The sequence below is a fragment of the Ictalurus furcatus genome, chromosome 1 (genome assembly GCF_023375685.1).
Source record: "Ictalurus furcatus strain D&B chromosome 1, Billie_1.0, whole genome shotgun sequence".
Taxonomy (NCBI): domain Eukaryota; kingdom Metazoa; phylum Chordata; class Actinopteri; order Siluriformes; family Ictaluridae; genus Ictalurus; species Ictalurus furcatus.
This window is the reverse complement of record NC_071255.1, coordinates 5,580,634-5,652,722: the sequence shown is the minus strand read 5'-3', so window position 1 is coordinate 5,652,722 and position 72,089 is coordinate 5,580,634. Positions and strand designations below refer to the sequence as shown.

Genomic DNA, 72,089 nt, shown 5'->3' with positions numbered 1-72,089 from the left:
ATTACATAGCAGTGAAGATTTCATGAAATTTTTCATTGATAAGGTTGAAAATATTAGACGTGAAATACAGGCCATTAAATTAAAACCGGACAGTACTGTAACAAACCCATTACATGACAATGTAGCAATATTAGATCAATGTTTAGAGTGTTTTGCTCCGCTTGGAGAGACCGAACTAGCTACATTAATCTCTTCAGCCAATTCATCAACTTGCATACTAGATCCCGTACCTACATGTTTGCTTAAACAGATTTGTCCAGGAGTAATTGAACCACTTTTAAATATAATCAATTCTTCCCTAAGCACTGGCTATGTACCTAAATCACTTAAATTAGCAGTTATTAAACCCTTGATTAAAAAAACCTGATCTTGACCCGTCTCAATTGTCCAGCTATAGACCAATATCAAATCTCCCCCTCATCTCTAAGATTTTAGAAAAGGTTGTAGCAAAGCAGTTATGCTCGTACTTACATAGGAATAACATTCATGAAATGTATCAGTCAGGGTTTAGACCTCATCATAGCACAGAGACGGCGTTAGTTAAAGTAGTAAATGACCTTCTACTGACCTACGATCAGGGTTGTGTCTCGCTGCTTGTGTTACTCGACCTTAGTGGAGCTTTTGATACTACAGATCACACTATTTTCCTTGATAGATTAGAAAATGTTGTTGGTATTAAGGGAACGGTCCTCTCCTGGCTCAGGTCTTATCTGACCGATCGTTATCAGTTCGTAGATGTAAATGGTGATTTCTCCATGCGTACTGAGGTTACTTTTGGAGTTCCACAGGGTTCTGTTTTAGGCCCACTGCTCTTTACTTTATATATGCTACCCCTAGGTCAAATTATTTGTAAACATGGAATTAGCTTCCACTGTTATGCTGATGATACACAGTTGTATGTTTCAGCGAAGCCAGAGGACAGACAGAAGCTTAGTAAAGTTGAGGATTGTGTAAAGGACATTAGACATTGGATGTTAACTAACTTCCTTCTACTTAATTCTGATAAAACAGAAATACTTTTATTAGGCCCACGTGTAGCTAGAAGTAATCTTTCTGATCACATGGTTACTCTGGATGGTCTTTCTGTTTCATCATGTACAGCAGTTAAAGACCTTGGAGTGATTATTGACTCCAGCCTATCATTTGATGCTCATGTAGATAATATTACTAGGATAGCTTTCTTTCATCTCAGAAATATTTCTAAAATAAGAAATATATTGTCACTACATGATGCGGAAATACTAGTTCATGCATTCGTCACCTCTAGATTAGATTACTGTAATGCCTTACTGTCTGGATGTTCCAGTAGGAATATAAATAAGCTACAGTTAGTCCAGAATGCAGCTGCTAGAGTCCTAACTAGAACTAGAAGATACGACCATATCACACCAATATTATCAATACTGCATTGGCTCCCAGTAAAATCTCGCATTAACTATAAAATACTTTTATTAACCTATAAAGCACTAAACGGTCTTGCGCCACAATATCTAAGCGACCTTTTGGTTTTCTATGATCCGCCAAGCCTACTTAGATCAAAAGATGCAGGCTATTTGACGGTACCTCGAATAGTGAAGGCTACAGCAGGGGGAAGAGCTTTCGCTTATAGAGCCCCACAGTTATGGAACAGTCTTCCAATTAGTGTTCGGGACTCAGACACAGTCTCAGTGTTTAAGTCTAGGCTTAAAACGTATTTGTTTACTCAAGCCTACCCTGACTAGATTCTGTTCTACTACTTCGCAGTCATAATAATCTTTTTTCTCCCTCTCTCCTTTCGCCAAGCCCCACACGAATTTATGGAGATACTAGAGATCCAGATCCTTTCTGCCTCTGGATGGAGCTCAAATCTTCTCTAATTCCAGACTGCTGGACTGCAGCTGCTCCTAAGGCCATACAGACTTCATATAAATCCATAATGAAATTTTTCACACTAACTGTTGTTACCCAGATGAGGATGGGTTCCCTTCTGAGTCGGGTTCCTCTCAAGGTTTCTTCCTCTTAAAACATCTTAGGGAGTTTTTCCTTGCCACCGTCGCCACTCAGTGGCTTGCTCAGTTGGGATAAATTCACACCTTTAATATCTGTATACCATGTTGATATTTCTGTAAAGCTGCTTTGAGACAATGTCTATTGTAAAAAGCACTATACAAATAAAATTGAATTGAATTGAATTGAATTGAAGATCTGATGGCTTTATGTGTGAATGCGCTCATGTGGTTGGAGATGACTCTTACGTGTAAAACTCTTCCCACACTGTCCACAGTGATACGGTTTCTCTCCTGTGTGGATGCGCTTGTGTTCTTGGAGATTACTCTGCCATGTAAAACTCTTCCCACACTGTCCACAGTGATACTGCTTGTCTCCTGTGTGAATGCACTTGTGTTTTTGGAGATAACTGTGATGTGAAAAACTCTTCCCACACTGTCCACAGTGATACGGTTTCTCTCCTGTGTGAATGCGCTCGTGTTGTTGGAGAGTACTATGACAAGTAAACCTCTTCCCACACTGTCCACAGTGATATGGTTTCTCTCCTGTGTGAATGCGCTCATGTCGTTGGAGATAACTGTGATGTGAGAAACTCTTCCCACACTGTCCACAGTGATATGGTTTCTCTCCTGTGTGAATGTGCTCGTGTATTTGGAGATGATCACTTTTAGTAAAACTCTTCCCACAATCTGAGCAGTGGTACATCTGGAAAACACAATAAAATTATTCAAGATGCTTAAATAATTTTAGATTTCCCCCCATGTGTTTATGGAATTGTTTTGTTTTAATAGCTGTAACATCTTTGTAATTTTAGTTCCCTTTCAAAGGGAACTTGACGTTGCATTTAGCATAACAGTATGGGAGCACCCTTGTGCGTGACCAGTATCTGAAGCTTGTGTAAAATCATGCCTCTATTTATAGGCCTGCCATGATCAGGTGACATGGCAATTAAGCACGTCATGTGATATAAATATGGCACCTGTGAACCGCGCCGTCAGCCTTATTATCTTCAGCGAGACTGCATGTCGGTTGTTTGAGTAAAGAAACAAAAGACGCTTCATTTCCTCTCTATCTTTTCTCAAAATCTCAAAACTTTTCTATTCCTTTATAAAAAGAGAGAGAAAAAAAGGAATGAGCGAGAGAGAAAAATATGAGTGTGTGAATTCAGGAAGTGTGTTACGGCTTGCTCCCGTTTCATCACGGGGAGTAGTGCACACTTTCTGTGTGAAGTGTCTAGGGATGTGATGGCAGCCTCGAGAGGCTGCGCATGGTAATGCCTACATTAGGCAGCTCCGCTCACGACTCGCTCTCTTCTCGGAAGCCGAAGCGAGTTGGGTTTCAGAGCCTCGCGGTTCTGGGCCGACCGCTGCCGAGGCAGCTAACCGTCTGAGGTCCTGGGGATCTCTTATGGATCCAGAAGAGGAGCCAGAGACTAGCGCTGATCTAGCTCTTCCTCTGTTTTTCGGGTCTGGCTGTCCGCTGGATTTTGGAGCTCGCATCGCAACTCCTCCTTCCGCTATGGAAAGCCAAAAGGGAAAAAAAAGAGGGGAAAAAACCCCACACAAAAATAATAGTAATAATTTCTCTCAGACTCCGAGGAGCCAGAATGGTGTACTAAAAACTGAGAGCAGTATATAAAGAGCTGCTTTAAGTGATTACTAAGGCTTTTTTCTCTCCAGTGAAAGTAAATTCCTCACACTGCAGAAAACTCCCCTATCTTCCAGAACTGCATGACAAAATATCAGGCTTCTGGGGGAAAACCATGCATAAGCTGTATTTATAACCCCACGATGTTGGATTATTCGGCCATTGTTGGGAATGAACGGCATGGCTATTTAGCTATGCTGAAAGTGCAGGAGGCACTTTGCAGGCTACCTCTCTCCATCGACGGCAGGTAATTTAGGATGGCCGTCTTTGCCATCCAAGCCACCGTGTAAGGCCACCGTGACAGGCCACCGTGACATTGGTGGGCAAGGCTTATACAGTATTAGTCTTACTTGTGGGTCACTGCAGACAATAACAGTGTTGCAGGCCTACTAAGCAGACCTGCTGAGTGAGCTCGACATATGGCGCCATTCAGCGAGTTCCTTCCCTGTTGTGTTGAATTCACTCAGGCATCCACGTGTGGAGCCCGGGCCAGCACTATTGTGAGGGAGATACAGAAGGTGAGTATGGCAGCCCTCTAACCCCTGCAGACAGCCAGGGGAACTGGGCGGCCACAGTCGCGGCCTGCTACTAGGCCTGATCTGAGAATGGTCATAAAGGCCAAGCGGACAAAGATGAGCGGTCCTGAGGGGCTGTGGAGGGATGTATCAGGGGACATGAGGTTGTTAGGGCAGTTAGCCCCCAGTGCTACTGTAGGGCCTCCCCTAGCCAAGGCTGTCCCAAGTTTTCAGTGTTCTCTGGTCAGCGAGCTGTCACAGGGCATCGAAAATCTGATGCTATCCCTCCAATAGAATATGGAATAGTTAACGTCACTAAAAGTCCGTCTGGCAGCGTGGAAACTACTGCCAAATGTGTCTCCATGGGTTCTGTCTACCGTAGAAAAGGGTTACCAGGTCCAGTTTAGAGCTCGACCCCCCTGGTTCAGAGGTGTGCTCACCACAGTAGTCAGCACAGACCAGAGACTGACATTCGCACAGGAAGTAAGATCCCTCTTGGACAAAGGGACCATAGAACATGTACCCCGTTCCCTGAGGGAGGAAGGTTTTTACAGCCGTTATTTCCTGGCCCGCAAAAAATAGGAGTATGTGGGCAATTTTAGATCTGCGTCATCTGAACTGTACTCTTCGAACATACAGGTTCAAGATGCTGATACCCAAACTTATCGTTCCACAGATTCAGTTTGAGGACTGGTTTGTAACGATGGATCTAAAAGGTGTATATTTCCACATAAATATCCCTGGCTTTATCCCCTCGCACCATCACAAAGTGCATGGATGTCATTCTGGCTCCATTGTGACTCCATTGTGACTCCAGGACATCTGTGTACTAAACTACCTAGACGACTAGTTAATTCTAGCACGATCCGGAGAGTTGGCGGTTCAACATGGAGATGTTGTTCTCGCCCACATGAAGAGCTTGGGGCTCAGGTTGAGCCTCAGAAAAGTATGCTTTCTCCAGTGCAGTGAACAGCTTTTCTAGGGGTTATGAGAGTAATCAGTTATGAGAGTAATCAGTGTCACACGGCAATGCCTACGTGCTCTGAGAATTTGAGGGTCCCCAGTTTCTAGCCTTGGGTCACACTCTAGGGCTGTCTCCTTAGCACAAGGCGGTAATGACAGACACCTTGCTCACGGGCTGGAGTGCAATGTACATTCTGGGCAACTGGAATGTAGGGGCAGACATTGTGTTGAGGCAGGAGCTGAGGCCCAGGGATTGGTGGCTCCATCCACAAGTGGTAGAGTCCATATGGCAGAGGTTTGGCCAAGAGGGACTGCAAGTGTTCGCCACAGAGGAGACAACACACTGTGGTTCGCTCTCACTCCTCCCAAACAATTAGGGCTGGACGCCATTGTGCAAATGTGACCAAGGTCACATCTGTATGCTTTTCCCCCAATCGCTCTGCTCCCTCAAGTTCTAGCGAGAGTTCGCCAAGACAGTCTATGTCTGCTGCTAGTAGCACCTTATTGGCCAGCTCAAATATGGTTGTATGAGATAATACCCCTGCTGGATGGCACTCCTTGGGAGATCCCCATCCGCAGGGATCCATTGTAGACCCAGTGAACTGCGCAATAGTTACAGTCCTGGAGTTCTTACAAGAACGTTTCTCAGCAGGGTGGGCTCCTTCTACAATCAGGGTTTACGTGGCCGCCATTGCAGCCAGCCATGCCCCTGTTGATGGAGCCACTGTGGGGCAACATCCTCTAACTTCGAGGGTTATGAGTGGTGTCAGGTGGCTGAGGCCCATCTGCAGGCCGCACATACCTTCCTGGGACCTTTCTGTGGTCCTGTTAATGCTAATAAAGCTAATAAACACAAAGAGGAGTGATATGTAAATGTATGTTGACTTGTATTTAAACAAAACATAAAGACAAGGTATTTGATGTTTTACATAATCAACCGCACAGGTTTTTTTTTAATATAATGTGGGAATTATGTATAAAAAATAGAATGAAAAATAAAGAAACAAAAATATCTCCAGACATTTGAAAACAGCTGATTGTAAAGGGAGACAATACAGTGTACTGTTTGAGCAGTATGGGTGTGTGCAGGAGAGTGAGAATAGAGGGGCCCCACAGCAAATGTACTGATAAGAGAACACATACATACAGACAAAATGACAAAAGAACACACACACACACACACACACACACACACACACACACACACACACACACACACACACACAGGGATGAGGTTTAAGAAAAACTTGTATATTGACAAAGTTACTTTCTTTACAAGAAATGGTTTCACATAAAATTTCAAATGCAGACGTGTACGTGTCTGTGTACACAAAGACACTTTAAAACATCTCTGAGCAGATCAGTTCATTCCTTCTTCATGAAAGGCCCATTGAGGGGATGCACAGAGTTCCCCTTGGAAAGGCCAGGATTGATGGCCTTTCCAACGTATGACCATATGAGTCTGTAATGACTCATATGAACATATGACCATATGAGTCTGTAATGACATCAAATAATAATGTGAGAAACAAACCAAGGAAAAGATAATGGGAAATTTACAGCTGCACTAAATGGGTAAACCTAAGGTCTGTTGGAGATAATGCGAAATTACGTAACTGGTATACATGTGGAAGATTGTGATTGGATGTGCAAAAAGAGGAACTTGTGTGATTGGTTAAAGCTGCATAAGAGGAACATGCATGAACTGTATATAAGGACATTGTAACCAGCGGAACCTCGGTGCAAGTTACATCTTAATGAGACATGCATGCCTGGTAACAGCCGGTTTATTTGCTGATTGCTAATAAACCTACCTCATCTGAATCCAGGCTTTGTGAGTTTGGCTTATGAGCAAGTCAGATAGCTTAATTGATTTTATAGGTGGAATTTGTGAGCTAGCAGGGTAGGTTGGAGAAGCAAAATATCCTGCAAGAAATGTTTATTTTGAAATTGATGCATTCAACACGTTCCAAAACAGTCGGGACAGGGGCAATTTAGGACTACAAGCGATGTGACAAGTTGAAATAAGGTGATGTGAAAGGTGAGGCAATCGTCAAATCATAGCATATAAGGAGCCTCCAAAAAAAAGCCTAGTTCTCCAAGAGCAGCGTGGCACGAGGTCCCTTTCCAGAACCAGCAACTCTGAGCATTTTTCATATTTTTTATCCTGGCTGAAGAACTTTTAATTCAATCTATAAGAATAAAATAATCTATTATACCTATTACTAATACCTATTTTTTAATATTTATATGCACAGACAAGTCATTTATTTAATAAACACTGCAACATTCCATATATAAATATTATAAAGGAATAAAGGAATAAGACTTCTTGCTTTTTGTGACTATAATAGTGTTTTTTAAAAAAGTAAAAAATAAATAAATAAGTAATTTAAATAAATAAATAAATAAAAACGGGCAAATTAAACTGTATATACATCTTTAACATATTCAAGTCCGGCACATACGCACAAGCTCGTGTGAGCATTATGGATCAAGCGCAAGCAGAAGTCATAATGTAAAATTACACTCGAATAGTGTTGAACTTTAGATAATTAGATGATAGCTTAGTTTATCGCGTTGAGTGGCCAATTTTAAACTAAAAGGGAAGTAAAAATCCTTCTCAGATTTTACCTCAAGTCTCTCGATTGAGCAAAATTAACAAAACAAGGCATTTAATTACGAAATTAAGTTTGAAAGACATAAAAATACAACAGATTCCACACCTAGAGTGACCTAGCGCTTACCTTTTCCTCAGCGTCCGTCTGTCCTTGGAAATCGGTGGGTACTGGGAAAAATTTGCAGTACTCCAAAAAACTGCTAACAGTTTAAAATTCAAAGAGAAGTCTCATGCCTTCATTGAAAAATCTCATTCATACACAGATATCATATGAATAATCACCATTTACTTAGCAAAATGTTTGAGAGTTGTTGCCTTTTGCTGGCAGATATTTGCCATTAATGTATGACAAATAATATCAAAAGATAATAAAATTCAGACTTCAATTCATTTACTTAAGTAAAAATTTCCATACTATACCCAAATGGCATATATCTCAACTAAGATAAAATGACAAAGTTATCTGGATACCAGGTCTTCACAACGTTCTCAATGGGACTAGTTATTGATGTTTTTTTTTTTTTTTTTTTTTTTTTTTTTTTTTTTTGAAGACGTGCCCACAATGTTTCTGGACCATTAGCTATATTACAAAAAGGAACTTTACCATGACGTAGTATAACGTTGTCATAAAGTAATATCACGCTGACGAAAAGAGTTTAAAAAGTTAAAAAATTTAAAGAGAAATCAGACACATGCTTAAATTTTACCTTTGAGCCACTAGCAGCAGGAGTCTGTGGAGAGTTTCCTAAAGAGCGGCATCTGGACTCTGATTATAAGGAGGTGTAACGAATCAGGGCACTGGAAGAAAAACACACAGATTCATGACTCCAGAATCTCCCCTAACTGTTAACCGAGCAGCTCAGATGGCAAGTTTAAGATTAATTTACCTTAAGTGATGTTACGCAGAATAGAAGAGCTCTGAAGCCCGTGTGGAGAAGGAAGCTCCGCGACCAAGCATGTATTGGTTTCCTGTAATGATCATCGATGACAATATGAAGCTTTCAACTTTAATTAAAGCTGCGTCCGAAATCGCTCTCATTCACTATTCCCTGTATAGCGAATGACAGTTGAGTCATGGGGAAGAAGTGAAGGAAAATGAGTGAGCGAATTCAGATGCTGATGTAAATACAATGAGTCAGAGAGCACTCTGTCACAGACATTATTGTTATTGTATCGCAAAACAGTAAGGTTAATTTTCTCACTGTTCATTTGTCACGTTCATTGTATTAGCTGATAAAGAGAACAAAAACAACTGCTGGTCATATTTATTTACTATTATGCTTATATTATATATAATAAATATATTTATTAGATCCAAAAATAAAAAAAGAATAAGACTACTATCAAACCCGCAGAATCTGTCACTATCTTCAAAAAACAGCAAAAGGCCCACCCCTTCCATGAACACGTAACCAACCCATTTTAAAAAAACCTACTCTGGCACTTATACCTCTACTCTGCACACTTTGCTTCTTCTAGAACTCAATTAATTGATCTTGTATGGTAGCACTACTTGTATAGTTCTCTGCTTGATATATCACTTTGCTTGTATTTTCTCATTTGTAAGTCGCTTTGTATAAAAGCGTCTGCTAAATGAATAAATGTAAATATGTCAGAATTAACTTCCATTGGCAGAATGGAATGGATTAAATTTTGGATTAAATGGATTAAATTTTGATTGAAAATAAAAGAAGGAAAACAAAAACATAGTAAATGTTAGAAAATCAAGGCAGGTAACAAGCTTGTCAAGATTAGGTTATCTTAGTAACAAAGACATTCTCAGTGAGAGAGCAAAGAGTGCTTCATCTTCTACAATCTGAATTGGATGATTTCTATACAGAAAAGGCTAAAGGAGCATTCATAAGATCAAGGATCAACTGGTTCATGCTTTATCGATCTTTTTGCCAGTACATCTACAGCTTCATTCCCTTCTACCCCTACATGTGCAGGTACCCAGAAGAAGGAAACATTCAGTCCCCTACCATGGAGTATGAGAAGCAGATAAAGTATTTGGTAAACAATGTTTTGTCTGCATGATGTTTTCCCACACTGTATATTTGATAGTGCAAATAGACTGTCAGAAGCTATAGCGACATCTTGGTTCTGATTATTTTTTTTCCAATCACTGCAGTGCCAAAAGGACTCCTAACAGTTCTACAGTGTACACTGATAAGTGATCAGTTGCTATTTTTTTTTGACTGCTACTTCATACCGAGGAATGAAAAAGGCTGCACTGTCTCAGGCTGTTTTGACTCATCTGTATATATGAGTAATTTATCCTGGTACTGGTCCATATAGTTTTGAAGTATTATCCACTGTGGTGCTATTTTAGATTTCTCTTTTAATATTTGTTGTAATCTTGTATCTACAGATGGTTTTATGAATCTCCAGGGTGGTACAGTTGGTATCACCACAATGGGGCTTACTTGTAGCTGACTGAGACCTGCATTTTGTACCACTGCATTTCCTAACCATCCGAAACTGTTAAAGTTAGTCCTATAAAACTCTGTGCATTCTTGTAAAATGGCTTTTGTGGGGTTCACCCTGCTATACCCTTGTAGATTTATCCAATATGCCAGCATGATCTTAACCCTCTTGATACACAACAGCATCTCTCCTGTCTCAACCTGTAATGCAGTCACTGGTGATGATTTAAATGGTCTAGTACAGATCCGGAGTGCTTGTGCTTGTTCCACATCAAGCTTTTTAAGATTTGATTGTGATGATGACATATATGCTAGGCATCCATAATCAAAGGTGGCTCTCATAAGAGCCTGATAGATATTTATGAGTGGTGCACTACTTGCTCCCCAGTCTCACCCTGACAGACATCTCAGAACATTATTAATCTTTTTACATTTGTTCTTAATTTTATCAATATGCGGACCCCAGGTCAGCTTCTCATCAAAAAGCACTCCTAAAAATCTCACAGCTTTGACCTGTTCAAGACCTGTTTAGCCCATATAATTTAAGTGGTACTGTTTCATGACATTTAGAAAAACATATAACTTGTGATTTTGAACTTGATAGTTTAAATCCCCATTCATTTGCCCACTGTTCTACTTTCCCTATTGCATGTTGCATATTCTTTCTTAAATATTCTATATTTCGGCCCCTAACCCAGAGTGCCCCATCATCCGCATAAAGCGACTTACCTATATTTCCTCCAACCTGATCAAATATGTCATTAATCATAATATTAAACAGTATTGGGCTACATACACTGCCTTGTGGGATACCATTTTCCACTGCATATCTATTTGAATATTCCACACCTATTCTAACTTCTATTGTTCTTCTGTTCAGGAAGTCTAATACCCAATTATATATCTTACCATTTATTCCTAATTTGTCGAGTTTAATTAGAAGTCCATCCTTCCAAAGTAGATCATATGCTTTTTCAACATCAAAAAATACAGCAATTACACTCTCTTTGTTAGTTTGAGCTTTCCTAACTTCTGACTCTAGGCATAATACAGAATACATTGTCCCCCTCCCTTTACAAAATCCTAGCTGATACGGTGAGAGAAGGCCTTTACTTTCTATATAGTGATCTAATCTATCTGTTACCATCCTCTCCATAGTTTTGCCTAACTGTGACGTTAATGCTATGGGTCTGTAGCTTGCTGGATCTGACGGGTCTTTGCCAGGTATTGCCACTATAACTGCCTGTTTCCATGTTAGTGGGGGTTTTCCTGTAATCCATACCATATTGAACAATCTCAATACTACATCAAGTGTGATGTCTCTCATGTGACCTAACATGCTATAGCATACACCGTCTTTCCCTGGTGCCGTTTGCCGTGCATTTGATATGGCTCTTTTTAATTCAAATAGAGTAAATGGCAAGTCCAGCTCTCCCCCTGATGTAGTCCTTCTTTCACCTATCCCTAGATTTTGGGCAAGTGTCTGATCTCTATACTGCTTGGCTGTTGAGGATAGATTTTCGGTACTGTGGATCTTCACAAAAGTTTTTACAAAAGTTCTGCTTTTTCTGCATTGCTAATGGCATTTTTATTATTGCTATTTAACACTGGTATTTCTACACTGGTTCTTATTCTGCTCATTTTCCTAATTATTCTCCATATGTCTGATAGCTGGGTATATCTTTGAATTTTACTGCAGAATTGTCTACAATATACACGTTTGGTTGACCTAATTGTTTTCTTAACTACTGCTTGCGCCCTTTTATAGTTAATCAGAGTTTCCAGTGTGTGGTGAGCTTTGAGTTGCCTAAAAGCTTTATTTCTCTTTTTAATTACTATACTACAGCTCTCATTCCACCATGGCACGCTCTTTCTTCGTTTACTTCTTGTCTTTTTAGGAATTGTTTCTTCAGCTGTTTGTATAATTGCTGTAGTCACTTTTCTGTTCATTTCTTCTACGTCTGTAATATCCTTATTCACTAATTCCACACATTTTATTTCACTCAGCATTTGGAACATCTGCCAATCAGATTTGTCTAATTTCCACCTTCACTTCTCTATCCTGGTGTATCTTTACTCCAATCCTGGTTATTATTGGATAGTGATCACTACCTACTGTCGACTGGTCTAATGTGCTGATTCCTGCAATTTCAGTTGTCATTATTGTCAGATCAGTAGCACTTTCTGTGTTATGTGAACTACTATACCGTGTGCCCTTCCAGTCATTAACACACCAAATTTTTATCGTCTATAAATTCCTCTATTACCGATCCATTTATATCTGTATTTTTACTCCCCCATATTGTGCTGTGTGCATTAAAATACCAACACCATACTATTTTCCCTTGTGTCAACCCACATACTGCATTCAGTGTATCAGTGCTCAGTCTATTACAGGGATTGTAAAAGTTGACTATTGTTATATTGTCTTTTCCTGTCCATATTTTGACTACCACAGATTCATGTTCTTTCCCTTTATTGATTATATTATATCTCACATCATTTCTTACAAAAGTTGCTACCCCTCCACCTTTACCTGTTTCCCTATCGTTTCTGATTGTAGTATATCCATAAATTACAAAGTCTAACTGTGGTTTTAACCATGTCTCTTGCACACATATTACATGAGGTTTATCTAACAAATCAATCACAAACTTTTTGAATTCTTGTCCATTAGCTATAAGACTCCTGGCATTCCACTGCAATATAACTAGGATCATGAAGCGCCACCAACCCATGGCTGAGAGTTAGAGATACCTGCAGTTAACATTTCTTCCACTCCTTCACAGCTGAGTCCTTTAATGCCAAGGTATTTTTCAGCTGATTTAACTATTATTTTGATCTTTTCAGTGTTTTTCTTGGTCTGTGCTGACCAATTTATAATCTCAACCATAAACAACACAAACGCATTCATGCTCATAATTAGCATATCTTTCTTTACCGCAATCTTTTCATAACTCCCGCAAGATCTATCTTTATTTTCTGGTTTTTAGACCTTCCTTTCACTTGACACTTTCTTTACTGCTCCCGCATACGTTATTCCTTGCAATGTCTTCACTCGTTGCACCTCCGCTGCCTTCTTGCTGGCTTCACAGCCATGGTAAGTTGAGCTGTGCTCTCCTCCGCAGTTGCACATTTGAGCTTTACTCCTTCTCCACACTTCCCATACTCATGTTCGCCTGCACACCTACCACATCTCTGTTTGGCCTTACATATTGCTGCTACATGGCCATATTTTTGGCATTTAAAGCATCTCAGTGGTGGAGGAATATATGGCCTGACCTCATAGCTCATATATCCTATGTACACCTTACTTGGCAGTCTTGATTCGTCAAACTTAATCATCACAGCCAGGCTGTCGTATTTCTCCACATTTCTAGTTGTTTTAAGACGTTTTGCTTCTAGAACTTCTGCCCCGAGACATTATCTTGAAGGTATCCCTGAGATGACTCCTCGAACCCATTTTTTATATCCAATCAACGAACAATGAATGAAACAATTTTATTCAGTTGCATGGCCTTCCCTTGCTGGACTTTATTTCTACAACTAATCAATAGTGATCCACTTCTCATATTTTAGCACTTTTGACTTCACCCAACAGTTTGTCTATTAATTTTGTTAGCTGAACCGGATTCCACTCACCAAACATTGTCCCTTCCTGAGATAATTTTATGATCACTTTGTGTTCCTTTTCCTGTTTTGATGCTAAGCTAAGACTTTGCTCGCTATCCGTTTCCTCTGTGTTAGACGTTCTCTTTTCCTTTTTTTCCCCCGTTTTCTCAATCCTACTATGTTCCATACACTCCTATCTCTCCCACCATTTTCTTCAAACCCCATCTCACTTCATGACTCGTCACTTCCTTCTGCCATCTCCTGCCCAGTCACAGTCCAGCTGTTGCCAAACCCTCCATCATTAAATGGTCATGAAACCTGTTTTTGAAAACTGTAGCTTAAATGGGCGTGGATGACTGTGTGAAGAAGGGAGGGGGAGGGGGCGTGGCAGGGAAAGTTGGGAGGGAGGGGGCGTGACAGGGAAAGGCGTGAGTGGCGTTGCAGAGAAAGGCGGGAGGGGAGGGGGGGGCGAGGTTTTTGAACACTCAAAAAAAAAGATGGATAGTGGCAAAGTTTGCAGATGAGGCAGAGGAATTCTCTCCTCCTGAATCCCCAGGGCTACATGGAGACACAATAGATAGCAGTGCAGGTCCTAAGCCGTGTCTATTTGAATCATTAGTCCCTGGCGTGACTATGGAGGAAAACATAACAAAACTGGAGGCAGCGTGGATGAGAGAAATGTTGGAATGCTTGTTAGCTAATAGGTTTGAGCTTTTCACGAATAAAAGGTGAAGGTTCTTCCCTTCAACACAGACTCTTGTTGTATAGTTTTGCACGCAATGACCCGCGGAGCTTTAAGCGGTTTAATTAGCTCAAAAGGCAAGTAAAATTGTCATGGCTAAAATTAGACACATACCTCATTTGAAGGGATGGAAAAGTCCTCTGGACTGAGTACCACATCATTGTGTACACGCAAAGTGATATCATGAGCAAGTCCAAAGTCCACCTTTCTCCAATTCTCATAGCTCCCCCGAGAAACACACTCGAACTCTTACAGCACCGAAACAAACACCTCGACCCATTTGCATGCCTCTCTCATCTACTATATCTGTTGGAAAGCACCACCTGCTGTCATAAATAAGTAATAGACAGCATCTTCTGATAGGATAAGAACACACAGGCTCATGAATAATTATGAGATACCGGCAAGTCATCGAAGTACTATAGTACATTGCCATGTCATTGCCTGTGATGTGTGAGAGGACGAGATTTTAAACCAGGAAGACGAAAATAGTGGAAAAAAGCTCAAAATTAACAAGCTTTCTCCTACAATTAAAATTAAGAGATGCTAAGATTGTCTTTTATGATGTGCAATACGAACAACTCTGTTAAAATATCAGAAAATGTAGTTTAGTGTTTCATGACATTTCATGGCCATGATGCAATATCTATTAATGTAGGAATATTGTAAGCATAATTATGTACAGTGTTAACCTAATTAAACATTTCCATCAGCTTTAGTAGGAAATAAATGTATTGTATCTCTTCAACTGATATCGGCTCAAGCCTATATATCTAGTCTTTTAGCTACACACAATCCATCAAGGTCCGTGAGAGCTTCAGAACAGAGGTTGTTGACTGTTCCTAGATTAAGACTAAAAGTGAGAGGCGATCGCGCTGTTACAAAGCGGACTCAATGCGGAAGCCATTGCAGATGAATGTCTTTATTTATAACCAGAACTTAACAAACAGGGCTCGCGGTCTAAACTGGAAAAGCTATAATCGAGGTACTAAACATGAGACTAGGTTCAAAACAGGGAACAAACACATGGCACAAAAACACGACCGCTAGCATCCAGGTAGCTCACATATACTTGGCGTCTATATATTTATTTCTCAAACAAAGGTCAAACATAAAACGAGATCTTAACATTAAACGTGGCATGAAACGAGAACAGGACATGGAACCTTAACCGTAGCGACATCTATACACTCCCTTACAGCTTTACTCATTAACACATTTAATACTGCACGAAGTGTGCAGCAACATGAGGGGCTTAAGTAACACACATAATCAAACCTGAACGTAAACAGCTGAAACAATTAATACACACCCTCGAAAACCAACCAATGACTAAACAAGGAGGAGACAGAACAGAAACCGAAACAAACGCACGTGTCCATTGTAAACAAAGTCCCCATAGTTCTTACGTAATCCACGAGCGTGTGCTTGCTCTGGTTTCATGCGCGTGCATGCCCTCTGGCTCTCCATGCACATCGCGAGCCGCAGCACCATCAGCAGGGTAGATCGTGACACGTGCCTTTTCAGTAGTTGCCCTGAAACTGGAACAGTCTATCCATTCACATCTGAAATGCTTCAATATTTCACAATTTTCAATATAAGTTAAAAATCTATTTGTATTCTCATGCTTTTAATGTACCATAGAGAGTAATTTGATCTCAGTGTATCTTATTGTTGTACTGTGTTTGTGTGTCTGTTTGTTCTGTTATTTAGTTTATTAATATACCACACTTTGGTCAACTCTGTGCTAAATAAATAAACTGACATTGTCATTTGTGTTATGTGTAACACAAAATAAAAGTCAAACACCTACATATATATATAAAGCTTTTATTAAAATGCACATTACATGTACAGTAGGATTTTAATACGAGAGGATGTGTTAATATATAAATTGTACAGTTTATATATTTCCACTTGAAATAGAGGGGGTTTAGAATTAGGCACTAATTCTGATGAATATTCGAAACACAGCAGACAGTCGGTCAGAACTGGATGTGATGACCCTTAGTTGAGAGAATCACAAGGCAGTTTCCAAAGTTCTCAATTCTCAGTGAGGTTACTAAATCTAATGTTCTTGGGCATACATGTGTGGTTCTGAAACAATTTAACAGACAGTTAAACTTTGTCAAATACTTATGTGAATGTTATACAATGTTATACATAAATACCCAAACAAATAAATGAACAGTAGTCTTTGACAAATGAATAAAGGCATTAATAAAGCATTTCTAGGGCAATGTTGAGTGATTATTCTCTACTCACTAGCATGTGAATACCACCTTTGGCAAATAGCTGATCATTGTGAAATGATATGATTATCTTCAACATTGGATTGCCTAAAAACAATAACAATAGTGTGCAATACAGATACAAAGTTACAGCCAAGCATAATCTGAAAACAATCAAATGTTCTATATATGAATATTAATAAAGGCAGAATGTCCCTAGGTTAATACTATGACGTTATAGATCAAACAGCCGGTCTTTATTAAGAATTGAAAGAAAGTCCACTTACTCTACTCTACATCTACATCTACATCACATCATTGTGGGGTATGCACACAATACCCCAAATGTAAACTCAAATAACCGCCAATTTACAGTCAATTAACTGGCTACACTAGAGTGAAGCTGGAGAACTGTTCACTCTCATATGCCACATTGCATCTGCTCAAGGCTCACATACCATTTCCAACTCAGGCATGTAAGGCAATGAGCACTCTGATTAGTCAGAAATATCATAACATCCAAGAACACCAGGGCCTTTTGAATACAGCTATATTATAGCAGATCATTAATATGTAAACTCATATTTATTTATCTCAGCTGGTTCGTGTTTAACAAACAATCAGAGAAATACTAAAGGTCTAACGTTGTACACCATCGGAATAACCAGAACAAAACATTATAAAAGCAAAATATTAACTTTAAGCGAAATCATTGAAATGAGAAAACTAAATGAGAAAAATAAGATGTCAGAGTTTAAGCTCGTGTGGTAGAAATTTAGACAACACCAGTAGACTCGTCCTCTCAGGTGAAAAAGGTTTATTACGGAAGGATGAATACAGGATAGAAGAATAGAAGGATAGAAGATGAGAGCGCTCTGCCGCACTCGTCTCTCACATGCCCTATATAAGTTTTAAGATAAGGATAGCTGGACATCTGCAAGTATCGAAAAGGGAGTTCTAGGAGGTTCGAGCCAGTTTGGTGGTTTCAAGGTCTTAGCAGATATGCAGACATTCCTGAAGACAATAACATGTTTGTGTCAATGTAAGAGGAAAGAACGTTCTGTGCTAATCTCCATGACATGACCACAAGCGGCATTATTCACTGATGAAATTGAACAGAGCTATTGCAAAGTAAGAAATTAATTATTTCCCTCATACTCTCACAGCTGTTCTTCAGAACACATTATACTATAATAGTTTATCCTCATCATCCTCTGTCTGTGAGACTCAGAGTATCACAAGAACCTGTCAAGAAAGAGAAAAGGGAAGAATAATCAGTTTTGATTATATGTTTATAAGAATCAGTCATCAGACTCCTCACAAGAAAAATCTAGGTAAACACCATGTGATTATAGAATCTTAAATCTGTTCTGAATGTTTAAAATCTCCACCGTACAATATTTACAGTACAAATCAAGGAAAGCACATATTAATCTATAAAATAAACAGAAATCTCTAAACTACAGTTTATACAGTTATGGGAAAAAGAAAGTAACTCTCCTTCAATTCTACAGTGGTACTTGAAATTCTGTGAAACCTTTAGAATTGTTTTTACATTTCTGCATAGAAATCATCTGCATTTCTAAAAGTAGGCAAAGAGAACCAAATTAAACAAATGAGAAAATATTCCCCAATTCCAAAAATGTTGGGACAGTATGGAAAACACTAATAAAAACAAAGAAGAGTGATTTGTAAATGTACTTTGACTTGGATTTAAACAAAAAACATATAAAGACGAGGCATTTGATGTTTTACCTAATCAACTGCATAGTTTTTTGAATATAAATGTTTATTTTGAAATTGATGCATGCAACACATTCCAAAAAAGCATCTGTCATGGAATGGGGGTGTGTCAGTGTCCATGGCATGGATAATCTGTGAGGGCACCCTTAATGTAGAAACATATATGCACATTTTGGAGCGACATATGCTGCCATCTAGAGCAGGACAACGCCAAACCACATTCTGCCGAGATTACAAGCGCATGGTTGCATAAGCAGAGCGTGCGGGTACTAGCATGACCTGCCTGCAGTCCTGACTCCAATTGAGAATGTGTGGCACATTATGAAGCACAAAATAAGGCAACAAAGGCTCCATACAGTTACGCAGCTGAAGAAATGTATAATGAATGAATGGGGGAAAATTCCACTTAACCAGCTGGTGTATTCAGTGCCCAAATGCTTAATAAGTGTTATAAAAGAAAGGGTGATGTTACACAGTGGTAAATAGTTGAATGTCCCAACGTTTTTGGAGTGTGTTGCAGTCATCAGATTTGAAATGAGTGTATATTTTCAAAAATAAAGTAAATTCACAAAGTAATACATCAAATAATTGGTTAATAATGTGTTTTCAACATAGTACAGAGTGAATTGTATTTTCGAATGACTCTTTTTGTTTGTTTTTTTGGGGTTGTTTTTTTTTGCATTTTCCATACTTTCCATATTTTTTGCAATTGGGGTTTTACTCGGTCATTTATTTATTGAGGAAAATGATCCAATATTACATATCTGTAAGTGGAAAAAGTATGAACCTCTAGGATGAGCAGTTAATTTGAAGGTGAAATTATAGTCAGGTGTTTTCAATCATTGGGATAACGATCAGGTGTGAGTGAGCGCCCTATTTTATTTAAAGAACAAGGACATATATCAGAGTCTGATCTTCACAACATGTTTGTGGAAGTGTATCATGGCATAAACAAAGGAGATTTCTGAGGCTTCACAAAAAGTGTTGTTGATGCTCATCCAGCTGGAAAAGGTTTCAAAACCATCTGTAAAGAGTTTGGACTCCACCAGTCTACTGTCAGAGAGAATGTGTACAAATGGAGGAAATTCAAGACCATTGTTGTGCTCCCCAGGAGTGAAGATCAAGAACGATCACTCCAAGAGCAAGTCGCGTAATAGTCCATGAGGTCACAGTGGAACCCAGGGTAACTTGAGCCAGCTCTTAGCAAAGACACGCCTCTGGATCTTCAGTGACATTGACTTTGTTTATTTTGGACACGTGCTTTTGTTATGGTTTATGTCCTGTCTCCGCCCCTGTACTGTCATTGGTCGTTTCCCGTATGTGTGACAGCATTGTTTTCAGCTGTCTTGTGTTTCACCAATGATTACGTTTGTCATTTAAACCCCTCGTGTCACTTTATACTTTGTGTAGTATTGAGTGTATTCACCGTGCCAAGCCTTTGTTCATGTTTCGTTTCATGGTTTTTTATCTTGCATCTAGTTTCTCGTTTTTGTGTTTTGCCTTGCCTAGTTTATGCCCAGCAGATCTCCTGACCTTTTGACTGTTTTTGGACCATGCTTTTGATTTGGATTTGTCTGCCTGCCTCTGTCAAATAAAAGTCTTTAACTGCACCTGCATCTGTCCTAACCTCCATTATGTAAAATCCGTGACAACTGGATTATAAATCCACCACCAAACAAGTTGAAATTAACCATTCTACAGTGAGAATGTTTTTTTTTTTTTTTTTTTTTTTTTTTTTACAAAGAAGCGAATTTAAGACAGTTGCCAATCTTCCCAGAAGAAGGCTTCCCAGCAAATTCAGTCCAAGATCAGACCATTTAATGCTCAGAGATATAAAGAAAAACCCAAGGAGCTACATCATGTGACCTACAGGCATGTGTAAGCACAGTAAATGTTTATGTTCATGACAGCACAATCAGAAAAAGACTGAATAAGTATAGCTTTCATCGAAAGGTGGCTGGGGGAAAAGCCACAAACATGGAAGCATGACTTGGGTTTTGCGTAATTACACCTAAACAAACCACAAATGTTCTGGAACAATATCCTTTGGACTGATGAGACCAAGGTGGAGATGATTGGTCATCATGCACAGCGCCATGTTCGGCAGAAACCAAATACAGGGTATCGCCAAAAGTACCTCATACCAACTGTGAAGCATGGTGGTGGAGCGCTTGTTTTGCAGCCACAGGACCTGGGAAACTTGCAGTCAATGAGACAATGATGAACTCTACTTTATACCTTAATATTCTTGAGAAAAATGTGAGACCATCTGTCCAACAGCTTAAGCTGGGCCAAAATTGGGTCAAGCAACAGGACAATGATCCTAAACACACCAGCAAATCAACATCTGAATGGCAAAAGAGTAAAAAAAATCAAGTTGTTGGAATGGCCAAGTCAAAGTCCAGACCTGGAGATGCTTTGGTGGGATTTTAAAAGAGCTCAGCATAAACGAATGCCCTCAAACATCAATGAACTGGAGCAATGTTGTAAAGAAGAGTGGGCCAGAATTTCTCCAAAACAATGCGAGAGACTGATAAACACATACAGAAAAGTTTAATTCAAGCTATTGTTTATTTGCTAAAGGCGGTTCTATATGTTACTGAATTATAGGCAAACCAACATTCAGAAACCAGGTGGGAAAAATAAGAACTACATACTGAAATCTGTTATGTATTTTTGTTGTCATCTGAAGTTATTTGTTAGTGTATAGAAGTTACACGATTGCTATTTAAAGCCTGATAAATAAAAATATAGACTTAAAGGTGCGTGTATTTTCTTTTATTCATGACTGTGCGAATATTTCACCAGAAGACTAGGGTCAGCCTTAAAGCTGGCTGTAGATGTTCTTAATTGGATAGCCTAAAGACTGCAAATGCTAAGAACAGTTTACACTCAAGTCTCTATAACTGAACAGTTCATAACTTCAGTTTGATACAAATGGCTTAAAGATAAAACTCTAATGATGCTCAAACTTTGGTTCCTTTTAACACACTTAGCACTACTTGACTCTATAGTGTACAGTTATAGAAGAGTAATGACTTATAATTGCACTATCCGGTGTCACCCAAGAGAGGATGGGTTCACTTTTGACTTTGGCTCCTCTCAAGGTTTATTCTTCTTGTCACCTTAAGGAATTTTGCCTTGCCACCCTCACCTCTGGATTGCTCATAAATTTAAGATTTCTATAAAGCTGCTTTGTGACAATGTCTATTGTTAAAAGTGCTAAATGAATAAAGCTAGTTTGAATTACAAGTTACACACATCAAGTGTCTATAAACACACAGTAAAGTCAGCAACTCACTCCAGTTTCTTCAGTTTATAGTGTGGATCCTTTCGTAGATCAGAGAGCAGCTTCACTCCTGATTCTCCTGGTTCATTACCATACAGAATCATTTCTCTCAGGTGTGATGAGGGGTTTGACCTCAGAGCTGAAACCAGAGCAGCACAGCCTTTATCTTTTATACTGCACCACTCCAGCCTGCAGAGAGGAGAAACAAAGACACACACACACACACACACACACACACACACACACACACACACACACACAATTATGCTCCACAGTCCATAACCTTTGTAAGAATTAATTTTTTTAATTAATTTTTTTATTTAATATATATATTTTTATTATATATTTTTTTTTACTTCTACTAGGACCACATGTAGCTAGAAGTAATCTTTCTATTCACACAGTAACTCTGGCTGGGCTTTCTGTTTCATCATTTGCAGCAGTAAAAGACCTTGGTGTGATTATTGACTCCAGTCTTTCATTTGATGCTCATGTAGATAATATTACTAGAATAGCCTTCTTTCATCTCATAAATATTGCTAAGATAAGAAATATAATGCCACTTCATGATGCAGAAAAATTAGTTAATGCTTTTGTCACCTCTAGGTTGGATCATTGTAATGCCTTACTGTCTGGATGTTCCAGTAGGAGCACAAACAAGCTCCAGTTAGTCCAGAATGCAGCTCACCTGCAAGAGTCCTTACTAGAACCAGAAAATATGACCACATCACCCCTATCTTATCCACACTGATCCAACACTTGGTTCCCAGTAAAATTTCACATTGATTATAAAAATGCTACTATTGACCTATGAAGCACTGCATGGTCTCGCGTCACAATACCTGAGCAAAATTTTAGTCTTTCATGATCCACCACACCTTCTTTGATCAAAAGGTACAGGCTATTTTTTGGTAGCTTGAATAGTGAAGGCTACAGCAGGGGGCAGAACTTTCTATTACAAAGCCCCGCAGTTATGGAGCAGCCTCCCAGGACTCACACAGTCTCAGTGTTTAAGTCCAGGCTGAAAACATTTGTTTAGTCAAGATCTAAAGATCTAGAGGCTTACAGGCATAGAGTGTTGTGGTGAACTGGGATGTTTGAATGCTGTCATCCCCTCCCCTCACACGTTCACCCAGGTTTGTTAATGGTGGAGTGGCTGGCCGCCTTAGGGCACCATCATGTCTGTGTTACCTTCTGGTTCTCCTTTTTAGTTATGCTGTCATAGCTAGTCTTGCCAGAGTCCCTGCTTGAACTCACGCAAAGTACATTGTCCTTAACCATTACAATAAGTATACCTAATAATCTCTCCCTATTTTTCCCTCTCTCTCCCCCTGTCAAACTACATATGATACTCCTGAGATGCCAGTGATCCTGACCCTTTCTGCTCTCTGGAACTGCCTGATCCATCCTGATGCCCTACTTTTGTTGGAGTCCTCATCAATTGGAAGTCACATGCTGCTGCTGAGGATGGCCCCACATGGTGCAGCCTAAAGATCACTGAGATTACCAAGCATGGTACCATTTTAAAACCACAAAGATGGATTAAAGATGGACCTCAGTTCATATGAAAAGTTATGCTATGATGGCTAGGACTACAATTGCCACAAACAATTTTGCACTCAAGTCTCCATCAGTGAACAGTGAAGAAGTTCAACAAAACAGACTTCTTGTAAAAACTGTAATTAATTTTCCTGGTTACACAACTGCACTATTTGACCATGTAGTATTAGCAAATTTATAGTGGCTGAAATTAGTATTAAATGCATCAACATTTTTTTCAGTAAATATATTTCCATTGAGGTTAGTCACATTAAATTTTCACCAGACATCAGTATTAACTCAAGAAATATGCAAATATAATGAATGCACAACATTAAAGTCCATAAATAAAGTTATTTGTAATAAAGTGGAATGACACAGGGAAAAAGTATTGAACATGCTAAGGAAAAGGGGCAGTAGTGGCTTGGTGGTTAAGGCGCTGGGTTACTGATTGGAAGGTCATGGGTTCAAGCCCCAGCACTGCCAAGCTGCCACTGTTGGGCCCTTGAGCAAGGTCCTTAACCCTCTCTGCTCCAGGGGCACATGTATCATCTCTGACCTGCATACATATGCACAGTGCAATTATTTTCTTCGCATACCCCAGCATGTCAGGAAGTGCATACCCCAGTATGCACTTCCTGACATGCTGGGGTATACGAAGAAAATAATTGCACTGTGCATATGTATATGTGACCAATAAAGACTAAAAAAGCAGTTCTCCAAGGCGAGGTAAAGCAAGGAACCAGCTGAAGTCCATAAGAAGTTAGGAAGTTATTATACCTCCTATTTGTATAAATTAATATCAGCTGGGTTAGTAAATTGATGGTCTATAAAAAGGATTTTCATTATCAAGGTGTCACACAAGAAACATCTCATGATGGGTAAAAGCAAAGAGCTCTCCTGAGACCTTCACAACCTTGCTGTTGCAAAACATATTGAGGGACTCAGATACAGGCATATTTCAAAACTTATGAATCCTCCAATAAGACCATTATCCGCAAGTGGAAGCAACATCACTCTGTCATTAACCGGTCACGCACGTGAGCTCCTCGCAAGATTTCTGACCAGGGAGTCAGAAGTATAGTCAGAAGAGTAGACCAAGAGCCAAGGACCACTCAGAAAGAGCTCCAGAAACACTTGGAGGCAGCAGGTGCCATCGTCACAGAGAAAACAATACGCAATGCACTCCACCACCATGGCCTCTATGCACGCTCACCCTGCAAGACTCCATTACTAAAGAAAAGGCATGTCGAAGCTTGTTTAAAGTTTGCTACAACTCATTTGGACAAGCCTATTAAATACTGGGAGAGATGAGAGCTGGGAGAGAGAGTCTGGTCAGGTGAGAGCAAAATTGAACTTTTTGTCTGTTATAGTACACACCATGTTTGGAGAAGAAATGGCACTGCACATCACTCTAAAAACACTATATCAACAGTGAAGTTTGGAGGTGGAAGCATCATGGTGTGGGGCTGTTTTTCATCGCATGGTACTGGCAGACTTCATAATTGAAGGAACGATGAATGGAGCCCTTTACCGGGAGATTCTTGAGAAGAATCTGCTGCCATCCACCAGGATGATGAAGATGAGACGTAGGTGGACCTTCCAGCAGGACAACGATCAAAAGCATACAGCAAAGGAAACTCTCAATTTAAAAAATCACACCTGAATACTGTGGCAGATTAATTTCTTCATATAGGAAGCATCTTGAATCTGTCATTACAAACAAGGCTTCTCCAATAAGCATTAAATAAATTTCAGTGAGCGTGTTCAATACTTGTTTCCTGTGTCATTCCTCTTTATTACACATAACTTAATTTATGGACTTTTGTTTGGATTTTTTTTTTATATATATGTGTGGATTTCTTGAGTTAATACCAAAGTCTGCTGAAATTTTCATAAGAATAGCTTAATTGTAAATATATTTACTGAAAAAAAGTTGATGCATTCAATACTTATTTCTGCCACTGTATAGAAGGGATTTATTTAATTATAATCACACTATCCAGTGTCTGCCAGATGAGGATGGGTTCCCTTTTGAGTCTGGTTCCTCTCAAGGTTTCTTCCTCATATCGTCTCAGGGAGTTTTTCCTCACCACCTCACCTCTGGCTGCTAATTAGATCAATATCCAGATATCTGTAAAACTGCTTTATGATGATGTCCATTGTTAAAAGCACTACAGTATAAACATAAAATTTAATTTAATTGAATAAATGCACTCTGGGGAAAAGAGCTGGGGTCTGTGATCAAGTATGAGCTTTTGGGAGGAAGCATTAGGGAACATACACAAATGCTCAGCTATCTCCAGATACTGGCTTATTTAAATTTAAAAACATTTACAGATTTTACTATGCAAAAACTAATCTACGTAAATTTTTTCCAGTTGTGCCCCTGATGTGTGACAAACGCCATAGTCCAGAAGCCACCCTTTTCCATAGTTATTATATTTGTCTTAATCTGACTCAATTTTCCACTAATGTATTTCAAACTTTATCAGATATACCACACATAATATTGCAACCAGAAGAACTATTGTGCTTAGGGTCTTTGATAAGTTGTACATGCTTCACAACCATCAGTGCCAACTGCTGTCATATGCCCTTATTATAGATACAAAATTTATTTTAGTGGCTTGGAAGAAACAGGGGTCCTCTCTGCAAAAAGGCTTATAGGAAAATGGTGAAACCACTGCATTTGGAGAGAACAAAGTTTTCTTTGTCAGACAGACTTGGTCAGTTTCACAAGATTTGGCATCCCCTTCTCCAATATACCTTAAGTTGACCTGATGCACAGTACTTGTCGCAATGTACGATTACCTCATTGGTTTGATGAAGTCCTGGCATGACTGGTTGTGTATGGGGTCAGCTGCCATTTTTTAAAATGTGCTTTTTTGGTGTCTTTAATCATATCATATTTGTTTATCTTAATCAAGAATCTAGGGAGACTGCATTTGGTCTGTTAATATTGACTGCATTCAACACTCCTCGACAACAAGATTTAAACAAGAATGAAGACAGAAAATGCAGAATGCTGCACAGTGATTGGATAACTATAGCAGTTAATGCTGCTTTATTAAAATTGTCCTCCAGGTAACACAATATTTTATGAAAATAAAACAATCATATGACAGAAATGCTGTATCCACAATATGAAAGTGATTATCTGACCTCAGTGTTTCCAGTTTACAGTGTGGATTCTCCAGTCCAGCAGAGAGCAGCTTCACACCTGAATCCTGCAGGTTATTATAACCCAGGTCTAATTCTCTCAGACTGGAGGTGTTTGAGCTGAGAACAGCGGACAGAACTCTACAGCTTTCTGCAGTGAGTTTGCACTGATGCAGGCTGTAAGAGAAATTGCAATGTATATTAGAACACTGAGATCAGAATGTGTGTATATGTGTGTCACAGGCAACCGCTTTAGCAAAGTGTCTTTACTGTTCATCAATCTTGGTAGAATTCACTATTTCAGAGAATCAAATGATCAAATATCTCACTTTCATTTCATGCTGTTTGTGTAATTTAACTCTAACTTTTTTTTTGGCAGACAGTGCAGCCTACATGAAAATCTCCTTTGTTGCCCCCGCAAGAGGACAGAATGGTTTGATGAAAATGTGGATCAGGACCTGGATGGTACTGCAAGGGTGGATGTAGACCAACGACTAGAAACAATGAGAATCATCATTTTCAACAATGCAGCAGAGTGTTTTGGGTCAGAGCTGCCCAAGCCAGCATGTTCAGCATACACACAAAGCAACCAATATCCAGAACTCAGTAAGTAACTGAAGTGTATAAAAAAAAACAGTTTAAGATGGCAAGGGAAGTTGAGAAATCTCCTTCGGCAGAGATCCAGGCAATCCTCAGGGAGAAGCTCCAGACTGCGTAGAGCAGATGTGCACAGTCGGATGCAGAGAGAGATGTCAATTGACCAAGCAGCTGCTTGGCCAGAAGTGGTCTGGCCACTTGACCTACCCAATAGACATCAACAACTACCTTGAGTGCACTTACAATGACCCTGGGGGAGACCAGCTCCTAGGTCCAGGTGACATGATGATAACACCACTGAAACCAACACCGAAACCTCCTTCAACTTCAAGGAGCCCTGGCTGAGATAAATGGAAGAGGTAATTAAGAGGGAAAGTGCAAGTTCTGCACAAGACCCCAGCAGAGTTCACTAAAGCTGTGCCACAGGCTTTGGAGGCTTTTGAAGGTGGTCTGGAGAAGAGGAAAAATTGCCAAGGCATGCTGAAGGTCTTTTGATACCAAATGAGGAGAAGTCAGTGAAAATCAACCAATTTAAGATCATATTCATGTTATTGAAAATAAAATATTTTTCAGCATCATTGCAAAGTGACTCTCTGACTTTCTACTGAATAATAGCTACATTGGCAAATTGTGGTCACACAACTCATCAAGGAAGCAAGAAAGGGCAAAGGAGACCTGACTGTGCTGTGACTAGTTTATGTTTAGTTTATGTTGGTTTAACCGTTTTAACAACAAATGCAGTCTTCACAGGCAAAACCATGTGTCAAACAAAGAGTAGACATTTACAGCTATTAATTGTTTAATCAATCAACAACCAGTCCTGAGACGTCTTCTCTTTTTATGGAACCTATAACTCATTTCCTATAGACGAGACAAAAACATCAAAAAGACCTGCTTGAATGACTGATCACAGAATGAACAGTTTCAGCCAATTAGTCCTCCTCTGTCCATGACAAAATCACTACTGATATGTACTTTATGTATTGGTTTTAAGTAGATTAATAGACTTTTATTTTGTATAATGTGTCTGGTGAGTTATTAAATGCTGTGATATGTTTCTGTACATTATGCAAGTGTCATTCAATTTATGACTGAAAATAAACAATTAAATGATCTAAAGCTGAAAGTGATGATCTGACCCCAGTATCTCCAATTTACAGTGTGGATTCTCCAGTCCAGCAGAGAGCAGCTTCATTCCGGAATCCTGCAGTTCATTGTCACTCAGGTCCAGTTCTCTCAGACTGGAGGAGTTTGAGCTGAGAGCTGAGGACAGAGCTCTACAGCTTTCCTCTGTGAGATTACACCTCCACAGCCTGGGAGAGAAATGATGATATATCAGAACGCTGAGATCTGAAGCCTCCCAGGCAGAAACCAGGCTTTATAAAGAAATACTTGGCTGGAAATTGAGCATATATTTAGAAAAGCTTTGACCCAAGCTTAGAGCTTTTTGTTTTTTTGTTTTTTTTTTAGAAACAAGGTGAATTGTTCCCTATGTAGAGAATTACATCTAAATGTGCAAATCGCGGTTCTCAAATTATGCAGCTCAATAATAACTGCATACAGGTTACTTGGAGATGAGAAGCATTAAAGCATAAGTGCATTTTTATGAGTTTATTTGTTTATTTATTTATATGTATTTATTTGTGTAAACTGGTTAATGAAACTCTTTCTATGTATTGATATTTATTGTTACAATTAACTATGTGCAGTTTGTTTAATCCCCTCTCAGAATGAAACAGTAAAGCATTATGGTTTGGTTAATTAATTGTGGGTAATTACAGGCTGCAAACAGCTACAAAGTGATTTCACAAATTCACAGATCTATTAATAGGCTACCTAATTATATAAATAAGCTAGAGAATGATGCATTGTCAATGATCCAATGGGGTATTTTTGGTATTATTCGAAGACCATGCCAACCAAAGAAATAAGGCAAGAATGCACTTTTCTAAGAGCTTTTGTCGTGGAACCATGAGTGATTTTGTCCCAGGTTTAGAGGGATCAGGGACATCAAAGCAAATTGTTAAACTCCATCATGTCAGCCATATTGGACGGCATAATTCAGTTGACATATCAGTACATCAGATTTACGTCCATGAGGAATGAAGATGCCAATATCAAAGCACAAATTGCAGCAATGTCCGATTTCCCAAATGTAATCAGAGCAAATGACTGCACTCATTGTTACAGGGGCGCCTAGTCAGAATTTCATCAATTAAATTCTATAAATGAACAATTCATTTTTATTCCCAAACCGACAGAGCATAGGAGAGACACTACAATGACATGCTCTCTCTTGCTTGTGTTCACACGACACTGGCCTGCTTAAAGGGTGGTGCCATTGTCTGGATGTGACAGGTGGAAGATTGCTTCACGTGGGAGACTGCAACTCGTTTAACCAACTCATATCTCTACCCACCAGATGAATGTTTTAAATAGCGGTAGCTGTGTCCTTTTGTCTTGATCTCCGACACAACTTCCTATTCACAATAACCAGCATTTCTCTTTTTTTTTCTCTCGCCATTGTCAACCCTACCTTACTCAAAAATGAATGGGACACCCCACATTTAAATATGCATGAGTTTATTTGCATTGACTATTTATGGATATTTGTGGGTAGTAACCAGGAGCGAGAAGAGGCCCTTTCACCTTTTCATATTTTCAAGAAGACTGATTTATAAAGTAGAAATGGCAGGCATATGCAAGGTTTTATAAATCTGTTTTTTTGTGCATATGCACACTTTCAGTTTTATAAATGAGGCCCCAGGACCGGTATGTATAAAGTTGATTTGTAATTCTCTTTGGATAAAAGTGTCTGCTAAATGAATAAATGTAATGTAAATATAAAGCTCTTATAGTAAAATTGTCTTAAGTTCTAAACATTTTTAGAAATCCTTCCTATACTTAAGAAGCACTGAGACAGAAAAATAATGTTACCCCACATGATAACCATAAAACACACATTTAAACCTCCCAAATCTGCCCTTTATGCTCTCCTTTCTTTCTTCCATCTCAGGTTTAGGGCATGTATTTGGGTTAAGAGAGGTTTGCCTTTTACAGAAATCAGTTATGTGTCATTACTTATACAGGCTAAATTTAAAAAATAGCATTCAGTAAATATGGCGAAGATATAACTAGAAATACTTGGTGGAAGTGGGATTAAATCTAAGACTGTAGTTTATTAAAAGCGGTCTATTTTTTTCTGACTTCAGTTAAAAATATTCACCTTATGAAACATCTATTTAACATGTTTTAGATTATGACAATGATTATTATTATTAACAGTATTACTGTATTTCATAAACATTAGTCAAAAGCAGCACTGGTGTGATAGTGCTTTCGTATATTTTGTAAATGTCTGTTTCCTTTTATTACAGAAACGGGTCAATAATTAACTGAATTATAGTACAGTGATGCCACTGTTATTAAGATTTACTCCTAGAATTAACTCGGACTCCAGGCTTAGTTACTCAGATAACTTGTAAAACATGTTTTATTCCTAGCTTTTAAATAATAATTTTTTCTCTATTAAGTAAATTTCTATTTTCAAGAGTAATTCTCAAAAGTTAAATGCATAGCAACATTTTGTACAGTGAGGGAAAAAAGTATTTGATCCCCTGCTGATTTTGTACGTTTGCCCACTGACAAAGAAATGATCAGTCTATAATTTTAATGGTAGATTTATTTGAACAGTGAGAGACAGAATAACAACAAGAAAATGCAGAAAAACGCATGTCAAAAATGTTATAAATTGATTTGCATTTTAATGAGGGAAATAAGTATTTGACCCCCTCTCAATCAGAAAGATTTCTGGCTCCCAGGTGTCTTTTATACAGGTAATGAGCTGAGATTAGGAGCACACTCTTAAAGGGAGTGCTCCTAATCTCAGCTTGTTACCTGTATAAAAGACACCTGTCCACAGAAGCAATCAATCAATCAGATTCCAAACTCTCCACCATGGCCAAGACCAAAGAGCTCTCCAAGGATGTCAGGGACAAGATTGTAGACCTACACAAGTCTGGAATGGGCTACAAGACCATTGCCAAGCAGCTTGGTGAGAAGGTGACAACAGTTGGTGCGATTATTCGCAAATGGAAGAAACACAAAAGAACTGTCAATCTCCCTTGGCCTGGGGCTCCATGCAAGATCTCACCTGGTGGAGTTGCAATGATCATGAGAACAGTGAGGAATCAGCCCAGAACTACACGGGAGGATCTTGTCAATGATCTCAAGGCAGCTGGGACCATAGTCACCAAGAAAACAATTGGTAACACACTACGCCGTGAAGGACTGAAATCCTGCAGCGCCCGCAAGGTCCCCCTGCTCAAGAAAGCACATATACATGCCCGTCTGAAGTTTGCCAATGAACATCTGAATGATTGAGAGGACAACTGGGTGAAAGTGTTGTGGTCAGATGAGACCAAAATGGAGCTCTTTGGCATCAACTCAACTCGCCGTGTTTGGAGGAGGAGGAATGCTGCCTATGACCCCAAGAACACCATCCCCACCGTCAAACATGGAGGTGGAAACATTATGCTTTGGGGGTGTTTTTCTGCTAGGGGGACAGGACAACTTCACCGCATCAAAGGGACGATGGACGGGGCCATGTACCCTCAAATCTTGGGTGAGAACCTCCTTCCCTCAGCCAGGGCATTGAAAATGGGTCGTGGATGGGTATTCCAGCATGACGATGACCCAAAACACACGGCCAAGTCAACAAAGGAGTGGCTCAAGAAGAAGCACATTAAGGTCCTGGAGTGGCCTAGCCAGTCTCCAGACCTTAATCCCATAGAAAATCTGTGGAGGGAGCTGAAGGTTCGAGTTGCCAAACATCAGCCTCAAAACCTTAATGACTTGGAGAAGATCTGCAAAGAGGAGTGGGACAAAATCCCTCCTGAGATGTGTGCAAACCTGGTGGCCAACTACAAGAAACGTCTGACCTCTGTGATTGCCAACAAGGGTTTTGCCACCAAGTACTAAGTCATGTTTTGCAGAGGGGTCAAATACATATTTCCCTCATTAAAATGCAAATCAATTTATAACATTTTTGACATGCATTTTTCTGATTTTTTTTGTTGTTATTCTGTCTCTCACTGTTCAAATAAATCTACCAGTAAAATTATAGAATGATCATTTCTTTGTCAGTGGGCAAACGTACAAAATCAGCAGGGGATCAAATACTTTTTTCCCTCACTGTGTTTCTTCACTCCCTCCCACATTGTTCTTATTTTTTTTTAAGTATGATAGTAAATTTTATTTTTAAATGCTAATAATTAACCCTGAGCTGCTTTAGATGTACCTGGCCAGAAGTCCAGTGACTGAGATCTGGTCTCTGAAAGGGAATTATGGGAATTGGAATACATTTTATAAGATGTTGTACATGTGGACATGCCAACTGTATCCAGAATGCATTTAAAAAGATTATCTATCCCAATATTAGTATTGCATGAAATGTATAACTTATTCTTAAAGTACAATTTAAATGAAAGTCTTTAAATAGTTAAATGTATAATATTCTGCCTCTTGTTATACTGTACATCAGGATTGTTGTTTTACATTTGAGCATTATTATCTACTCAGGTGACACTAAAATAAACAAAAAGTAAAAGAGATTATCTGACCTCAGTATTTCCAGTTTACAGAGTATATTCTCCAGTCCAGCAGAGAGCAGCTTCACTCCTGAATTCTGAAGTTTATTATTACTCAGGTTCAGTTCTCTCAGACTAGAGAAGTTTGAGCTGAGAACTGAGGACAGAACTCTACAGCTTTCCTCTGTCAGATCACACCAATACAGCCTGAGAAATAAATATTCATATGAATCAGAAAACACACAAAACTCTCATTATATATATATATATATATATATATATATATATATATATATATATATATATATATACACACACACACACACACACACACACACACACACACACATACAGTGGGGTAAATAAGTATCGGATGTGTCAACATTTTTTAGTAAATATATTTCCAATGAAGCTAGTCACATGAAATTTTCACCAGACTTTGGTACTGACTCAAGAAATCCACACATTATATGAAGTTATGTATCATAAAGTGGAATAACACAGGGAAAAAGTATTGAACACTGTCACATAATCCTTGTAATGGGGGATAGGACGGATGCAAGTGCAGATTAAAGATTTTTATTTGAGAGAGACAGGCAGACAAATCCAAATCCTGATAAAAGAGCATGGTCTAAACAGGAAATGGGTCAAGCAATATACAAACAGGCATAAACTGGGCAAGGCTAGAATCCAGAATGAGAAAGTCAATAAACCTGAATCAAAATGTGAAACAAGGAACAACCACTTGGTAAGGAGAATACACTCAATACTACGCGATGTGCAAAGAGACACGAGGGGTTTAAATGACAAACGTAATCAGGGGTGAAACACAGGACAGCTGAAAACAATGATTGCACACATATGGGAAACAACCAATAACAATACAGGGGTGGAAACAGGACATAAACCATAACAAAAGCACGTGTCCAAAGTAAACACAGTCAATGTCAAAAGCGTGTGTTCACTAAGAGCTCAGCTGATATTAATTTGCACATATAGGGGTATAATTACTTACATATTTCAGCTGGTCCTTGCCTTGGAGAACTGATTTTTCTTAGCGTGTTCAATTCTTTTTTCCTGTGTCATTCCACTTTATTACACATAACTTTATTCATGGACTTTAATGCTGTGAATTCTTTATATGTACAGATTTCTTGAGAATTTCATTTGAATAATCTCATTGGAAATATATTTACTTAAAAATGCTTTTGACGCTTATATATATATATATATATATATATATATATATATATATATATATATATATATATATATATATATATATATATACAGTATCTCACAAAAGTGAGTACACCCCTCACATTTTTGTAAATATTTGATCATATCTTTTCATGTGACAACACTGAAGAAATGATACTTTGCTACAATGTAAAGTAGTGAGTGTACAACTTGTGTAACAGTGTAAATTTGCTGTCCCCTCAAAATAACTCAACACACAGCCATTAATGTCTAAACTGCTGGCAACAAAAGTGAGTACACCCCTAAGTGAAAATGTCCAAATTGGGCCCAATTAGCCAAATGCCAATTTAACTGTTAGCGTTACAAGGTCTCAGGTGTGAATGGGGAGCAGGTGTGTTAAATTTGGTGTCATCGCTCTCACACTCCCTCATACTGGTCACTGGAAGTTCAACATGGCACCTCATGGCAAAGAACTCTCTGAGGATCTGAAAAAAAGAATTGTTGCTCTACATAAAGATGGCCTAGGCTAAAAGAAGATTGCCAAGACCCTGACACTGAGCTGCAGCACGGTGGCCAAGACCATACAGCGGTTTAACAGGACAGGTTCCACTCAGAACAGGCCTCGCCATGGTCGACCAAAGAAGTTGAGTGCACGTGCCCAGCATCATATCCAGAGGTTGTCTTTGGGAAATAGACGTATGAGTGCTGCCAGCATTGCTGCAGAGGTTGAAGGGGTGGGGGGTCAGCCTGTCAGTGCTCAGACCATACCCTGCACGCTGCATCAAATTGGTCTGCATGGCTGTCGTCCCAGAAGGAAGCCTCTTCTAAAGATGATGCACAAGAAAGCCCGCAAACAGTTTGCTGAAGACAAGCAGACTAAGGACATGGATTACTGGAACCATGTCCTGTGGTCTGATGAGACCAAGATAAACTTATTTGGTTCAGATGGTGTCATGCATGTGCGGCGGCAACCACGTGAGGAGTACAAAGACAAGTGTTTCTTGCATGGTGGTGGGAGTGTCATGGTCTGGGGCTGTATGAGTGCTGCTGGCAGTGGGGAGCTACAGTTCATTGAGGGAACCATGAATGCCAACATGTACTGTGACATACTGAAGCAGAGCATGATTCGGAGACTGGGCCGCAGGGCAGTATTCCAGCATGATAATGACCCCAAACACACTATAGAAGCTGAGGGTGAAGGTGATGGACTGGCCAAGCATGTCTCCAGACCTAAACCCTACTGAGCATCTGTGGGGCATCCTCAAACGGAAGGTGGAGGAGCACAATGTCTCTAACATACACCAGCTCTGTGATGTTGTCATGGAGGAGTGGAAGAGGACTCCAGTCGCAACCTGTGAAGCTCTGGTGAACTCCATGCCTAAGAGGGTTAAGGCAGTGCTGGAAAATAATAGTGGCCACACAAAATATTGACACTTTGGGCCCAATTTGGACATTTTCACTTAGGGGTGTACTCACTTTTGTTGACAGCGGTTTAGACATTAATGGCTGTGTGTTGAGTTATTTTGAGGGGACAGCAAATTTACACTGTTACACAAGCTGTACACTCACTACTTTACATTGTAGCAAAGTATCATTTCTTCAGTGTTGTCACATGAAAAGATATAATCAAATATTTACAAAAATGTGAGGGGTGTACTCACTTTTGTGAGATACTATATATATATATATATATATATATAATATAAAAGCGTCAAAAGCATGTGAGGGGTGTACTCACTTTTATGAGATACTGTATATAGTTTCTGGAAAAAGCTCTTTCCCAACTTTTTTAGAATTGGGGTTGTATGTACATACATGCACAACCCCAATTCCAAAAAAGTTGGGACACTGAGTAAAATGTAAATAAAAACAATGCATAAACCCATATGTTATTCACAGTAGAACACAGAAAACATAAAATGTTTAAATTGAGGAAATTGGAAATTTACCATTTTATGGTAAAAAAAAAAAGGTAATTTTGAATTTGATGGCTGCAAAATCTCTCAAAAAAATTGGGACGGAAGCAACAAAGTTTTAGATCTTCAATCGAAATTTAACATAAAACAAAGACAACCCGATTAAACACAATACAGTTTTTATTTATTAATTTTTTTACTTTTTCCTTTAGATTCCCTTTAGGATTTTCTGGTAGAGAACAGAATTCATGTTTCCCTCAATTATTGTTGCCCAGGCCCTATAGCAGCAAAGCATCCCCACACCATCACAGTTCCACCATCATGCTTGACCGTAGGTATGATGTTCTTTTTGTGGAATTCTGTGTTTGGTTGACCCCAATTATAACGGGACCCCTGTCTTCCAAACAGTTCCACTTTACACTCATCAATCCACAGAAAATTCTCCCAAAAGGTTTGAGGATCATCCTGGTGTGTTTTGGCAAAATTCAGATGAGCCTTAATGTTCTTCCTGGTTAGCAGTGGTTTTCATCTCTCCACACTTCCATGGGTGTCATTTTTGCCCAGTGTCTTTCTGATAGTGGAGTCATGAACAGTGACCTTTATTAATGCAAGAGAGGCCTGTATGTCCTTTGATGTTGTCCTTGGCTCTTTTGTGATTTGCTGGATGAGTAGTTGCAGTGGTCTTGGAGGAATTTTGGAAGGTCGGACACTTCTGGGAAGTTTCATTACTGTGCCTAGTTTTTCCATTTGGAGATAATGGCTCTCACTGTGATTCTTTGGAGTCCCAGAGCCTTTGAAATAGCTTGGTAACCCTTCCCAGATTGGCGTATTTCAACCACCCTCTTCCATAGGAGATTGGCATAGTGTGTTACTGGGTTACTGGGTATTTAAGTGAAGATGATTGAACAGAGTTTGCAGTAATCAGGCCCGGTTGCGTCTAGTCCAGCTGAACCCCATTATGAATGCAGTTTCATAGATTTGGGGAATTACTAACTACAGGGGCAAATACATTTTCACACAGGCCCAGTTGGTATTGCGATGTTTAGCTTCAATAAATAACTATCATTTAAAAACTGTATTTTTTACTCATGTTGCCTTTGTTTTATCTTAGATTTTATTTTAATTTCTGTAACAATTCATTATGAGAATTGAAATTGTCCATGAAATCTTTTCATTCATCAGATAAATTGCAAAATGAGTAGAACATATAATCAATTGCCATGCTTAGAATGAATGGTTTTTGAAATAAGAATTTAGTGATTTAAACTTTGCTTTCATCAAACAAATCCTTCATTTGCAGCTGTTGTAGCCTTGCAGATCTTTAGAATTCTAGCTGTCACCTTGTTGAGACACTTTATAAATCTTCTCTGTGATCAAGACACCTCAAATTTAGATTTATTTGTCCAACTTTTACCAATCATCCTCTTTCCAATGTCTGTGTTCTTTTGCCCATTTTAACCATTTCCATTTTCTGGCACAGATATGAAGTTTTCTTTGAAGCCCTGTCTAGAAGGCCAGCATCCCAATGTTTCCTCTTCACTGCTGAAGATGAGACTCATGTTTTATGGGTACATCTAATAAAACTGCTAGCTGAGGACCTGTGAGGTGTCTATTTTTATTTCTATTTCTCTTCCTGCACAGTTGTGCATTGGGCCCCCCACTTCTCTTTTTCTATCCTGGTTAGAGCTAGTTTGCGCTGTTCTGTGAAGGGAGTAGTACACACCTTTATAAGATACATTCAACTTCTTGGCAATTTCTTGCATGGAATAGCTTTCATTTCTTAAATCAACAAAAGATTGACAAGTTTCTGGAAAAAGCAATTTCTTTCTGGCCATTCTGAGAATCACAAAAGCTGATGCTCCAGATACTCAAGTAGCCCAAAGAAGGTCAGTTTTATTGCTTCCTTGAACAAAACAACTCTTTTTAGCTCTGCTAACACAATGAGCAATTTCCTGGGGGGAAGGGGGTGTAAACCCCCAATAATCAGAACTAGCAATTACACCCCCCTCATTTAATAATAAATCAGATAAAACACTAAAAGCCCCCCTCCATTGTACAAGTTGGTAACACCAAAGTATTGCCTCCAACACAATCCTTGATTACTGCCGTTTGACAGGGAGAGAACAGGTAGCTTTGAAGATGAAGAAAAGTGCTGCCCAACAGACTATTTTACATTGCTGGTAAGCAAGGGACAGTAAAAACTATAAAACTTACTCAGGAGGCAGGTAATATGGTGTAATCTAGCTCAGGGGTTCCAAAACTTTTCCAGGGCAAGGCCCCCCAAATGACACTAACATTTGACCGAGGCCCCCCTTTTGCAAGATGTCTTTAAAACACATTTAAAATACAGACTTCTGAATATATCCCCCTTTTGTATTAATAATTACATCTTACATCTTTACATTAAATTTCATTAGGAATTGATTGTGTTTGTATGGTTGTCCGAGAGTGAGAATTTATTTTTCATACCAAATTGTTGAGGCCCCACAGGCGCCCCCTGGCGGCCCCCACTTTGAAAACCACTGATCTAGCTAACAACACTCCACATATATTGTCGCTAGCTAGCTAATTCACTGCAATGTAGCCATAACTATCAATGTAACAAGTTAGTGAAAAACTGTTTTGTGATGTGTTAGCTAATTTTTATTTTAATAGTTCCCATTATCAACAACAACTAGGTTGTTCACACTTAATGATGTGTATAAGTTTTAATCCGTTACAGTGTGCATTCAATAGGACTGTTATTATGCCCTGTGTAATTTGTTTTAATGAAACAATCACTTGATCATAAATGCTTGTGGACGAAAGATAGGTTAGACAGATAGATGGATGGAGGGATGGGTAGATAGATAAAAAGATAGATAAGCTGAGGATAATTATGTAATGACTCTGCAGATATAACAAAGTTGTTGTTTTTTTTTTGTTTGTTTTTTACTTTGTTTATTTATTCAAATATATCAGGAATCATACCAATTCACACTTCAACGATTCACAATTCAACTCCAAAATGTAAAAACCAAATCTACGCCCATGGCTAAAATAATTGCACAAGGGTTTTCTAATGATGAATTAGAACATCTCATGGTAATTTCAAAACAACGCAATTTTTGACTGATTCCAAATTTCCTTAAATGTTAGAACATCCCCCTATGTTAGAAAAAAGCCCCCTATGTACAGAATAACAGTGAGCTAAGTCGAATTATTAATGACAATGGTGAATCTAATCTGTGAAGTATTGTTTCTATTTCACTAAAATAATGTAATAGTACATTTATGAATTAAAAATTACTCACTCAGCTTTTCTGGATGCTTTGACCACTGGCAGCAGCCTCAGAAGACATTCCTCTGATCGGTCATAATTACCCAAATCGAACACATCCAGATTCTCTTCTGAGTTCAGCAACACAAACACCAGAGCTGACCACTGAGCAGGAGAAAGACTTAGCCCATTGAGACAACCATGAAATAGGTCAATATGTCTTTCTTTCAGGTAATGTTGGACTTCCTGCTCTAGAGAATGATCATTCAGTTCATTCAGACAGTGGAACAGATTGATGGATTTCTCTGGAGATGGATTCTCTCTGATCTTCTCCTTGATGTACTCGACTGTTTCCTGTTTGTTGTGCGAGCTGCTTCCTGTCTGGGGCAGTAGGTATCGTAAGAGAGTCTGATTGGACTCCAGTGAGAGACCCAGAAGGAAGCGGAGAAACAGATCCAGGTGTCCATTCTCACTCTGTAAGGCCTTGTTCACTGCACTCCTCAGGAAATCAGACATGTTTGACATGGTGAAAAGATCATACAGATCAGTGGTTTGCTGTTCTGTTACTTTTGTACCAATGAATCTGAGAAATGTGTATAAAGCAGCCAGAAACTCCTGAACACTCAGATGTATAAAGCTGAACTCCTTCCCCAGATGAATCCCAAACTCCTCTCTGAAGATTTGGGTACACACTCCTGAGTACACGGACACTTCTCTGACATCAATGCCACACTTTCTCAGGTCTTCCTCATAGAAGATCAGGTTTCCTTTCTCCAGCTGTTGGAAAGCCAGTTTTCCCAGTGCCAGGATACTCTCCCTGGTCTGCTGAGGATCACATTTATGATGGTACTTTTGGTCCATGTGTTTGATCTGAAAGATCAGGAAGTGTGTGAACATTTGAGTCAGAGTCTTGGGGATCTCTCCACTCTCTGCTTCACCCAACATTTTCTCTAGAACAGTGGCTGAGATCCAGCAGAAGACTGGGATGTGGCACATGATGTACAGGCTTCTTGAAGACTTCATGTGTGTGATGATTTGATTGGCCAGGCTCTGATCACTGATCCTCTTCCTGAAGAACTCCTCTTTCTGAGGATCACTGAACCCTCGTACCTCTGTTACTAGGTCTAAACACTGGGATCTGATTGGCTGCTCCTGGTCGAGTGGTTATCCAGAGGAGAGCAGAGGGAAGCAGATTGCCCTTGATGAGGTTTGTCAGCAGCACATTCACTGAGGCTGACTCTGTTACATCACACAATCTCTCATTCTTCTGGAAATTTAGAGGAAGTCGACACTCATCCAGACCATCAAAGATGAACAGGACTTTGTTGATCTCACAGTCTATTAATTGTAACTCTTTTATCTCTGGGAAAAAGTAATGAAGAAGATTAATCAGACTGAGATTTTCCTGCTTCATCAGATTCAGCTCTCTGAAGGGAAGTGGAAACATGAAGATGATGTCCTGATTTGCTTTTCCTTCAGCCCAGTCCAGAATGAACTTCTGCACAGAGACTGTTTTTCCAATTCCAGCAACTCCTTTAGACAGCACACTTCTGATGGACTTGTCTTTAAAGAGGTCATTACATTTGATGGGTGTCTCCTGTGCTGCTGGTCTCCTGGATGCTAACTCAATCTGTCTCACCTCATGTTCATTATTGACGTCTCCACTCCAACCCTCTGTGATGTAGAGTTCTGTGTAGATTTCATTTAGAAGTGCTGAGCTTCCATGCTGTGAGATTCCTTCATTAATTCTTTCACATTTTTCACCTAATTTTGATTTGAGATTTTGGTGGTACACAGAGACGAGTTCTAATAAAGAAAATGAATGAAAAGTAAACTCTATGATCACTTGGGATACTTTTATTTTAAGACATATCATATTGTGTATATCAATACTGATCTGTATTATTAAGGTGAGATCTGTGTGAAAAAAAAAATGGACCAGTGACGTTCTAAAATTAAAGTAGTCCCATGAGCTCTTACTGTTCTGAAGTGTGTTAGCGAGATCTGTGTTATTCATATTCTTCAGGACATGCAGTGTGATCTTCAGCACTCCATCTCTGACACTGCTCTGATCCTCCTCATCCTCCACCTCCCTCTCAGAGCATGCTGGGTAATCTGGACTCAGGAGCTTCTTAAATCTCTTCAGCTCATTCTTTAACAGAGTGATGACTTTGTGCTCCAGCTCCTGATTAAAAATAAACAGCAAGATTTTTTTATATATATATATATAATTTTGTCTATGTTTACAGGTGCGTCTCAAAAAATTAGAACATTGTGGAAAACTCTGGGACCTTGATTTCCAAATAAAGTGCAAAATTTACTTTCATCTGAAAAGAGAACTTTGGACCACTGTTCTTTTTAAAGGATCAGGAAACCTTTTCAGGTGTTTTGTGTTAATAAGTTGATTACAGCTCTTCTCATGTCGACATTTCTGTATTATAAATTCTTTATTTGAATAGTTTGAAATACTGGATTTTTGATTTCTATGAGCTGTAAACCATAATCATCAAGATTAAAACAAAAAAAGGCTTGAAATATTTCACTTTATGTGTAATGAAGCTAGAATATATGAAAGTTCCACTTTTTGAATTTAATTACGGAAAAAAAATACTTTTCCTGTGATATTCAAATTTTTTGAGATGCACCTGTATTACATTGTAAAACTCCACCTTTTTTACCAATCTGATAAAATAAGCACTTTTAATTGTAAATGCTTATTATCCTAAATACTGAATGCCTAGTGTCAGTGTTCAATTATGTTCTAGACATTGTAGCTCCACTTAAAAGAATAATTAGAGACAAGTAACTAGAACCCTGGTCTAAAGATAACACTCACACCTTAAAACAGAACACTCAAAAATTTGAATGTAAAAGGTGTCAAACTAAATTGGTAGTTTTCAAAACTGCATGGAATTGCCTTTGTTTTGTTTTTTTTTTTTTTTTTTTTTTTTAGCTATTTAGTGCTGCTAGAGCAAAATATCTCTCCACCCTATTAGAAGATGACAAAAATAACCCTAGATTCTCATTTAATACTGTGGCAAAGTTGACTAGGAATGAGACCACCACAAAAACCAACAGCATGGAGTAGCGATCACTCTTAGAATTTTTTAAGGACCGAACAAAATATTATGCAAAAAATTCTATTAATATAAAGACTATTAATTTAAGGTCAGACAATTAGCTAACTAAGTAAACATTATAATGGCATCAGATCAGCAATTAGAATCACTTACTACCCTTCAACAGGCTTAACTAAATTCATTTGTTTCCTCTTCAAAATATTTAACTTGTGTATTATATTGCATACTGTCAGAGTGTTCTGGATTGGACTGTGGAAAGCCCTGCCGATCATATTAATGTGTGTGGTAATGCTGCTGGGGGGTAACAGGACATTGTTTAGAAGAGACTCTGTCACAATTTCCCCTCGAGCAGCGCTGCAGTATTGTAGCATGCTCGGGAACCCAAAGAGCGAGCTCGTTGCGCGAGCCCGATGTGCGAGCTCTTAGGTCTTCAGTGACAATGACATTGTTTACTTTGGACACGTGCTTTTGTTGTGGTTTATGTCCTGTCTCTGCCCCTGTACTGTCATTGGTTGTTTCCCCAATGTGTGGCATCAGTGTTTTCAGCTGTCCTGTGATTCACCCCTGATTACGTTTGTCATTTAAACCCCTCGTGTCTCTTTGCACATTGCGTAGTATTGAATGTATTCTCCTTACCAAGCGGTTGTTCCTTGTTTCTCGTTTTGATTCAAGTTTATTGACTTTGTTTCTCGCTTCTCATTTTGGATTCTAGCCCTGCCCAGTTTAAGCCTGCTTGTAGATCGCTTGACCCATAGCCTGTTTTGACCACGCTTTTGTATTATGATTTGGATTTGTCTGCCTGTCTCTCGCAAATAAAAGTCTTTAACTGCACTTGCATCTGTCCTATCCCCCATTACAAGGATTACATGACACTCAAAGAAAAGTACAAGGACCTCCATTCTTTTCCTTTTGTTAATTAAATCAGTTATAGATTCACTGCCTGCCTCTTTTCATTGGCACTTACCTATACATTTCCTCAATCAGATATTCCCAGAAGCGTTCAAACCTATATTAAAAATAACTTCCCTGAGCACTGGCAATAGCTACTGTATATTAGTTAATAGCTGTGATTTCCGGTTCCGGTGACAGGGTACGCTGGCGTGGTTTGCTGCCATTTCTGTTACCATTTTGTTTGTTATTTAAGTCATATTGTTTTAAATAACTGCTAGTTTTGTTTGTTTTTTTTTTTTTTAAGTTATACTGTTTTCAGTGCCATTATGATTGCGATGGGTGGTGCCATTTTATATACTTTGGACTGTTGTTTTTATTTCTGTGTATTTTCCTGCAGTGTGCAACGCGGAATCAACGCCTTGGTCCGGCTGTGTATGAGGATTGTACAACTTTGTGCTCGCAGTGCGCTTTGGAGTATCAATGCCTTGGCCTTGTGAGTGTGCACTCAATGACCATGGCCTTAAGGTACACTACACACCAGCTTCTGAATTTAAAACAGAGACCTTATTGTCTAGCCAAAGACTCTTACAAACTCGGTTGAGACGCTGGATTGCTACGTCCTGAACCATTTATCCATCGGTGTTTGAGGCGCAGTTTTGCTGTCTCATCCTCTCCTAACATCTTTGTCCCTACCTGTCGACGTATGACCAACAAACTGCTCCATACTGGTGTTGATCACAGTAATTTAATATCGGTTCCCCACGTGGAGATTAAACCACTGTCGTCTCCGCTTCAGAGCCTGGCATATGCCACATTATTCAATAACAAGGCACTGCTTTTATCAGATTTTCTTGCAGATGAAAAAAGCTGGACTTCTTGTTTTTTACTGAAACCTGGCATAAAGAAAATGATGGACTCCTGTTTAACCAGATCACTCCAGTGGGCTTTTGGAGTATTAGACCTCCCAAGGCTATCTGGCAGAGGCGGAGGCATTATTGTGGTTTATAACCTGAAGTTCAACATAAGCTCTGTGTCCATTCCCCAGTTTTCATCATTTGAATGTCTGGTCTTGAGTATAACCTGAAGTTCAACATAAGCTCTGTGTCCATTCCCCAGTTTTCATCATTTGAATGTCTGGTCTTGAGTATTTCTGCTCCTATATCCACCATCATTGCTACAGTCTATAAACCACCGAAGGCTAAGACACATGCAGCTTTTATGTCAGAGTTTGCTGACTTCCTGTCAATGTTGAGAATGAAGTTTGACTGAAATCTAATTGTGGGAGACTTTAACATTCATATTGACCAGAGTGACTTTCCGTCGTTACTTGATTGTTTTTACTTCACACAGTTTGTAACTGACCCGACTCATAACAAGGGCTATACCCTGAATCTTGTGATTGTAAATGGCTTGTTTGTATCGCAGTTTTCATCTGTTGACATTCTTTTTGACATTCAGTTTTCATCTGTTGACATTCATTCTGTTGACAAACAGCTGTATTTTTTAATCTGGAACTGTATCATCCAAGTGATCCTACCATCCAAACAGTAACCTTCCAGAAGTGGAAGTCTATTGATCAGACAGTTTTCTCCAATTCGGTTGTTTCCACCTTAAATGATCTGCATCCCTCATCACTGGAGGAGAAAGTTCTGCAGTTAAATTCTGCTCTTGCTACTAACCTAGACTCTTTTGCTCCCCTAAGGTCAGGTAAGGTCACATTCACCTGCTCTGCTCCCTGGTATAATGACAGTCTGCACTCTAGAAAGGCTGCTTGTCGGAAAATGGACTGCAAATGCGCCTTACTGGCTTGAATGTCTACTATCAAACTTGGAAGGATCTTCTGGGTGATTACCGAGCATTAATGGAGACTGAAAAAGCATCTTACTTCTCTCAGGCTATTGTAAACAATCAAAATAATCCCAGACACTTATTCCAAACCATAAACAGATTGCTTCAAGTTAATGCTGTTACCACTTTGCCTGTTTCTCTGCAGCTATGTAATTCTTTTCTTCAGTTTTTTTAATTCTAAGATTGATAATGTTCGCAAAGAAATTTCTGTTACACCTGACTCTGCCTCTTCACTCCTTCGTCCATCTGGGTTCACTGGTGTTTCTTTCACTCATTTCTCACTGCTTAATACTGAGGCTCTCACAAGGGAGGTATTCAGCATGAAATCAACCACTTGCTTGCTTGATCCAATTCCCACAAACCTATTTAAAACTTGCATCGAAGTTTGGTGCCCTGCTATCCTCGGTAGAATAAATGAATCATTGGAGACTGGAGTCGTTCTAGCAGTACTAAAGACTGCTGCTGTTACACCTGTACCAAAGAAAGAAAATGTTGCCATGGATGATTTTAACAATTTTCGTCCCATCTCAAATCTTCCACCTTTGGCAAAAATGCTTGAGCGTTTTGTTGCCTCTCAATTATGTAATCATCTTACAATTAATAACCTCCTTGAACCCCTTCAGTCAGGTTTTCGTAAATTTCACAGTACTGAAACGGCGTTGGTCAAAATTACCAATGACGGCCTCTGATTCTGGAGCTACTTCCATTCTCATTCTTCTTGATCTTAGAGCTGCTTTCGATACTGTGGATCATGGTCTTTTACTTACCCACCTTGAAAGTGTTTTTGGTGTGTCTGGGACAGTTTTAAACTGGTTTAAATCCTATTTTACGAACTGTTCCCAGTTTATTTCTATGGGTGGTTGCAGGTCTGACACTAGCTCTGTGCTCACTGGTGTTCCTCAGGGTTCAGTTTTAGGCCCTCTACTCTTCAGTATTTATCTATCTCCACTTGGGCATCTGCTGCGATCGCTCCGCCTCCATTATCACTTTTACGCTGACGATACCCAAATCTACATTCACTCAATCTGGTGAAAACCTTGATGTTTGTTTTCCTTCTGACTGTATTTCTGAGATAAAAACATGGATGAATCGTATCTTTCTGTGCCTGAATAGCGGGAAAACCGAAGTTATGCTTATAGGTTCCTGTCAGCAAATTCTCAAAGCTGGTCCACTGTCACTGTTTGTTGATGGCTCTGTTCTAGAGACTCAAAGTAAAATGAGGAACCTTGGAATAATTTTCGATACCAGCCTTACATTTGATTCTTTTGTTCAGAGCACTGTTAAAGCATCCTTTTTTCACCTCAGAAATATAGCTAGACTGTGCCCTATGCTAAATTCTCTGTGGCTGAAAAGCTGATTAACTCATTTGTTGTCACTCGGATGGATTACTGTAATGCCGTTTTAGCCGGAGTTTCTAAGTCCACAATCAACAAACTGGAATACGTACAAAACTCTGCCACCAGGATCCTGACGAGGACCAGGAAATGTGATCATATTACTCCTGTTCTGGAATCCTTGCACTGGCTCCCGGTCAGGTTCCATGCCGATTTTAAGATCATGATGTTGACATACAAGGCATTACATGGCTTGGCTCCTCATTACTTTTCTGGTTTATTAATCCCTTACACCCCAAATTGCAGACTGCACTCCTCACAGTGTAATCTGTTAACTATTCCACATACACACTTAAAATCTATGGGTGACAGGGCTTTTTCTGTCTCTGCTCCTTCATTTTGGAACTCTCATCCTCCTGAACTCAGGGAAGGTCAGACCTTTGGCATTTTTAAAGCTCAACTTAAGACACACTTTTTTAAACTTGCATTTGACTGCTGATGTCTACTTTTATTATTATTATTAACGTTGTTATTCTTATTAACTTTCATATGTTTTATTTTTCTGTGTACTGCTTATTTTGTGTACAGTGCTTTGAGAAGCTGCTTTTAAAGGTGCTTTATGGAATAAAGTTTATTATTATTATTATGATTATGATTATTATTATATACCTAAATCCTTTAAACTAGCAGTTATGAAGCCCCTGATTTAAAAAACCTGACTTTGACTCCTGTCAATTGTCCAGTTATAGGCCAATAACAAATCTCCCCTTTCTCTCCAAGACCATAGAAAATGTTGTAGCACAGCAGTTATGCTCATACCTACATAGGATCAAATTCATCAAATGTATCAGTTAGGACTGTCAATTTATAGATGTAAATGGTGACTTCTCTACATATACTAAGGTAAAGTTTGGTGTTCGCAAGGTTCTGTTTTAGGCCCACTTCTCTTTTCTTTATATATGCTACCTCTGGGTAAAATTATTTGCAAACATGGAATTAGCTTCCACTGTTAAGCTGATGACACACAGCTGTAAGTTTCAGTAAAGCCAGATGACAGACACCAGCTTAATAATGGTGTGGAATGTGTGATGGGCATTAGACACTGGATGCTTATTAACTTCCTTTTACTGACAAGACAGTAGCTACACGTACATGTATAGCTACATGTAGCTAGAAATAAGCTTTCTGATCACATAATAAGTCTGGATGGCCTTTCTGTTTCACCATGTGCAGCAGTAAAAGATACACACCCCCAGACTTATAACCCCCAGCCTCCCTATTGAGCTACACATGTTAGTCCTGCTGCCTGATGAGATTCCTGCCTTCCTTCTGATGCCCTACTTCTGCTTGGAACTTCTTTCACCTGAAGACCACTTGCTGCTGCTGAGGATGGCCCCACATGGATAGACTAAAGATCACCATTGCTGCGGATGGTACCATACTGACACCCTAAAGATGATTCTGGATATTCTTATTTGGACAGCCTAAAGCAAGCACTTGCCATAAAACAGTTCACACTCAAGTTGAACAATCATTGAACAATGCAAAATTCACCCAGTTACTATAGACTTAAAGTTACAATTCTAATGAAATAAAAAAATATTATTCTGATGCTCAAATTCAAGATCTTTTCAACAAATGTAGCATTGTGTGATTCTATATTATACAGCTATGGATGAGTAATGACTCATAATTGCACTAATTGTCGTCACCCAGATAAGGATGGGTTCCCTTTTGAGTCTTCTTCCTCTCAAGGTGTCTTCCACATTCATGGTCATTGTGTCTTAAGTAGCTAAATTCAGCTTGATATTTTATTGCTACTGGATAATGGCTTTGTGGTGCATTTATTAGAAAGCCAGGATAAATCAACAGATTGGAATGGTTAACATGAGTATAACCATTTAATTACTTGAATTAAAAAAAAGGTTCTGTTGCTATTTCTGAACAGTGGTTAAGGGTTAACACACACCTTGAATATGGACTCCATATTACTTTTGTGAGTGATTTTTGATTCATTATTCAGGGATCTGTAAACACACAAAACATGACATTTAACAAGTATACAACATATCCATAAAGTTATCATGGATCTCCTCCAAGCTCTGAGTGCTGCATGCTGAAGCGTGCATAGCACTCTTCTGCATACTTATGTCTTGTTTACATTACCACATGTTTAAGTTTTGGGTTCTGTCCTGTCTAGGTCCCTGTATTGTTATTCGCTATTTCCTTCATGTGTCTATCATTCACAGCTGTTCCCTTTTCCCCCTTGATTAGTTTGTCTATTTATACCCTTATTTTTCTGTATCATGTTGTGAAGTATCATTCAGTGTTTCACTTCTTGATCCTTGCTGAGCAGTTTTCCTCTGTTTCTATTGTTTTGGGTTTGCTTGACTATTCATCTGTTTTTGATTTACGTCTTTCGGGTTTCACGCTGGGCTGGGGTTCACGCTGTCCCAGTTCGTCGAATCAGCGCAGCAATGGGTGGAGCTCCTGTTCGCGACAGGTTACTTTGGTCTAGGAAGTGTGAGTTTGTATGCCTCTTGAGAGTGATCTCAAGGGAAGGGTGACTTTGACTTCAACCTGGAAATATTTTGGGGGGAGGGCCAGAATGTCGGATGAACCCACTAGGCCTTTCTGCGTCTTCTACAAGGAGAAGTGGGCTGGAGACAAAGAGGTCAACAGGGTAGATTCCACAGCCCAGCTCCAGCCAGAGGCAAACAGTGCCACCTCTCTTGCAGATCTCCCTCCAGAGGCTGAAGGGACAGCCTCTGTCCCTAGCCTGAGACCAACAAGGTGGTCTCCCCTGCTGAGCTCCAGACCGCTTGGCCTCCCAAGTCCTGTTCCTGCCAGAGGCCGACAGCACGGCCTCCTATGCCATGCTCACGCCTGAGGCTGATGAGAGGGCCTGCCACCCCAAGCTCCAGTTTGACGCCATTGATGAGGCCTCCCAAGTTCTGCTCCTGACCAGTGGCCGACGGCACAACCTCCCAATTTCTGTTCCTGCCAGAGGTCAATGGTGTGGCTTCCCATGCCATGCCAGAGGCCGAAGAGATAGCCTACCAAGCTCTGCTCACATCTGATGCTGACTGCACGGCCTTCCATGCCATGCTGATGCTAGAGGCCACCAAGACAGCCTCCCAAGTCCAGCTCACTCCTGAGGCTGACAACACAGCCTCCCAAAGTCTGGTTCCTGTTTCATAACCCTTCATGTCCCAGCCCAGCCATCTGACTCTGGAGAGCCTGTTGCCGACTCACCTGCTTCCCACCAGTATCCCCCATGTCTGCTTCCTGACTCCTCTGGAAGAAGCCCACAACAAAGACAATGCCTGACTCGAGATGTTGGATATTGTGTGGATATTTTGCTTAGGGGGGCAGGACCGCTGGGGGGATACTGCTTTTGTAGGTGCTACATGAGAAGCACCCTTGGGGAAGTCTATCATAGATTTCCCCTGAGCACCGAACTCTCAGTGCTGCATGCTGAAGTTCACATAGTAGCTCTCTTCACTAGCCACGTGCTTCCGCGTTCTTTTGTCTTGTTTATGTCACCATGTGTGTTTTTGTTTTGGTTTCTGTCCTGTGTCCACCCCTATATTGTTATCGGTTGTTTCCCTCATGTGTTTTCATCATTCCGAGTTGGTCCCATTTTCCCCTTGAGTATTTTGTCTATCCTTGATCCTTGCTTAGCCATTTCCTCTGCATCTATTGTTCTGGCTTTTCTTGACTACACGCTTGTTTTTTATTTACTGTCACAGCTCGGTCCGATCAGAACTCAAATTCCCAAGATGCAACACTCACTTCTCATGCACGCATGCGCTCACCATCCCCGGAGTTCTGATCAGACACACCTGGCACCAATCACACACACTCACCGCTAGTATTTAGGGAAGTCATTCACCCAGTTTATACGCGAAGTATACGCTCAGTAGCTCGTTCCGCTGTGTTACCAAGCCGTTCTAGATTGTTTGTTTCTCGTGATCATCGACCCTTGTTTTCGGTTTCAACTACGCTCTCTGCCTGACCCCGTTTGTATTGTTCGCCCGATCGCTTGACCCGTGCCTGCCCTACGACTACGTTTCTTGAACTTCCCGATTCTACGCTCTTCACCCGCCGCCCGCTCCTGCTTCCGTGCCGTTTCGAGGTTCGTGACATTTACGTGTTTGCCTCGCCTAGTCTTTACAGACTGTTCTGACCTCAGATCAACAGAACAATCTCTGTCTCTGAAGTTTATCAAATGTTCCATTTTCCATTTTTTAATATCTCTAATTGCGGAGCACGTTGAGCAATATTTTCTATGAAAGAAGGTATATTATTATTATTGATGCACATTATATTATTGTACATTGATATATTATTAATGATCCTCACCTCAGATCATAAGTACATTCTCTGTCTCTGAACATTATTGGTTGTTCCATTGACCAGTCACTCTTCATGGAAACACAACTGGGTTCAGGTGAGTCTGATCTCTTACCCTGAATCAGACTGAACACACACAACCACTGCATCATTATTACATTATTACTTAGTCATTAATCATCAGCTGTTTATGAATGTCTTGAGAAAAAGCTGCTGAATTAAACTATTCACTAGTCCCTTTTCACAGATACACATCAGAGTCTGATCTGTTGTAACATTCACTCTAACTACTAGGAGAAGATACACAAATGTCACAGGTCTTTGTTTGATATATACAAGTAAGAAAAACCCTACTACCATTAACTTTGCCAAAACCACAGCGTGTGTATATACAAAACGTTACAGAAAAACACAGGGAACAGCCATATATACACAATATACACAAAATTGTAAGAGTGCATGCATTAGAATTGTCAGTGAATGTCCAGTTTAGAGTGTGTGTGAGTGTTAAATTGTGTGAATTAAATTGATAGCGCATAGTTCTTGGTCAAAATGAACACGGATTGACACCAAAATGTATTAATTTCTCCATAAATGTATATAGTTAAAGTATACTACTGTTTTTCCACAACCATCTTATTACGTTAAGCCCAGAGTAAAGCAAAGAAAACCAGAACACTTACCAGCAGTTGCAAAAATAACTAATGCAGTCAGAATTGTAACTAAAGTATATTTTTAATGTGAAATACACTACACAGCATGTTATATTGTGTGTGTATGGGGGAACGGGGGACACTCATCTCAGCATGTGACAGACTGGTTATCTGAAAAAGTTGTGAAGGACAAGCATGAACACATCTTTGAAAGATTGTATTACTGTACTGTGTTGCTCTAAACTTCATTCAGAGTCCTGTCACAGTCGGCTTCCTTTATGGGAAGTAACGTCGATCAGCTGATTCAATGACATTGTGGGAATTCCCTCGATGGTTGTCTGGCGAACTCTTTCGAGAGTAAACGGGAACACAATCACATGTCCGGGCAATACGACCAAAGGGAAAAATAATTACACAATCACAAATTAACCTAGTCACACCCTTCACTCACCTCTCAAACTTATCTGTCTCCTTTTCCACAGACACACTCATTTTGGAAGCCATGTCTTCTCCAGATTATATCTGTAATCACACACACACACACACAAACACACGCACGCACGCACACACGCACAGTAACAGTGATTTGGTGGTTTAATGTCTTACTCCAGTCCAACATGGGTGTGTTAAAGCTATCTCTGTATTATCACACGGTTCACTTACAGGAAAATCAAGTCCTACAGTAAACTGTGTAAGTTACAACTTCAGTGAAAATTAACTGAACTGTTCTTCATCTAGTGTAGATTCATAATATTCACATATTATAGCTTTAGATTTAGATACTTACTGTGTTTTTCCCCGAGGAAGTTTTACAGTCCTCTTGTCATAAAGTGCAGTTTCACGTTCATGCAACCTGGACTAACTAGTTTAGGCATACCAGATAAACAGGAAGGAGAAGTGAGCAAGTGAAAAGTGATCACTTTGTTCTTGCCACCACCGTCTCTGGCTTGCTCATTAGGGAAAAAATGTATAAATTAAAAATTTATATCTGGAATTTATATATAGTGGTGCTTAAAAGTTTGTTAGAATTTTCTATATTTCTGCATAAATATTACCTAAAACACCATCAGATTTTCACACCAGTCCTAACAGTAGAGAAAGAGAACCCAATTAAACAAATGAGTCAAAAATATTATATTTGGTCATTTATTTATTGAGGAAAATGATCCATTATTACATATTTGTGAGTCTGTGAGTGGCAAAAGTATGTGAACCTCTAGCATTAGCAGTTCATTTGAAGGTGAAATTAGTGTCAGGTGAAAATCTGATGATGTTTTAGATCATATTTTTGTAGATATGTAGAAATTTCTAAAGTGTTCATAAACTTTCAAGCACCATTGTACTGTATATCAGAACATTAATATCTGAATGTGTGTGTGAGTGTGTAGGGCTGGTATATACAAAGCTTCTCATAGCAAATTTTTGGTCTTCAATTCTTAGTGATCAGTAAATGTATTAAAAATGTCCTTTCGCTAAGAGTTATAAAATAATATATTTTCACTTTCAGTGTGAATCTGTCACTCAACACAGGGCATTTTAAAATATTCTAAGTCTTCAAAAATGTTTCAATGTCTAAATCCTTATGGTCACAAGGGAAGTTGAACAACTGTACAACACACATAAATACACTAATTATCTTAATTATTGAACATATTATGCTGTACGTTTCATATTACTGAACACATACACTATATAATATGCACACTAAAATCTAATACACACACACACACAAAATCAGGTTGCCTGAATTTTTAAATAGAATTTATTTTAATTGATAATTCAATATGCATTAATGTGTGAATCATTTAAGCATAATTATTTACAAAATTACCCAAATTATACATCTGTATCAGCACCAATAGGAAATTATAATTATATACAACTTAATCTATTGGTACACTTCTTCAGTTATAACCATTGTAAAGCTTTGTATAGAGACAAATCTAAATTAAAAGGCACATGATATGTACAATAAGGTTCTGTTTTGCTGTTAAAAAGAAAAGATTCATTACTGTTCAGTTTATATATTGTAGCTACATGATATTAGATTACACAGATGTAAGTTTACTTTATAGGTTTACATCTGTGATTGTTTGTAAACATGAAACAGGGGAGAAAAATAAAGCTCTGACAGGTGCATTCTTACATACACTATCTGATATACCAGAATAAAACATTATAAAAGAAAAAACTTCATCATTATCAGTAAATGAGAAAAGTAAAACATTAAAGTTTCAGTTGTTCTTTAAAACACTTTGCACTGCGTTGTGTTTATCCTCATAATCGTCTGCGTCTAAGACAAAAAAACTGTTCCAACCTGTACATGAAGGGAAAAAGGCAAGAATCAGTCACTTAAACATTTATAGTGAAACACTGACCCAAACACATCATACAGTGTGTGTGAGTGTAGAATCTTAAAAAAAATTTTTTTAAGCATTTCCTGTGTTTATAGTACAAATACACATAGTAAATGATCAACTAATGGATGATTAAATGAAATAGTACAACACAGAGTTTATTCTACATGCAAAGATATAACCACAATGAATACTCACACGTGTGTGTGTGTGTGTGTGTGTGTGTGTGTGTGTGTGTGTGTGTGTGTGTGTGTGTGTGTGAGTGAGTAAAAAAAGACAGTAAATCAGTAACTCACTGTAGTTTCTCCAGTTTACAGTGTGGATCCTTCAGTAGATCAGAGAGCAGCTTAATTCCTGATTCTCCTGGTTCATTCCAGTACACATGAAGCTCTTGCAGGTGTGATGAGGGGTTTGACCTCAGAGCTGAAACCAGAGCAACAAAGCCTTCACCTGTAATACTGCAGCCTACCAAACTGTACACACACACACACACAAACAAAAACACACAACAATTTTGCTTTATTAGTGCTGCTTGATTAAAATTATGAATAGACAAAATGTAATCTAAAACAGCCATATGACAGAAATGCAGGATCCACAGTGTGAAAGTGATGATCTGACCTCAGTTTCTCTAGTGTACAGTGTGGATTCTGCAGTCCTGCAGAGAGCAGCTTCACTCCTGAATCCCGCAGGTTATTGTAACTCAGGTCCAGTTCTCTCAGTCTGGAGGAGTTTGAGCTGAGAACTGAGGACAGAACTTTACAGCTTTCCTCTGTGAGCATACACTCACGCAGACTGGGAGAGAAATGATGATATATCAGAACACTGATGCCTGAATGTGTGTGTGTGTGTACAGCATTTATCAGCATTTATATGCATTGATGTCACTTTCCTGCCGGAAAACGCCCCCTCGGCCGGACTGAGTGGCAAAACATCCAGCAAAATGGCTGGCTTTAATAGGGGAAGCTGCGAAAACGCTAGTATAACTAACGATTATCAGCTTAAATTAAAGGCAGTTGCACTCGACAATGACCCTTACAGCTTGCCCAAGAACCTGTGGTCCATGGATATTGGCATGTGTCCAGAAATCGGTGTTCCCGACATTTATATGTACATGATTTTGATGCTGGGGAAATACACTAAGCAAAGCCTGAAGGCCGTGACGAGTTCCGGCTACCATGACATCACATGCATACCCTCTATTCCAGTGCATATAAACACTTCGACTTTACACACATAAGGTCTTAACTTTGTGCACATAAATATGAACAAAATATAAGTTTTCATAAGCATGCACAACAAATGAACATTAGTACTTTTAGTACTAATTAGTACAAAGCTGTTGTTGCCAGTTACAGCTTCAAGACATCTACAGTAAGAAGTAATTAGCTATGTGTAGTCATTAATTACCCCAGGTCATGACAGTCTCACTGATGGATTTGCAATTTCAAAATCCTCCATAAAGTTGCAGTGGGATTCAGGTCAGGAGATTGGCAAGGCCTTCTGGAGTTAATTTGGATATGAGGTTGTTTTCGTTGTTGTTTTTGTGTTGAAATTTTCAACATTCAGTATCTTGGCTGATTCTGGCTAATTCTGCATATTTGCTGTTACTTTCTGTAACTGCTTTACTCTGAATAGGGTCCTGGTGGATCTGGAGCCTACCCAGGCTCACTAGGTGTGAGATGGGAATATAACCTGAATGAGACACCAGTCCATCACACGGCACCATTTACATACAGTATCTCACAAAAGTGAATACACCCCTCACATTTTTGTAAATATTTGATTAGATCTTTTCATGTGACAACTCTGAAGAAATGAGACTTTGCTACAATGTAAAGTAGTGAGTGTACAGCTTGTGTAACAGTGTAAATTTGCTGTCCCCTCAAAATAACTCAACACACAGCCATTAATGTTTATACCGCTGGCAACAAAAGTGAGTACACCCCTAAGTGAAAATGTCCAAATTGGGCCCAGTTAGCCATTTTCCCTCCCCGCTGTCATGTGACTTGTTAGTGTTACAAGGTCTCAGGTGTGAATGGGGAGCAAGTGTGTTAAATTTGGTGTCATCGCTCTCACACTCCCTCATATTGGTCACTGGAAGTTCAACATGGCACCTCATGGCAAAGAACTCTCTGAGGATCTGAAAAAAAGAATTGTTGCTCTACATAAAGATGGCCTAGGCTATAAGAAGATTGCCAAGACCCTGACACTGAGCTGCAGCACGGTGGCCAAGACCATACAGTGGTTTAACAGGACAGGTTCCACTCAGAACAGGCCTTGCCATGGTCGACCAAAGAAGTTGAGTGCACGTGCTCAGCGTCATATCCAGAGGTTGTCTTTGGGAAATAGACGTATGAGTGCTGTCAGCATTACTGCAGAGGTTGAAGGGGTGGGGGATCAGCCTGTCTGTGCTCAGACCATACGCCGCACACTGCATCCTGCATCGAATTGGTCTGCAGGCTGTCATCCCAGAAGGAAGCCTCTTCTAAAGATGATGCACAAGAAAGCTCACAAACAGTTTGCTTAAGACAAGCAGACTAAAGACATAGATTACTGGAACCATGTCCTGTGGTCTGATGAGACCAAGATAAACTTATTTGGTTCAGATGGTGTCGAGCGTGTGTGGCGGCAACCAGGTGAGGAGTACAAAGACAAGTGTGTCTTGCCTACAGTCAAGCATGGTGGTGGGAGTGTCATGGTCTGGGGCTGCATGAGTGCTGCCGGCACTGGGGAGCTACAGTTCATTGAGTGAACCATGAATGCCAACATGTACTGTCACATACTGAAGCAGAGCATGATCCCCTCCCGTTGGAGACTGGGCCACAGGGCAATATTCCAGCATGATAACGACCCCAAACACACCTCCAAGACGACCACTGCCTTGCTAAAGAAGCTGAGGGTGAACATGATGGACTGTCCAAGCATGTCTCCAGATTGAGCATCTGTGGGGCATCCTCAAATGGAAGGTGGAGGAGTACAAGGTCTCTAACATCCACCAGCTCCGTGATGTCGTTATGGAGTGGAAGAGGACTCCAGTGACAACCTGTGAAGCTCTTGTGAACTCCATGCCCAAGAGGGTTAAGGCAGTGCTGGAAAATAATGGTGGCCACACAAAATATTGACACTTTGGGCCCAATTTGGACATTTTCACTTAGTGGTGTACTCACTTTTGTTGCCAGCGGTTTAGACATTAATGGCTGTGTGTTGAGTTATTTTGAGGGGACAGCAAATTTACACTGTTACACAAGCTGTACACTCACTACTTTACATTGTAGCAAAGTGTCATTTCTTCAGTGTTCACATTAAAAGTTATAATCAAATATTTAGAAAAATGTGAGGGGTGTACTCACTTTTGTGAGATACTGTACATTCACACACCCATTCACACATAGGGGCAACTTATCTAAACAAATCCAACCAGACAACCTGGAGAAAACCCAGACAGACACAGGGAGACATACACAGAAGCTCATATCTCAACAAGAACTTATTTGGATGAAACAAGAACTCAGTTGCACCAATTTAAAAAAAAACATTTAAGTGTAAAAGTGATTTTACTTCAGTTTCTCCAGTGTACAGTGTGGATTCTCCAGTCCAGCAGAGAGCAGCTTCACGCCTGAATCCTGCAGTTCATAATTGCGACTAAGGTCCAGTTCTCTCAGACTAGAGGAGGATGAACTGAGAACTGAGGACAGAACTCTACAGATTTCCTCTGTGACTTTACACTGAGACAGGCTGGGAGAGAAATGATGACATATCAGAACACTAACATCTTAAAAACAAAAATATATTATTACAATTCTACAGTTGTATGCAAAAGTTGACATATTTTGTTGTAAAAAGTTACTGTACTTTATATTTGAAAGAATTAGTAATGCTAACTGTTGCATGAGTAAAAGTTTGGATATCTTTTCAGTTGTATAGTTTCAGAACTAAATTAACTTGATGAGTCTTAACTGACTTATTAATAAGGACAAGAATTATGATCGGAAATAACATTTTCAGAGTGTAAGAAATCCTCTGACTGTTCAACCATTCTGCTAACACTCAACAACCATGGGCTCCTCTGATGCAATGAGGATCTGAAAATAAATGTAATTGATGCCTACAAAGCAGAAGTTTATGAAAAGACATCAACATGCTTTCAGTTTACAATTGTGACTGTCCAGAATGTTACTAAGAAATGGCAGTTAAGAAGATCGGTGATCCGTGTATGCTACAGAAAGGCAAAATAAACCCCCCACTAAAGACATGCAGGAAGGATTAGCTGAGACAGCTGAGTGGTGCTGAACTGTTCTACTCCCTAGGGTTGCTTCCACAAACATGATCTGCATGGAGGAATCTGAACTTCACTCTCAGCATAGTTTTCAATGGTGCTATAAAACACATTCCTCCATCCACAAAGCTGCATGAGCCAAAACTTCAAATATGGCATAATCCTAATCAATCTTTAAATCTTCCTTGTATACAATTTTACTTTACATTCTGATGGTCATCTGTCTGTACCCTGTGAGCACTGAAATCAGTAATTACTCTCTCAGTTAAGCTGATTTGATTGACAATAACTGGGATAGAAGCTAATCAGTTTACCTACTATTACATATTATTATACCACCAGTAAAAAGTATACTCATGGTCAGTAGTAACAAATCCCATTCAATGCATAGAAGCGTGCATACACTGTTCACACATAAAACTATGTATATGCACCTTTATTATTAAAGGTTTATTATTATCATTATTATTACTATTATTATTATTATTATTATTATTATTATTATTATTATTATTATTATGCACCCTAATTTCTCCATCTGGGGATTAATAAAGTATTATCTTATCTTTAAAAATGAGACCCCAAATATTCACAAATTTTGACTAATATATACTAATATATGGGGATAATATATATAATTTTATACCATGGTCTGTCTCGATTCTGATTGGCTGGAAATTATGTGTTCAAACTGTAGTGCACAGGTAGTTCTAGTCGGTTTAATCACAGTTCTAAATTAATGCCCATGCCTAATAAACACCTGTAACCATAGTAACATACAGTTACAATTTCATACAGTAGTTAAACTCACAGTTTCATTATTATTAGAGACCTGGCACAGACGCAGGTAATTCACACACGCGCAGTCTCTCTCTCTCTCTCTCTCTCTCTCTCTCTCTCTGTCTCTCTCTCTCGTGTGCGCATGGACTGAGTGAGTGGGCGGAGTCGGAGCGGAAGTGAGTGAGTGTGTGGCCGAGGCCGCTGCTCCAAGTTCGCTTGTTCATTTTTTCTATCTATTTTTTCTTAAGAAATACGATTTCCTTTAGGTCTTTGGTTTCTGAGAGAGTTTAAATTACTATTGTTTGTTGTGTGTGTGTGCGTGCGTGCGTGTGTGTTTTTGTGTGTGTTTCTCGCTGGCTTGGGCGGCTGTTTCCGTGTTGTTTTGGGAAACATGGCTGCCCCAGGTACCGGGAAATATGATTCTCTCACGCGGTGACATGCTATTAAAGTAGCCACTACCGCTAGCGTTGAGGAGGTTAGTCTGGCCGTGGTGGAGAGTGTAGGATACGACAACATTCTGTCTGCGGCCCGGATGAATAGTGCTGTTGTGCTGTTTCTGAAAACGGTGGAGTTAGCAAACGAAATGGTGGACAGTGGAGTTGTCATTGTGTGGCAACATGGTGTGTTCCACTTAGTGCTTCCTTTGTCAACACCATCTAAAAAAGTAATTCTGTCTAATGTTCCTCCTTTTATTAAGGATGAGGTACTGTCACAAACTCTATCCCGCTATGGTAAACTGGTCTCCCAGATCAAGAAGATCGCAATCACAAGCAAATCCCCTCGTGTAAAACATATCGTGTCTTTTAGACGGTTTGTGTACATGGTTCTGAAGGACAATAATGAGCTGGATCTGACACTGAATGTAAATATGGAGGATTTTAATTATGTCATCTATGCCACTACTACTACAATGAAGTGCTTTGGGTGCTGTTTATCTGGTCATCTGGTGAGGGCCTGTCCTGAAAAACGGATAAATCCTGAAAATAATGATAATGCTAACGTGGCCGCTGGTGACGAGATTACTGCTGGAGAGGGTGTTGGGGTGGATGGGGCCCACACACCGGGAGAGGGAACAGCAGTACCTTCTCAGGTGGAGACACCTGAAGCTGGCCCCTCTCACCAGGGTGTCGGTGTTCAACCAGGTGAAGAAGAGAAGGCTGAGACTGAGCCGGATTTAGGTGATAAGGATACACAGGATAGTACAGTGTCACTAGATAGTGTGGATTTGTCCCTTGTTGATGAAGGTGCGGATGATAGCTCTCATATGGATACAGAAGAGAATGTGTTCAAGGTGCCCCAGAGAAAGAGACGGAGAAATCGTCCTCATGCACAGGCTAAGAGGAAAGATATCGCAGAGGAGGTGATTTTTGGGGAGGTAGAGAGTGAGAGCGAAGCCTCCGACTGTAGTATAACATGTAGTGTAAATCTAAGTGGCTTTTCGAGCCATGAATATAGTGTGGATGACATCAAGGTTTTTCTGAGAAAGACTAAACATGCTAGGAATGTGAGGATAGACGAGTTTTTCCAGGATGTGGAACAGTTCATTAGAAAAACACGTGGGTTTATGGCAGAAGGGGGTTTCACTGATCAGGAGGGATACCGTTTAAAAAAAATCCTTACAAAAGTCAGTGTAATGTTAGACAATAATGGTAGTGATAGTCAATCCTAGACATCATGTACGTAAATCTATTATTTTTCCTCATATTTATGAGTGAGTTTCGAATCGCTTCGTTGAATTTAAAGAAATAAAAGATTTTTGTTATTTGAAACGGTGAAGCAAAAGAAAATTGATGTAATCTTTGCTCAGGAAACCCACACAGACGCTAATAATGCTGCGGACTGGGCCAGGGAGTTTAAAGGGTTATCCGTTTTAAGTCATAAGACATCTACCAGTGGGGGAGTAGCTATTTTATTTTCCTATAATTTTATCCCCTGTTCTTATCAAGTTGATGAAATCATAAAGGGTCGACTGTTAAAGGTTAGAGCTCAATATTAGAATAGGTGGGTTGTTTTTGTTTGTGTTTATGCCCCGACCACGGCCATTGAAAGAATGGTATTTTTACGAAGCTTAGATAATGTCCTTAAAAATTGTGACTCTGATGATTTTTTGATTCTAGGGGGGGACTTTAATTGTACAGAGCTGGATATGGACAGGAATCATGTAGAGCCCCATATGCCATCACGTAGAAGGTTAGTCGAGTTAATGAATTCCTGTGACCTTGTGGACATTTGGAGAAATTTTCACCACATGCAGAAACAATATACCTGGGTGCACTCCTACAATAATATGCTCTCTATGGCCAGATTGGATAAATTTTATGGTTTTAAACACCAGTTAAGTGCTTTTAGAAGTTGTGTAATTATGCCGGTAGGATTTACGGACCATTGTATGGTTCTGTCTACTGTGTATTTAAGTAAACTCAAGCATAAGAGTGCGTATTGGCATTTTAACACCAGTTTATAACAAGACGGTCATTTTAAGGATGTGTTTAAATATTTTTGGAGTGATTTTAGAACCACAAAGGGTTCTTTTAAATCGGTGCAACAGTGGTGGGATTTTGCCAAAACGCAAATTAAACAGCTGTGTCAACAGTATACATCCAATGTCATGAGAGACACAACTCTACGCATGAAATCCTTGGAGGATGAAATAATGGCACTTCAAGAGTTAATGAAAAACACAGGACGGCAGGTATGCATAGAAAATTTAAGGACAAAAAAGAATTTATTGACCAAATTGCTAGACGTTACCGCACAAGGAGCTCTGGTCAGGTCACGATTTCAGACTGTAGAGTGTATGGATGCACCATCAAAATTCTTTTTTAATTTGGAAAAAAAGAATGGTCAGAATAAGATGATACATGGCCTGTTCTCTGATGATGGGACACTTTTAGTGGACCATAGAGAAATTCGAAAGAGAGCAGTCGGTTTCTACAAGGAACTGTACAAGTGTGAAATCTCCGATGAACAGGCCCATGATAACGTCTTCTTGAAGGATCTCCCTCAGGTGTCAAAGGAAACACATGCAGACCTCGGAGGGGCATTGACCCTAGAGGAACTGCTACGAGCCCTCCAGGGTATGGAGAGTGGCAAGACACCAGGGATCGATGGTCTACCGGCTGACTTTTATAAGTCTTTTTGGCCTGAAATGGGTGTTGACCTACTGGAGGTACTGGGTGACAGTTTAGTCACGGGGCAGCTGCCACTCAGTTGTCGCAGAGCAGTATTGACTCTGTTGCCCAAAAAAGGAGATCTACACGACATAAAATCATTGAGACCTGTTTCAGTTCTCTGTGTGGAATACCAACTGCTCTCTAAGGTTTTGGCAAACCGACTTAGTAAAGTCATGGAAGAGGTGATCCATCTGGACCAGACCTACTGTGTGCCGGGTAGATTTATTCATGATAACATTTCGTTCATTAGGGATTTTGTAGAGGCCGGAAGGATTTTTAATTTGGAATGTGGTTTGGTTTTAATTGACCAGGAAAAGGCTTTCGACAGGGTTGAGCATACCTACTTATGGAACGTTTTGTCTGCTCTTGGTTTTAATTCAGATTTTATCGATAAAATAAGAGTTCTGTACCGTGACAGTGAAAGCATACTGAAGATTAATGGTGACTTGTGTGCTCCTTTTAAAGTTCATAGGGGAATAAGACAAGGATGCCCACTATCAGGCATGTTGTATTCCCTTGCGATTGAACCTCTTTTAGCAAAACTGAGAACAGAACCGCAAGGTATAACAATTCCAAAGTGTGAGGGTGTTTTTAAACTATCAGCATATGCTGACGATGTGGCGATACTTGTTGGCAGCCAGAGGGATGTTGATACGATGTTGAAGATCACTGACGGTTTTAGAATTGTTTCTTCCGCCAAGGTAAACTGGGAGAAAAGCGTGGCGTTTTTAATCGGGAGATGGTCAGGCGGCATCCGAAACCTCCCAGACCGCTTATTGTGGTGTAGAGATGGTTTTAAGTATTTGGGGGTGTTTTTAGGAGACGAAGGGTTTATGGGGAAAAACTTCGAAGGGACTGTCGAGAAGGTAAAGGGTCGGTTGGAGAAGTGGAATTTTTTAGTTAAAAAAGTGTCCTTTAGGGGGCGTGTGCTTATAATTAACAACCTGGTAGCATCATCCCTCTGGCATAGGCTTGCGTGCATCGATCCCCCAATACATGTTTTATCTAAAATCCAGTCAATTTTGGTTAATTTTTTCTGGGACAATCTACACTGGGTTCCACAGAGTGTTCTGTTTCTCCCCAAGGATGAAGGGGGACATGGACTGGTACACCTGCAGAGCAGGACTGCAGCCTTTCGGTTACAGTTTGTGCAAAGGCTGCTACAGGGACCTGTAAATGCAAACTGGAAGGCTGTAGCATGTGCCATTTTACGGACACTTGAAGGGCTGGATTTACATAAACCTCTTTTCTGGATGGACCCGAAAAAGATGGACATCAGGAAACTTCCTGCTTTTTACCGTAATGTTTTTAAAGTGTGGGGACTTTTAACAGTGCAGAGAGTACAATGCTCAAGTTCTCTCTACTGGCTGCTGCAGGAGCCAATCATAAATGGTTCCATTTTAGATGTATCTCAGAGAAAGCCGTTTCCTGCGCTTACGGAGGGGTTCCGCAGGGCTGGTGTCGTCACTCTGGGTGACCTACTGACCTTAGCAGGACCGGAGTTTGGGAACGCGGTGGGAGTTGCTGGACACATAAAGATGAGGTCAGTCCGTGTAGTCACGCAGTTCCTTGTGGAATGGAGGTCCCTGTTGATTGAAGAGGTCTTGAAAATGCTGGAGGAATATTCCGGAGGGCTAATTAGTCCCAATGACCAAGATCCTTTACCGGATTTTAGTGTCTCGGCGAATGTACGTGAGTGCTCAGGTGTGTTTTTTTAAATCTGAAAAACTAAGTTTTGTGGGTCTCAAGTTACCATCTGGGAAAGAACTGTACAAAATGTGTGTACTATCTCTAAATAAAAATTATCTGGACAAAAGAGTCGACACACGTTGGCGTTCTGTTCTACAAATAAAGGAACATGTAAAGCCACAATGGAGAGCTTTGTACAAGTCACCATTAACAAAAAAGTGTGGGGATTTACAGTGGAGGATTTTACACGGTGCAGTGGCTGTTAATTCTTTTATCTGTGTTTTAAACCCTGATGTGAGTTACGAATGTCCTTTCTGTGCCGTGAGAGAATCTGTTTTTCACATGTTTATGCACTGTGTAAGATTGAAGCCTCTTTTTACTGTTTTACAGAGACTGCTTGGCCATTTTTATGAGAGTTTTACAATCGAAACTTTTATTTTTGGTTTTAAATACTCTCAAAAAAAAGGTTTAAGTGTCAGTTGATAAATTTTATCATAGGGCAGGCAAAGATGGCCATATATGTCAGCAGGAGAAACAGAATTGAATCAAATTCAGGGGACAGCGTTTTAGTGGTTTTTGTGATTCTGTTAAAATCTAGGATACTAATCGATTTTAAGTTTTACCAAGAGATGAAAGACCTTGTATCATTTGAAAATATATGGTTTCTGGAAGGGGCATTATGTGTGGTTTTAGAAGAAAAAGTGAGATTTCATCAACTTTTAGAAGACTGTATACATACTGGTTGAAACTTGTTTGCTTATTTTTGCGGGTTTTGAAGGCAACTGGAAGGAGAATTATTTTAATTATCTATTTATCTATTTATATATATATATATATATATATATATATATATATATATATATATATATATATATATATATATAGTGTGTGTATATAAATTTATTTTACTTTTTTTCTTTTAAGGTCATTTGCAATGACTCTGAGGGACCGAAATAGGTCGATGTAGCTTTTAAAAGCTTGTAAATAAAAGGCCTTTGAAATTCAAAATTCTCTCTCTCTCTCTCTCTCTCTCTCTCTCTCTCTCTCTAATAACTATTTATTATAATTCCTTTAAATAACTGTTATCTTATCACACTACTTTATCTCTGTATATGATTTAGAGCAGACAGAATTCTAGATCTAACGACCCGTATATAAAATAACTAATGAAAATTAACCGTTTGTTTTATCCTTTCAGTCAGATGTTGCACTGCAAACATTAATAACAGCTTTAACTTGTCAGTGCTGGCAAGTGACCATGGTATAAGTGGAATAATTCATGGCTAGGTGTGAGCTACAACATTTTAATGCACTCCGCTTCGTGTCAGGTTGTTCTGCACATGGAGTTCATTAGAGTTACAACAAAATAATAAAACACATTTATGGAATAAAAATTACTCACTTTGCCATTCTTGATGCTTTCATGACTGGTATCAACCTCAGAAGACATTCATCTGATCTGTCATATTTCCTCAAGTCAAACTCATTCAGAGTCTCTTCTGAGTTCAGCAACACAAACACAAGAGCTGACCACTGAGCAGGAGAGAGACGGATTCCATTAAGACACCAGTCATCTCTTCTGTTCAGGTAATGTTGGACTTCCTGCTCTAGAGAATGATCATTCAGTTCATTCAGACAGTGGAACAGATTGATGGATTTCTCTGGAGATGGATTCTCTCTGATCTTCTCCTTAATGTACTCAACTGTTTCCTGTTTGTTGTGAGAGCTGCTTCCTGTCTGGGGCAGTAGGTCTCGTAAGAGAGTCTGATTGGACTCCAGGGAGAGACCCAGAAGGAAGCGAAGGAGCAGGTCCAGGTGTCCATTCTCACTCTTTAAGGCCTTGTTCACTGCTCTCTTCAGGAAATCAGACATGTTTGACTTGGTGAAAAGATCAGACAGATCAGTGGATTGGTGTTCTGTTAGATTTCTGCTGATGAAGGAGAGAAATGTGTATAAAGCAGCCAGAAACTCCTGAACACTCAGATGTACAAAGCTGAACACCTTCCCCAGATGAATTCCAAACTCTTCTCTGAAGATTTGGGTACACACTCCTGAGTACACGGACACTTCTCTGACATCAATACCACACTCTCTTAGGTCTTCCTCATAGAAGATCAGGTTTCTTTTCTCCAGCTGTTGGAAAGCCAGTTTTCCCAGTGCCAGGATACTCTCTCTGGTCTGCTGAGGATCAGGGTCACATTTCTGATGGTACTTTTGGTCCTTGTGTTTGATCTGAATGATTAGGAAGTGTGTGAACATTTGAGTCAGAGACTTGGGGATCTCTCCACTCTCTGCGTTACCGAACATTCTCTCTAGAACAGTGGCTGAGATCCAGCAGAAGACTGGGATGTGGCACATGATGTAGAGGCTTCTTGAAGACTTCATGTGTAAGATGATTTTATTGGACAAGCTCTGATCACTGATCCTCTTCCTGAAGTACTCCTCTTTCTGAGGATCACTGAACCCTCGTACCTCTGTTACCTGGTCTACACACTCAGGAGGGATCTGATTGGCTGCTCCTGGTCGAGTGGTTATCCAGAGGAGAGCAGAGGGAAGCAGATTGCCCTTGATGAGGTTTGTCAGCAGCACATTCACTGAGGCTGACTCTGTTACATCACACAATCTCTCATTCTTCTGGAAATTTAGAGGAAGTCGACACTCATCCAGACCATCAAAGATGAACAGGACTTTGTTGATCTCATAGTCTATTAATCGTAATTCTTTTATTTCTGGGAAAAAGTGATGAAGGAGATCCATCAGACTGAGATTTTTCTGCTTCATCAGATTCAGCTCTCTAAAGGGAAGTGGAAACATGAAGATGATGTCCTGATTTGCTTTTCCTTCAGCCCAGTCCAGAATGAACTTCTGCACAGAGACTGTTTTTCCAATTCCAGCAACTCCTTTAGTCAGCACTCTTCTGATGGACTTGTCTTTAAAGAGGTCATTACATTTGATGGGTGTCTCCTGTGCTGCTGGTCTCCTGGACGCTGTCTCAATCTGTCTCACCTCATGTTCATTATTGACGTCTCCACTCCAACCCTCTGTGATGTAGAGCTCTGTGTAGATCTCATTCAGAAGTGCTGAGCTTCCAGGCTGTGAGATTCCTTCATTAATTCTTTTACATGTCTTACTCAGACTGGATTTGAGTTTTTGACTACCACAGGTGAGTTCTAATAAAAAGAAGAATACAATTCTGTGCATATCATATTTAATGTCAGTACTGATATATTGATCTATTGATAATATATCTTGATTACTAAATTGATGTTATAAACCCATGAGCTCTTACTGTTCTGCAGTGTGTTAGCGAGATCTGTGTGGTTCATCTTATTCAGGAAGTGTAGTGTGATCTTCAGCACTCCCTCTCTGACACTGTTCTGATCCTCCTCATCTTCCACCTTCCTATCAGAGCATACTGGGTAATCTGGACTCAGGAGCTTCTTAAATCTCTTCAGCTCATTCCTTAACAGAGTGATGAAATTGTGCTCCAGCTCCTGGATAGAAATAAAGTTTATAATAAAAGCTCAAACAATGTCATTTATCAGAGGGATAGACATGATTCTGAGAGATAAATGAATATTACTGGTAGATTACTGAAATATAAAGAAAAGTTATACACACACTCACCGTAAATACAGCCTCCAACTCATCTGTGCAAATTATTTTTGATTTCTTTGTCCTGCTTTGTGGTCTGTGAACAAATAAAACACTGAGAAGATTTTATTGCACAATACATTTTTTTTTATAGAAATTTAACACTATCACATATAATTGCTTATTCATTATATTTTCTTTCTTTCTTTTATTTAGAAAAACATAATACAGTTAATACAGTTTAATAAGGTGGGACTAGGAGTGAGAAACATCGCCATTACAATAAGTCTATACTGACCTCAGATTAGTAGATCTGTCTGTGTCTGAGAACAATGGTGGTGGATCTATTGACTCATCACTCTTCATAGACACACTGCTGGGTTCAGGTGAATCTGATCTCTTACCCTGAATCAGACTAGAGCAAAATGTTGTTGAACCAAATAGAAGTAGAACACTTAGTGTGGTATACAACACACAATTGGCATCTTAAGTCAAGGCAAAATCCACATGACAGAGTCAATAGATGAAATTATAACAAGCATGAGAACCATTTAATTAAAATGAAGCAATTAAGGCACTACAATGTTTTTTTTTCATGTTGCCTTTTCGTGATGTGCACAATTCATGACTATGGAATACATGCTTACCCTTACTTGCTCAATGATTCCTTCTGCAATTTATCCTTACCTAAATTCAGTAGTAGAATTTCTGTCTCCAAACAATGGTGGTGGGTCTATTGACTCATCACTTTTCATGGACACACAGCTAGGTTCAGGATAGTCAAAATTCTTACCCTGAATTAGACTAAACACACACACCACAAACACTTAATATCTCTCTTATGAATTTTATCATCATTACACAGTTTTTCTTTGTTTCTCTGTAATGTAACTGGTTTGATGGTTGTGGCAGGTGTGGGTGGGGTTTAGTGGGAGTCTGCTGTGGGGAAAGGGTTACTGTTGCATATCTTGTGCTTATTATGTCTTCATGCGAGAGAGAGAGAGAGAGAGAGAGAGAGAGAGAGAGAGAGAGATGTTAATGCTGTTAATAAAGCTCAAATTAATTTTCAGCATGAGTCTGCTATGTCTGGAGTTTAATTAGATGTCTGTCATATAATGGTATGTTGTTATACCATTATACATATGCTGACTTGGAGATATCATTAAGTTCCTGTGATGTAGTTCCTTTCTTTGAATCATTTCCCAGGAGATTCTTGCCTGTTTCAGCATTTAAACATTTTTACCATCAATAAATTCTTCACTATTCTGCATCATTATTGTTTGCAGTATTTTTCTCTCTCTCTCTTTTCACTTCCAGTTCTTTTTTCAAATAACACTTTTTTTTCATTTACAGACTGCAAACATAGGCTCTTTACCAGAAACAATAGCTAATAGCTGATATTGATGATCAGTGTAGATTAGTTAGCATTCTGATGGAGAAGAATGCCGCATCAGAGATGCACTTCTAGACACTAAAGTCTAGCAAGAGTGAGAGCAACATTGTTTTGGTAGGGGAAAGTCTGGGTGGTTTAAGCAAAGGTAGTAAACCACCAACTCTGGCATTAGACCCCTTACAGCACACTGAATGACTAAACTCTGTAGCTTAGTTACAAAGGCAAAGCTAATGCTAAGGCTTGCCCATGGGAACAGCAGTTCTCTCCATTTCATGGGTCCAACAGTTTGCTCTCTTCAGTGAACACCTACTGAGCTAGGCCTTTAGGGGGCTGCAGCAGCCTTAGTTAGGTGTACAGTATACCAGGCCCAGGGTGCCAGACATTGGAGGTAACCTTAGGGTCTTAGGAAAGCACAGGTTCTCCTGTGAGGAGGCATTGCAGTTTTTTAGAAGGATATTGTGGACATTATACAAAATACTGATATTCAAATTCAAATTTTATTTGTCACCCATACACAGTACGATATGTAGTCTTTTTTACTGTCCATGACATAAAATAGAATTTACATAGACTAAAATTTACTTGTATACAGTTAGAAAAAGTACTTTTAAAAAGTATAAAAAAAATTAATGTATGGATATAAAGATGAGTGGCAGTAACAGTCTGACTATAACTGGGATAAAATGCAGATATCTGCAGTTGTTTGTGCAACATTTAACTGAGGTAAATGTATTGAAATGAAATTGCCCACATATATAGAAAATATTTATAAATACAGGTTAATACAGGGTAAAGTGGTTGCTGAAGATGAATGAATTTAAAGGAATGTAGGTGATGTGGATGTTGTGTAAGCACGTCATGTCCAAGTCATGAACTTAAATATACTTATATACTGTATAAGTATATAATTGACAGAAACATCCACTTTAATCAATATCTGAAATTTTATCTTGCTGCAATGACTTTAACAACATTTTGAAGACCACCTCAAGTTTATGTTTTGTTACGTTTCCTGAGTCACCCTTCACTTACCGCTTGTCTTTCTTTGTGTCCTGTTCCCCAGAGACACTCATTTTGGAGGTCATGTTTTACACTTATAAACATGAAAACACACACACACACACAGAAACACAAATTAGATTAAATTCAGTTTAATCTCTGACTCAAACTGACAAAATAGTTACATTAATTCTACTACATTACTTTTTGTAGTTTCATTTTTACTACATTTGTAGAACATTTTGTAGACATATTTACTTCAGTCCAACACGGGTGTGTTAAATCTAACTCTGTATTATCACACGGTTCACTTACAGGTATATCAAGTCCTACAGTAAACTGTGTAAGTTACAACTTCAGTAAAAATCAATTAAACTGTTCTTCATCTAGTGTAGATTCATAACATTCACATATTATAGCTTTAGATTTAGACACTTACTGTATTTTTCTCCTCAAAACTTTTACAGTCCTATCGTCACTAAATTCAGTTTCACTTTTACTTGAACTGGGTCGACTGGTTTAGTTAAAATAATTTTTAGAGCAGGAGGTGGAGTAAATAAACACACACACACACACATAAAATTAAGTTTTTTGGCTTATGGTATTAACACGAGTGAATTTTCTGTTTTATCATTTCTAACACAAAACTGGTGTGTGTTTGTGTGTGTGTGTGTGTGTGTGTGTGTGTGTGTGTGTGTGTGTGTTCACAACTACCTCTATAATTGTAAAAGACCGACAGGAAGAGGCTACATTATGCTTGCATAAAGAATGCTGTATGGCAACCTCAGGAAAAGTGCTGGGAACAACACCAACTGTCATTAAAGACTGTATCAACCTCTCCAAATCAATCAACACTGTTACCAGGAAGTTCTTTTGGAATGTTCTGTTTAAATTTGATAAATCACATGATCACAGGAGGTCATGTAACTCTTTTCTGTCAACTCATGAGTGAAGCAGTGGTATGTCCTGGCTCCTGTCCTCTTCAACATCTCATGCTTATGTGTCATCCATCTTCCCCACAAGGAGCTTCCCTATGAATGGGAGCCTGTTCAACACCAGGAGGTTTCAAGCATACTGATAAGGATACAAGTATACTCTTGTGGCTTTCTCTCCACAGGATGCCATAGTTGTCAGAACTTGCAACAGTATAGGGCTCTCGGTTAACACCTCCAAAACAATTGATCTATCATTCGAGTAATGGAGCACCAAACACACTGCCATTCTTCAAAATTAGCCATAAATCACTTATTGTCCTGCACATTTATAACTGGACACTAAAATGTTTTTGTGTACAGAATCCATTACCTTTTAAAGAAATACAGAATGATGTAAGCAGCATTTACTATCAGGGTGGGAACATTACCTCTTTCTCACAGTACACTGGTGTTCCATTCCAATTGAGTAACTGTTAAACCTCAATAGTCTATGCATAGCCATAATCCACCCTCTTTCTTTTAGACAAAGAATAAGTTGGCTAATACAGGTGATGTTGAGGGGCAAATGTACCCATGTTTCAGAGCCTCCTCAACGTATTTGTTCATGGCTTGGGTTTCCTTAGTGTACAAGGGGTAGATGTTAATTATACAGTGCATAGGGAAAGTTTTCAGAGCCTTTCAGGTCTTCCACATTTTGGAATGTTTGAGACAAATCTTAAAATGTATTCAACGCCCCCCCCCCCACCCCCCTCATCAATCTACACACAATACTCCACAATGACAAAGCAAACACAGTTTTTTGAATATTTGTACATTTGTGAAAAATAGAGAGAGAAGTGATACATTTACAGTTACATTAATTCATTGATCAGATGCTTTTGTCCAAAGCGACTTACAAATGAGGAAATAAAGATGGGTAGATGCTGATGTCTAAGGTATCCAGAGTGGGTTTCTTTTGGATGGGAATATAGAAAATATAGAATATAAAATACAGAATGATAGAAGAGATGAAAAGGGAGGAGGCCCTGTGAATTGCTGTGAAGTGGTATGGAGCATTGTGGAAGGGATGGGATCTAGCAGGCAGGTAGTGGGATTGCATGACAAGATCTGAAAGATCTCTTCTGTTGATAGAGAAGAAAAATATGTCAAAGAAAGAAAAGGAAAGGGGAAGACTGAACACGTGTAGGAATAAAGGTAGGAGAGAAGGACTGGCCATCAAGGAGGAGGGTGATTGAGGATGCACCAAGTTAAAAAGTGAAGAAAAGATGTTGCAGAGGTTGTGAGGATCATGTGCAGATACATTCTGTTTTCTCTTGTAGAAGGAGGTCTCAGCAGCTGTCACATTGATGAAACATTCTTTTTTTATTACACATAAATGGAAAAACGCCAACATAGAGTTTACTTTTATAGAGGTTTTTTTTTTTTTACATACAGTAGGTTTTTACTAGTAAAACTAAAAACTTTATTGTGCATGTAATGTGTGATTCAATAAATAGGATTTGTTTATATCACTAAATGAGAAAAGAAAGATATCAACACTTAGCTCTCCATAGTTGCCCATTGAACACTTGGTTATCTAACAGGTTATCCTCATAATCCTCTGTGTGTGATACTCAGAACCAATCTACGGAAGCCCTAAGCGGCTGTGTGTCACGATTTCCTCTTCGGAAACCCGAAGCACGAGCTGGTTGCG

General features: G+C 39.4%; 1 protein-coding gene and 1 pseudogene across 2 annotated transcripts; both read right to left on the bottom strand.

Moving 5' to 3' along the window:
• Positions 1-17,556: 17,556 nt before the first annotated feature.
• LOC128605811 (NACHT, LRR and PYD domains-containing protein 12-like) lies at positions 17,557-52,210 on the bottom strand (annotated as a pseudogene).
• Positions 52,211-52,955: 745 nt separating this feature from the next.
• Positions 52,956-70,899, bottom strand: LOC128605819 (NLR family CARD domain-containing protein 3-like). Of its 2 annotated transcripts, none has more exons than XM_053621588.1 (11): positions 69,901-70,899; positions 69,495-69,555; positions 67,757-67,873; positions 67,368-67,484; positions 67,103-67,184; positions 66,765-66,969; positions 64,878-66,645; positions 57,116-57,292; positions 54,176-54,349; positions 53,851-54,027; positions 52,956-53,514 (listed from the first exon to the last, which is right to left on the bottom strand). In XM_053621588.1, the coding sequence occupies exons 2-11, from the start codon at positions 69,545-69,547 to the stop codon at positions 53,475-53,477; spliced, it is 2,910 nt and encodes a 969-aa protein (XP_053477563.1). In that variant the 5' UTR covers positions 69,548-69,555; positions 69,901-70,899; the 3' UTR covers positions 52,956-53,474. The 2 variants fall into 2 exon arrangements, with proteins under 2 accessions (XP_053477563.1, XP_053477571.1); XM_053621596.1 differs by having other exon boundaries at positions 67,103-67,166.
• Positions 70,900-72,089: the final 1,190 nt, after the last annotated feature.

Coding starts and splice junctions, on each gene's coding strand:
- LOC128605819 (XM_053621588.1), bottom strand. CDS start 69,547: ATGACCTCCAAAATGAGTGTCTCTGGGGAACAGGACACAAAGAAAGAC. Junction 54,028..54,175: donor TGTACACTAGAGAAACTGAG/GTCAGATCATCA, acceptor GTGTGTGTACAG/TTTGGTAGGCTGCAGTATTA. Junction 53,515..53,850: donor TGTAAACTGGAGAAACTACA/GTGAGTTACTGA, acceptor CTTCATGTACAG/GTTGGAACAGTTTTTTTGTC.